Here is a 72089-nt window from a genome sequence, read left to right as displayed (position 1 = left end):
AGACGGTGGAGGGGTGAAAGCACAAGTGCTCCCTGGGTGTTTTTGGTAATAAATGTCAACATATCTCTTGTTGGACTAACACTTTTACCTAGTATGTTTCAGATAAGTTCAACAATGGAGTGGCATGGACTAGAGGATGTGGAACCCCTTCAAGATGCTAAGGACAAAGGATTGGCTCAAGCTTCAAGATCAAGACTCTACATTTTCTATTTTAGTGATCCAAGATCACATTGAGTCTATAGGAAAAGCCAATACTATCAAGAGGGGATGAGGTGTTGCTTAATGGCTTGCTTGCTCAAAGTGCTTAGTGATATGCTCCAAAACCCTCAACTACCTTCCCACATCCACATATGACCTAAACCAAAAGTCAAACTCGGCCCCACCGATTCTTTCTATTCGGAGCCACCAAGTTCAGTTAACATAGCCACTACCAGAAACCCTAATCAGTTCGGTCTCACCGATGGGATCTCGGTCTCACTGAGATGGGCTTGCAAACTCTCTGTTACCTGTTGCAATATTTTTGGTCCCACCGAGATATGCAATCGGCCCCACCGAGTTTGCTTGGCCAACTCTCTGTTTCGCTTATTACCCAAATCGGTCCCATCGAGTTTGAGTAATCGGTCAAACCGAGTTTTGGTTTTACCCTAACCCTAGCACATCGGTTCCACCGAGTTGAACTAGTCGGTCCCACCAAAAACCCTAACGGTCACTAGGTTTACTAAATCGGTCCGACCGAGTTTTTCCCTTCGGTCTTACCGAGATTGGTAAATTGAGTGTAACGGTTAGATTTTGTGTGGAGGCTATATATACCCCTCCACCCACTCTTCATTCGTGGAGAGAGCCATCAGAACATACCTACACTTCCAATACACATTTTCTGAGAGAGAACCACCTACACCTGTGAGAGAGAGAGAGAGAGTTGAGTGTTGGGGAGACTATCATTTGAAGCACAAGAGCAAGGAGTTCATCATCAACACACCATTTGTTACCTCTTGGAGAGTGGTGTCTCCTAGATTGGCTAGGTGTCACTTGGGAGCCTCCAACAAGATTGTGGAGTTGAACCAAGGAGTCTTTAAGGGCAAGGAGATCGCCTACTTCGTGAAGATCTACCGCTAGTGAGGCAAGTCCTTCGTGGGCGACGACCATGATGGAATAGACAAGGTTGCTTCTTCGTGGACCCTTCGTGGGTGGAGCCCTCCGTGGACACGCACAACCATTACCCTCCATGGGTTGAAGTCTCCATCAACGTGGATGTACGATAGCACCACCTATCGGAACCACGACAAAAACATCCGTGTCTCCAATTGCGTTTGAATACTCCAAACCCTTCTCCTTACATTCTTGCAAGTTGCATGCTTTACTTTCCGCTGCTCATATACTCATTGCATGCTTGCTTGATATGTATTGTGTTTGTTAAACTTGTTCTTAAACTCCACTTAAACTTAAGAATATTAAAAACTACAACTTTTGGCACTTAGTGTCTAATCACCCCCCTCTAGACACCTCTTCTCGATCCTTTCAATTGGTATCAGAGCTTTGGTCTCCATTGCCTTGGTTTAAACACCGTTGGAGGAAGATGGATGTGTCTACTTTGGGGAGTCTTAGACATAGAGTGCCCATTCTTGATGGAGAGTATTTTCATGAGTGGAAAAATGAAATGCTTGAGATTTTCAATGAATATCATTTGAACAAGTACATACTAGCCCTTGTGCACCTCATGTTGATCCTTTGCATCCTACCCTTGATGAGTCAATTGACATGATTCACAATCTTAGAACTGTTAATCTTATCACTAGAGGCTTGCCTAGAAACTTGATTGGATGTCTGCGTACTCTTAAGTGTGCCTACACCATATGTAAATTTCTTGAGGAACTCTTTCCAAATTATTCCTTGAAAGATCTAGATGAAATCCTCCATAAGTCTATTGCCTTGATTAAGATGAGTTCCAATGATCCCAAATTTGGTGACTGCTTATTTGAGCTTACTAATCTTACGAGTGCCAAAGGAGATGTTGGAATCATTAGCAATATCATTTCCAGAGCTATTAGAATTCATAAAGATAACTATAGAAATGGTCATTTATCTAATGAATTGCCCTCTCTAGGAATTGATCAATCACAAGATGATGTTGAACATGAATACTCGGATGAGGATGATGATGGTGATAATGATAGTGACTATGATCTCGATGATGCGATGAGACACTTTGGTCTTATGGCAAATCTTCGCGGCTACATGGCTGGAGGAAAGGAATGGGTCCTTGATAGTGGATGTACTGATCATATGACCGGAGATAAAGACATGTTCCGTGAGCTTGCTGAAAATAACGGCCCTCGAAAGTATGTCACTTTTGGTGATAATTCAAAGGGTAAGGTGGTTGGCCTTGGTAAGGTGGCCATCTCACATGATAGCTCCATACAAAATGTCATGCTTGTTGAATCTCTTGGCTACAACTTACTTTCAATATCTAGACTTGCTGATTTCGGTTTCAATGTCCTATTTACTGAAGTAGACTGCCAAGTGTTTCGTAGAGATAATCATAAAATGGTCTTTACCGGTATACGTAGAGGAGATCTTTACATTGTTGATTTCACTAAAAAGGCTCAACCTAAAACTTGCTTAATTGCCAAATCTTCTAAAGGCTGGTTATGGCATAGAAGACTAGGTCATGTTGGTATGCGAAATCTTGATAAGCTTATTAAATGTGATCATATCCTTGGAATAAAAGATGTCATATTTGACAAGGATAGACTTTGTAGTGCTTGTCAAGCAGGGAAACAAGTTGGAGGAAGTCATCGCGCGAAGAACATCATGACCACAAGAAGACCACTCGAGCTACTTCACATGGATCTCTTTGGTCCAAATGCCTACAAGAGTCTCGGTGGTAACTCATTTGGTCTAGTCATAGTTGATGATTTTTCAAGATTTACGTGGGTGTTCTTTCTTGATGACAAATCGCAGGTCCAAAAGATCTTCAAAAACTTCGCTAGGAAGGCCCAAAATCAGTTTGACGTGAAGATCAAGAAGGTTCGGAGTGACAACGGAACGGAGTTCAAGAACGCAAATGTGGACACCTTTCTTGACGAAGAAGGGATTTCACACGAGTTCTCGGCTACGTACACACCTCAACAAAATGGAGTTGTTGAAAGGAAGAACCGGACTCTTATCGAGATGGCAAGAACGATGCTTGATGAGTACAAAACGCCAAAGCACTTTTGGGCGGAAGCGGTTGAGACAGCTTGTCATGCAACAAATTGCTTGTATCTTCACAAGCTACTCGGCAAGACGACATACGAGCTCCTCACCGGTAACAAACCCCAAGTTGGATACTTTCGAGTATTCGACTCAAAGTGCTACATTCTTGATAAGCATCGTCGTTCTAAATTTGCTCCTAAATCTCATGAAGGTTTCCTACTTGGTTATGGCTCAAACTCTCACACTTACCGTGTCTACAACAATTTCACCCGAAAGGTTGAAGAGACGGTAGATGTGAAGTTTGATGAATCTAACGGCTCGCAAGTAGAGAAATTTCCAATTGATGTAGGAGACAAAGACCCTTAGGAAGCAATTCAAGACTTGTCCATTGGCAAGATTCGTCCAACGGAAGTGAAGGAGAGTACCTCGTCCGTCCAAGTGGAAGCTTCTACCTCACGACAAGGTGAACCAAGAGTTTATACGGAAGCATCCACAAGTGGGACACGCCAAGATGAAGAAAACGAGGGAGCGCACCAAGATGAACATTAACAACCTCCTTCTCCACCACGACAAGAGAACGACAACGTCAAAAATGTAGAAGGCCAAGAAGAAGAACAAGATGAAGAGGATGTTCCACCCCGACCCAAGCAAAAGCTTTCACGAGTTCGAGCAAGAATTGCCAAAGATCATCCCGTCGAGCAAATCTACAATGATATCCAAACCGGGAGAATCACTCGCTCTAAAACTCGTTTAGCTAACTTTTGTGAACATTACTCATTCATCTCTAGCATTGAACCTATGAAGGTTGAGGAAGCATTGGAGGATTCGGATTGGATAAACGCTATGCATGAAGAGCTACACAACTTTGAGAGAAATCAAGTTTGGACTTTGGTCGAGAAGCCCGACAACAACCACAACATCATTGGTACCAAATGGGTGTTTCGCAACAAGCAAGATGAAGATGGACAAGTGGTTCGCAACAAAGCACATCTCGTTGCCCAAGGCTACACACAAGTTGAAGGTATGGACTATGATGAGACATATGCTACCGTTGCTAGACTTGAGTCCATTCGCATCTTACTTGCTTATGCTAATCACCATGATATCACCTTATACCAAATGGACATTAAAAGTGCTTTTCTAAATGGCAAAATCGAAGAGGAAGTTTATGTTAAGCAACCTCCCGGCTTCGTCAATCCTAAGAAACCTAATCATGTTTACAAACTTCACAAAGCCCTTTATGGTCTTAAACAAGCTCCTAGAGCATGGTATAAATGCTTGACCAAGTTCCTTATTGAAAAAGGCTTTGAAATTGGTAAAATTGATTCTACTCTTTTTACTAAAAGGGTTAATGGAGAAATATTTGTGTGCCAAATTTATGTTGATGATATCATATTTGGTTCAACTAACCCTCATTTTAGTGAGAAGTTTGGAAAGCTAATGTCGGAGAAGTTTGAGATGTCTATGATGAGTGAACTCAAATTCTTTCTTGGTTTGCAAATCAAGCAAACTAAGGAAGGTACCTTTGTCTCTCAAATTAAGTACACCAATGACTTATTCAAGAAGTTCAATATGCAAGAATGCAAAGGTATGACTACACCCATGCCTACTACTGGACATCTTGATTTGACCAAAGATGGTGAACCAGTTGATCAAAAGGTTTATCGCTCTATGATTGGTTCATTGTTATATCTATGTGCCTCTTGTTCCGATATTATGCTAAGTGTGTGCATGTGTGCACGATATCAAGCTGCTCCTAAAGAATGTCATCTTAAGGCTGTGAAAAGGATAGTGAGATACCTAATCCATACACCAAATTTTGGCATTTGGTATCCTAAGAGGTCCTCTTTTGATCTTGTTGGCTACTCCGATTCGGACTATGACGGAGACAAGGTTGATAGAAAATCCACTTCGGGTACTTGTCAATTCCTTGGTAGATCTCTTGTGTCTTGGTCTTCCAAGAAACAAAACTCGGTATCCTTATCCACCGCCGAAGCGGAATACATTGCCGCTGGTTCATGTTGCGCTCAATTACTTTGGATGACCCAAACTCTTAAAGATTATGGGATATATGTGAAACATGTTCCATTGCTATGTGACAATGAAAGTTCTATTAAGATTGCTCACAATCACTTGCAACATTCTCGAACTAAGCATATTGAAGTTTGTCATCATTTCATTCGAGATCATGTTGCAAAAGGGGACATTAACCTTAAGCATGTTCGCTCCGATAAGCAATTGGCGGATATATTCACTAAACCACTTGATGAGAAAGTGTGTTGCAGGTTGAGAGGTGAATTGAACATCATTGATGCTTCAAACTTGGAGTAGGAACTCCATTTGATACATGCGGGGCATGAGCCTATGACTAATCCTCGATATTTCTCTTATGATGCTATTCATATGTCTTGGATATATTTGTACTTTGCATGTTACCTAACTCGTGTAGGTACTTGGTTGAATCTAAATCTATGAGATTGCAACTCACTCACATCTTGAGCAATCTCTACATCACCAAGTCTCTACACAATGGTGGTTGAAGACAAGGAAGCACGAAACCATTCAAACATATCCTTTGGCAAATTCCATGATGAGTCTCATGATTGTCATTTTGGATACACAAGTGCTCTTCCTTGCAAAGCTAACCCATGTAGGTACATGAACTCAAACTCCAAGTGGTGCTCCCAACCCTTGATGAACTACATCAACCTTGAGCAACCCACACAAGTTCAACTACATGAACAAGATCAACACCACCAGCCAAGGTATGTTATTCCATCTTAGAGAAGCTTTATTCCAAGTCATGAGTCAAAGCAACTCGACAAGATGTGAATACATCAAAAGGCTTAAACGAAAAAAGGTAATCCCATTTTGAGCTTAAACGATGAGTATGACCTATGATCAAGTGCTCTCACTTGACTCCTATGTCAATATACTCTATCATAGGTGACTTTGTCACCGACCATTTCTAGATGAAGTTCTCTAGTGTTTCTCCGTGCTTTTGCATTTGCATGTTTGTTTCCCCTTTCAAAAAAATTCATCTAGAACTTTTAGTTTCTTTTCTTTCCTTTTTGTTCTGCATTTTCTGCATCCAATTCATTGCAAATCTTTCAGTTAATTCCTTGCATATCCTTGTGAGATCTTACTTGTCTAGTGAGCTGAGGTGACAAGTGGTTTCACTCTGATGAACTCGGTCACACCGGTTTGTTCTCTTCGGCCCAACCGAAATCTTTCGGTGCAACCGAAGCCCACAACTCGGAGTCACCGATTCCATCACAGGAAAACCAACTTGCCACTTATTCCTGATTTTTGTTTGCTCCAGCTCCACTCAATGATTCTTGTCCTCTACCAGCATCATATTAGACATGCTGCTTTGCTCTGTGACTCGAGGACCAACCCATTTGTATCACATGTCCAGAAGAGCCCTTCTTGGAAATTGATGCCAAAGGGGGAGAGAGGGATCACATCAAAGCTTAATCCTTCCTATAGGGGGAGAAAGAGAGAATACTCAGGGGGAGAGAGTTTCTCAACTAGGAGAAAGTAATATCATCAAAGACCCCAGATGCTTGGTGTTCAAGAGGAGAAATGTCACATGTCTTTAAGAGGGGAAATACATGTTTGGTTGCTTGCTTTAGCTCAAGCTCTATTGTTTCCTTTTTTTTGCTCTAATTTTCTGTTCCTTATCTTCTCCCAATATCCCATGCAGATTCAGGGGGAGAAAGACATCTAAGGGAAGGAAATTTCTGATTTTGTTGCATATCTTTACCTTTGGGGACATGTCTATATCCAATGTGGTACTTAGTACTCACTCTACATGTCATCCCAGTCTTGGTTCTCTTGTGGTTTCTCTTGTTTTGCTCTGGTCAGTAGGTGTATCTGTGTTATTTAACCTTGTTTGCGCAGGTTCATCCCATCCTAAGCCAACTCAAGACCACAAGGTAAGTATATGCATCTCAGTCATGTGAATGATAAATCCTTGATGATGTACATACTGTTTGCAAGAAGGTCTCATGAGCATGAAGGTACATTTCTCACATTCACATCATTTGCTCTGATGCATATAGCCAAGATACATGTAACACATTGCTTACTTTGTCATGTTTACGCATTCACATGCTCTTATATTCAATATTCACATGATTGCATACATGTAGGGGGAGCCTATGCATGTTACATGTCTTTCCAAAGCTTTACTTGCTATTCTCTATATCTTTATCTAAAGCTTTGATGTATGTTGTCATCAATTACCAAAAAGGGGGAGATTGAAAGCACAAGTGCTCCCTGGGTGGTTTTGGTAATTAATGTCAACATATCTCTTGTTGGACTAACACTTTTACCTAGTATGTTTCAGATAAGTTCAACAATGGAGCGGCATGGACTAGAGGATGTGGAACCCCTTCAAGATGCTAAGGACAAAGGATTGGCTCAAGCTTCAAGATCAAGACTCTACATTTTCTATTTTAGTGATCCAAGATCACATTGAGTCTATAGGAAAAGCCAATACTATCAAGAGGGGATGAGGTGTTGCTTAATGGCTTGCTTGCTCAAAGTGCTTAGTGATATGCTCCAAAACCCTCAACTACCTTCCCACATCCACATATGACCTAAACCAAAAGTCAAACTCGGCCCCACCGATTCTTTCTATCCGGAGCCACCGAGTTCAGTTAACATAGCCACTGCCAGAAACCCTAATCAGTTCGGTCTCACCGATGGGATCTCGGTCTCACCGAGATGGGCTTGCAAACTCTCTGTTACCTGTTGCAATATTTTTGGTCCCACCGAGATATGCAATCGGCCCCACCGAGTTTGCTTGGCCAACTCTCTGTTTCGCTTATTACCCAAATCGGTCCCATCGAGTTTGAGTAATCGGTCAAACCAAGTTTTGGTTTTACCCTAACCCTAGCACATCGGTTCCACCGAGTTGAACTAGTCGGTCCCACCGAAAACCCTAACGGTCACTAGGTTTACTAAATCGGTCCGACCGAGTTTTTCCCTTCGGTCTTACCGAGATTGGTAAATTGAGTGTAACGGTTAGATTTTGTGTGGAGGCTATATATACCCCTCCACCCACTCTTCATTCGTGGAGAGAGCCATCAGAACATACCTACACATCCAATACACATTTTCTGAGAGAGAACCACCTACACTTGTGTTGAGGTCAAGATATTCCATTCCAACCATATGAATTTTGATCTCTAGCCTTCCCCAAGTTGCTTTCCACTCAAATCTTCTTTCCACCAAATCCAAATCCTGTGAGAGAGAGTTGAGTGTTGGGGAGACTATCATTTGAAGCACAAGAGCAAGGAGTTCATCATCAACACACCATTTGTTACCTCTTGGAGAGTGGTGTCTCCTAGATTGGCTAGGTGTCACTTGGGAGCCTCCAACAAGATTGTGGAGTTGAACCAAGGAGTCTGTAAGGGCAAGGAGATCGCCTACTTCGTGAAGATCTACCGGTAGTGAGGCAAGTCCTTCGTGGGCGACGGCCATGATGGAATAGACAAGGTTGCTTCTTCGTGGACCCTTCGTGGGTGGAGCCCTCCATGGACCCACGCAACCGTTACCCTCCGTGGGTTGAAGTCTCCATCAACATGGATGTACGATAGCACCACCTATCGGAACCACGACAAAAACATCCGTGTCTCCAATTGCGTTTGAATACTCCAAACCCTTCTCCTTACATTCTTGCAAGTTGCATGCTTTACTTTCCGCTGCTCATATACTCATTGCATGCTTGCTTGATATGTATTGTGTTTGTTAAACTTGTTCTTAAACTCCACTTAAACTTAAGAATATTAAAAACTGCAACTTTTGGCACTTGGTGTCTAATCACCCCCCCTCTAGACACCTCTTCTCAATCCTTTCAAGGGGTGCCCGTGGAGGGGTGGTTGAACATGACCCCGTGGTGTGGAGGGCTGGATGAACAGTAGAAGGTGGAGGGGTTGTTGAACAGTAGCCGATGGAGTAGCGCGCGGTGGAGGCTGGATGAACAGGAGCCCGTGGATGAACAGTCGCAGGTGGAGGCTGGAGGAGGTCGACGGTGGATGAACAATAGCTCGTGGAGGCTGGAGGGGGTCGACGGTGGAGATGAACAGTATCCCGTGGAGTCCCGTTTTGTGGTACGCCACACCTCTCTCGATGAACAGGACCCCCGTTTCGACCGTAGCGCTCCAACACAAGTCCGTTTCGTCCATTTTGCGGTACGCCACACCCCTCCTGATCAACAGGACCCCCGTTTCGACCGTAGGAGGTCCGTTTCCTCCGTTTTGCGGTACGCCAGACCCCTCCCGATGAACAGGATCCCGTTTCGAACGTGGCCGGTCGAACACAAGGCTGTTTCCTCCGTTTTGCGGTACGCCAGGCCTCGTTTCCATCGCCTGTTCTATCCAAGCCCTCCCGATGAACACGACGCATTCCGTTGCCTCCCCATGAACACGACGCATTCTGTTGCCTCCCCATGAACACGATGCATTACATTGCCTCCCCATGAACACGACGACGACGCTGTTTCTCCGCTCCGACCCAGCCATGTACACGAGCCCTGGCCGTACGTATGCGCGAGTAGGCATTCGAGACCCCGCCCGTATGTACACATACGTGGCCGTATTTTCTTTCTTGCACCCTGGCAGCTGTACGTACGTGTAAATGCTACGTGCGCGCCTCTACTACGACACGTGCGCGCCTCTACTACGACATGTGCGCGCCTCTACATCGACCAACATGTACGTACACGTTCGCGACCAGAATGACAACGCTACGTACGCTTCGACCAGGTGGGTCCTGACTGTCAGGCACTTCCTTGCCTGCAAAGATGTAGCTGGTGGGTCCCAGCAGTCAGGGGGCGAATTGTTTTTTTTTGCCCGGACGCACTTCCTTGCGTGCGAAGATGTAGCTGGTGGGTACCAACAGTCAGGGGGAAATGTTTTTTTCGCGAAATACGGTGGCCCGTCCGGTGGGTCCCAGCTGTCAGCCTCTCCACGTACAGTCCACGTCCGATGGAAGCCGTTCCTTGACCATGTTGACCATGCCGCGCCGAGAGCACCAGGGCGGTGGACGACGACGAGGCCTAGGAAGGGGACGACGTGGAGCCGGGGAAGACGCGGCAGTGGATGCCCACGCGTAGAGGAGTACGAGGGTTCATTGGTTCGCTGCGGTGTGCGGCTGCCGTTGCTGCAGAATAACAGGGGGTGTGTGTGAGTAGAGGGATGGCCAGGCCAGCGGTGGGAGTAGTAGGGGGCGGTGAGGCCTCCGCCACATCGCAGCCGGCCACGGGAGGCAGGAGCACGAGGCACGACCGGCGCTGGTTTGGGCGGCTGGAGCAAGAAGACCAGAGATTGAAGAAGCACTACGGCCGTTGGATGGACACCGTACGGTCACTGGAGCTAGAATCATGCATATTGACTAAGTTGACAAAGCCCTCCGTCCCCGTCAACTTAGTAGGCCCACAAGTCAGCCTGCCACTATACTAGGTCCCAGCTAACAGGGGGAGTATTCATTTTTTTGTGCATAATAAGGAGGCACTTCCTTGCGTGCGAAGATATAGCTGGTGGGTCCGAGCTGTCAGCGGCGGTAATGTTTTTTTCGTGAAATACAAAGGCCCTTTCGGTGGGTCCCTGATGTCAGGTGGAGGAATCATTATTTTGCGCGTAATAAGGAGGCATTTCCTTGCGTGTGGCCGTGGACCCAGCTATCGGCCTCTCCATGTAAAGTCCACTTCAGATGCATGTCGGTCGTTGACCACGTTGACCAGGCCGCGCCGAGAGCACCAGGGCGGTGGACGACGGCGAGGCCTAGGAAGGGAACGACACAGAGGCAGGGAAGATTCGGCAGTTGTTTCCCACACGGAGGGGAGTACGACTGTACGAGGGTTTACTGGTCCGTCGCTAGAGAATAACAACAGGTGTGGGTGAGTAGAGGGATGGCCAGGCCAGCGATGGGAGTACGATGGGGCGGTGAGGCCTGCGCGGCAGCAGAGCCGACCGCGGGGAGGAGGGAGCAGGCAGTCCCGCCGGCGCCTGTTTGAGCGCCTGGAGCAGGAAGAGCAGAGATTGAAGAAGCACGACGGCCCTTGGATGGCCATCCAACAGTCACTGTTTGTGCGTCAACCTTTTTTTAGGAAAGCCTCAAATCTGTGGAAAACAGCATACAACCCATTTGCTAATTCTTAAGGTTTTTTTGGAGCCCATATTCTTTTTGTTAGCATTACAACCCATATTGTGGCCACGGTTAAAAAAATATACGAAATTTTGCATATTTCGGTGAGGTCCGAACTGTTTTTAATCCCAAAATTTCGACTCACATTCAAACTGATTTAAAAAATAAATGTATATCAATATAAAGCCGAACAAATTCTCCACGCATAAAAATTAATGTAATTTAAAATCTCGAAATGAAAAAAAAGATATTTGACACTAATTTCCGGTTTGATGTGTTTTAAAAATGTACAATCCATTTCTCATTACTGATGGGCCATTTTATCGGCCAGCCGAATGAAAGCTCTCCTCATCTTGAAAGATTTGCAGCCCAACAGGCCTGACAAAGCGACTTACTTGGCAAATCACAAAAAAACTAGGCTGTGCCCGTGGACCCAGCTGTCAGTCCATTTGTTTTTTAGTCCGTTTGGTGGGCTGGGTGAAACAATGATGTAGCATCTATGTAGCCCATTTAAATCCCATTTGCATTTTTCTCGAAAGCCGCGAACTTGCTGGGCTGGGTGAAAATATCATGTTGGGCTAGACGGAGAAATGTTATAAAAACATAAACACATGATTGCACGTCAGTAAAATCTTTGCAAGCTTATGTACGCAATACTAGGAGTTAACTTGCCAAGTTATATATAAACAATTATTATTATTATTTTGTAAGAACTTTCAACTTACAAAATAAAATATCATTTTAATTTGATGAGTTAATAGTACGTGGGGTATTATTATTTTTTAGGCTAGACGTGGGACAGTTGAGTTGGTTCTAGGGGAAAGTACTGGGAGAAAAGTCAGTTTACATCGAAAAAGAAAGTGGGAGAAAATTCAGAGACCTGCTGGGTCCACCTGAGGAGGGGAATATGTTGGGAGGAAGGAGATTCAAAGCACGGCAGCCGAGTGAACTAGTTTTTTTTACGGATAAGTGAACTAGTTTACATACATAAGCAAATTGCCACTAAAAAGGCAATCAGGTTAATGGGTTCTTAAAAGAAATATTTCAGACAAAACAGATAATTATGACACATACGCTAATGCATGAAACACTCACATGATAAAGGTGCTTATAAACAGATAAAGTACAACATCTAGACCTTCCTGGCACGCTTGATCATGACGCTGCGGATGTCCGTGTACTCGTCGGTTACGGGAAGCAAACACGCCCTCATGTCCAAGATCTGCATGTACATGTCGTAGCATGTGTATGCGCCCTTGGCCGCGTAGGTTATGTAGGCTAGATTCAGAGGTACCTCCCACGTGTTCAGGTCGTCTTCTTTCATGTTAGCGTATAAGGGGTCGATGATGGTCTCAGCGAGGTCAACCACGGAGTCCTTCTCCTGCCTGTTGCTGATGATCTTGTATTGCTTCTGGATGTCGACAAGCTTGTTGCACCAGATGGACGAATCATCGCATTCTTCCTTCTCTCCACCGTAGCGAAGGTGCAGTCGGTGCTGCCGATGAAATGGGCGAATGCTCCAGAACCTAGTGCAGCCATAGGACTGAGGCGAGGCAGAGCTTCACCGAGTCCGTATCATTGGTGCACATCACATTCAACTTGGTGCAGCCATAGGACTGAACGACAAACTCAAAGGGGAACTCCTTGCTAAAGTCCATATCCAGCAGGCTCACCCCTCGGATCGCCATTGGAGTCTCTTAGAGTGAACGAGTGTGTAGGCGGCGGCAGCAGTTCATTTTTCAGCTCTTGGGGAACTAGATTCAACAGTAAGCTGAGTGTGTACAGGCGACAACAGTTACTACCCCTCCCACGTCCACTGCACGCCCGACAGAAGATGCACCCTCGGCCACACGTCGGTTCACGAGCGGGTCTGTATTGGTACTGTAATAACAGGAGTTAGTGGTCACTTTACTTAAATTTAATTAGCTTTAATAGAAATTTGTACTTAAAACAAGCAATGCATTCGCTCGTTCTATTAGTGCCACAGGATCAACATGCACAACAATTAGAATTATTATTCTCAGGACGCACACGATCATCACATTTGTCGCACTTTCACAAAAGATAATACTACCGAGTTTGAACTGTTTGTTATGGTTGTTGTCCTCTGCATCATTATGGCGTGTTTCCCAGCTTGCAAGATTCAGAACCAACAAATAAGATCCAAATAATAAGTACAACAAAGATGCCTACACATCTCATTGATTCCCAGCTTACAAGATTCAGAACCAACAAATAAGATCCAAATAATAAGTACAACAAAGATGCCTACACATCTCACTGATTCCCAGCTTGCAAGATTCAGAACCAACCCATTAGAGCCTTTTGATAAAGTGAATATCGGGATTAAATCCATCTTGGCTAGCCATGTCATACAATCGAAGAACTTGGCGAATGCTCTTGACCGTCACAACATCTGTAGTTGAGTATTCATGTTTGCACATCATGTTTGCACAGCACAAACAAGGAGATAGGAGAGCATGATTTTGCTTTAATAGCGGCCTCCTTGAACTCAACCTCCAGCTCTACTTGGATGAGGTCTGCCTAGAGTTCCATGATTCAATTCATGCACCTTTTTCTGCAGTTCACCTGAAATGAAGCAAAGATTGCATCATTCAGCTAGCAAGAAGTACTTGCTCTTGTGAGCTGGCAGGTTCTTCTTTAGTAGTTGCACTAAAATTGAGGAACATTAAGGTTGGCTGTCTGGCTCATGTAAGGTGCAACTATAATTTTCTTATCCTTTTGTGCAGTTCCACTAAAATAAAGTGCCATTGTGGTGACAGTGATGGCTCCATCTTGCAAAGGCTAATAAAATGTTGCACGAGATTACCAGCAGAACTTGACGGAGATTTTGAAAACTCCAATCACCATTTTGTGCAGTTCCACCAAAATTGAGAGATGTTGCCCACGTGACATTTTAGTTGAACTGTACAAGATACTCATTCCAAAAAAGTGTTTTCTGCAGTTCACCAAAAGGTCACAATAGCAACAAGGTGAAATGGATATCCCTATCTGCACAAAAAGATAGAAAGTAAATAGTTGCTGGTCAATAAGAATATACGAAACATATACAAAATGAAAAGAAGCATCTTAATTATGTTCATGGCAATCACGCAAGGACAATAGAAATTTTAAAACGTCAGCGATGCTTCATGTTACCAGAAGCATTACGATCAACAATGAGATTCCTCAAATATGGGATTACTTTAATGGTGGCATTGCTTGTTTACCAGACACAGTAAATCAACAATAGCTAAAGAGTTGGTTTAAGGGCATGGGACCGTGGGGACACCAGGACACTCAGCAGCGTAAAGGAGCAACTTACTTATCATACTGGGGAAACAATAGGAGTGCCATTGTACTATGTGAGGGCAGCAAATCTAATCATGGAGACCTTTTACTATGTGAGGGCAGAAAATCTAATCCTGGAGACCTTTTACTATGTGAGGGTAGCAAATCTAATCCTGAGACCTTTTACTATGTGAGGGCAGCAAATCTAATCCTGGAGACCTTTTACTATGTGATGGCAGCAAATCTAATCCTGGACATACTCTGTTGACTTGTCCACCAGCCGCCACTTTCTATCCTTTTTTCAACCAATAATAGACCTGTTCCTTATCCAGTTTGTACTGAGTTTTCCCATTATTTCCCTTTTCAACCAAGAGACCGGTTGGGTATCTGGTCTCTACTACTTTCACCATATTATTTCCTCTTTGAATCAAGTCCTAGATTCATGCTACAACTTTCCCCCCTTTCTTCGTTGTTTGAACAAAGCCCTAGATTCGAATGCATGAAGTAGATTTACCTCTAATAATACTAAAAATTTAGGTGGCTTTGGAAGAGCTGACGGGAGTAGAAAAAGATGCACATGCAAACACGTGGGGAGCTGGGGCAGTAGAGCAAGGCCGCTTTCGAAGAACTTATACCTGAGGGTCGCCGGGATGTCGGCGGCGGCAGGTCGGATCTGCGGACAATATGGCAGGGAGGAAGAAGGGTAGGAGGACCTCCCGAGCCAGCCATGTGTCAGAGAGAACGACACGGGCAGAGGATCGGGCCCCTCCAGTAGTTGTGGGTTTCCTCCCTCGGCGACGATGATCGCGTGAACGATGCACCTTTTAGTCCTCTACACACACCGGCCGAAGGGATCCGACCGGATATGTGACCAGCGGTGAGCAGAGAGAAAATGTCGCTACCGCTGTCTTGTTTATATCTGGAGAGGATGAGAGAATGAAGAGAGCAACCCTAGTAAAGCAAGCACTCAGGCCCCTGCATCCATATACAGTGGAGTGATTATCTTTTTTCTCTCCACAACAAGCGTTTCAATTTGTGTACGTGGCATTAAAGAAAAGAAACTCTCTATTTAAGGTGACTATTGTACGACTCCTACTTACTACTAGTAGTACTACAGTATTGTTCACTTGTGCTCCCCGCCCTCCATTCATTGAACAACCCCACAGGTGAATAAACATACAGTAAGTACTGTATTTATATAGAATGAACAATCTCGAACTATTTTCGCGTAGTTAAAAGTTGAGGGCGGGGCTTTTCCCGGGCAGTACGCATGGCAGTTTTCGGGTAGGGCCAGAAGACTATTTTAATTTTTTTTAAAAAACTTCGAGACGTCAACATAGCATGGAGCCGACCCCAACGATTTTAAGATTACATGCACGGTACACGCTATCCTAGACTACTATACACATGAAACTGCCACACGAGCGTCCGGGTTGCGCTTGGCTCTTCGCCTCTTCGGGAAGTCGAACAATGATGGAATACTACTTCACTGGAGGAGTACTACAGTACGCTCCTGGCCATCTGACACCGATTGAACTGCTGCATGTCCACCACGTGCGGGAGGGAGAGCATGTAGCGAAAGCTTCTGCTAGTATTGCCAGCCACCACGCTCATGGGCGAGGGAGGGACGCTCCTGCCTTTGCGTGTATGACAGGTGGGCCCTACAGGTGTGTGGCCAACCTGTCATACAGCCAAAGGCATGTGCAGTTAAGTCCGCGAGGGAGAGGATAATCAAACTTCTCGTTGATGTGCGAGTTGACGTGACACATCAAAGCACTGCACTCGATATATTTCAATAATTTGCGTGTGTGACTCCCAGATGCAGAGGCCGGGGGTCATCATCCTCCTTTTCGAGAAAAAAATAGACGCGTGTGTGAGAGGACGAGTGCGTGCGTGCACCTCTTCTCGTCTTGTATAACGTACTACTAAACTCAGAGTACAAGTTTTTGTGGGTGGCACGATGGTGCGTGCGAGAAGTCCCGAGAGATAGGTTTAATGCATTAATTGCAATGCATGCATGCATAAAGTACATGCATTGGTCAATTTTCTCTTAATACTTGCATGCAATGATTTAATGCACCTTGGAATCTGAACATGTGTTGGGGACAACCAAATTGAGCCTTATAAAATGGAAAAACTAAAATTTTGAGATAAGCCCTATAAAATCGGAAAGGAGGGAGTAGAAAAAGAAGTACTCCATCCGGGAATAGTGCTGCACTTCGAAACTAGAACCGTCACTTCGAAACTAGAACCGTCAATAAATTTTGAGCTTGCGTCTCGTCACATTCCAAATTACTCCATGCTATATTGAATTGCAAACCTGTTCAGACCGATCACAACCTAAACGGTTTCCCACTTAGGAGCGTATTAGTACTCGGTTATAAATACTAGTATGCCAAGATGACTGCACATTCCTCCTCAACTCCTCATCCACAAAAACAAACAAGTCATTCAGCATCCTTCCCTTGCGTCTGCCATGGCCAGCGTGAGTTCTGGGTCGAGAGATTGCCACCAGGGAGAGGCGAGCATGGAAGCGGAAGCACGAGAGATGTCTCGCCTCGCTGCGAGAGCAGCCGACATGTCCCGCCGCACGGAAGTAGCAGCACAGAGGTCCCGTCGTGCCGCTGAATCAGCACGGAGGTCCTGCCACGCTGTCGATGCAGCAGACTGGTCCGGCCGCGTCGCGGAAGCAGCAAAGATGTCCCGCCGTGCCACGAATGCAGTAGAGATGTCCCGCCGCGCCGTGGCGGCCTGGGAAAATTTCTCGCGGGCATGCGACGACTGTTACAGGCGCATGCATGCGATCGTCCATAGCCAGACGGATCAGATCTCCCGCTCGGCGAGGTTGCAGGACGACATGATAGCCTCGTTTGAACAGGCTACCAGCGTCATCCGGCAACTAAGGGAGGGCAATGAGAGGCTCCGGGCCGAGCGCGACCTGCTGAGGGAGAAGATCATCCGAAGTGCAGACCTGCAGGAGGAGACTAGTGCCTTGTTGAAGAAACTTATGGACGAGAATGACATGCTCCGCAACGAGCGCCAAAGACCGAGTGACGCCCCAAGACCGGAGCTTCAGATGCCTTCCAGGGTTTGCGGGTTTCGTCGTGTGATTTGTTTGGTTCTTTGCATTCATCATTGCATCATGTGCATTGTATCATGTCATCATGCCATCATGTCATTTCTTTTCTTAACTCAACTAAATAAATGGCATGGATCTTTGATCCATTTAAATCGAGGGAGTTCACATGATGATTCTCTTTATAACATATCCTCCCGATATTAGGGAGCTATATTAAATATTCCATTTTCGGAATCACCCATGAACACACTTGCAAATAATCACATGCCTTTTCTCGCTTCAAGTTTGGTCCCAAACTTTGCTTTTATCTTTTCTCCATTTTTCGGAGCTCCACCAAAAATCCAAACATTTTTTGGACCTTCCTAACCCTTACTTCCTATTCGAACCATTTGATTTTAAATCAAATGAGTTTGAATTTAAACTTTGAAATATGCCCGCTCCATTTTTCTTGGATCGTACACATTTTTGCGAGTCCGGGAATATTATCCCCATGCGCAAAATCCTTCCCTAACCTTCTCTTTCTTTTCCTCTCTCTAATTTCTTTTCTGTTAAAGAAAATAAGTTAGTTAAGAGAAGAGGGATGGAGAAGGGAGCCCAGCCACCTGTGGCCACTTGGGCCTCCTAGCAGCGCCGGCCTCCCAGCCCAGTTGCATCCTGCCAGCTTTTCCCAGCACCCCACTCCCACCTCTTGGGCCCAAGGCCCATCCAGTGCCGGCCCACTCCCTGCCGAACCCTAGGTCTCGACCCTTTGTTTCGATCTCTCCCTCGACTCCACCTCGCGCCGCCAGGAGAGGATCGATCCCTCCTTTTCCTTCTTGCATCGCTCCAGAGAAACCTCTCCCTCTCGATCCCTCGCATTCTCCTAGCGTCGAAGCACGCAGAAGGACAGCGCCGCGCCCGAGACCTCTCTCTCCCTCGAGCCTGATCCCCTCGCTCGCCTTCCTCCTCCTCCCTCTCGCTCCTCTGCATGACCCTGTCCCCTGCTCTCTTCCACAATCGCCAGGAAGCTGCCGCATCGCCAGGAGGCCGCCGCATCGCCGGGGACGCCGAGCGCCACCTACCCCGCCGGTGACCAAAGCCACCGGAGTGCCGCACACCTCGCCCTCGCGTCTGTGACCTCCTCCTCGTCCTGCCATGGCGCCCACATCTCCCGACATGCTGCGCCAACGACGCCTCCGGTGACCCCTTCCTCTACCGGTCGTCGCCGACGACTAGCGCCAGCAGTTGGCAGCAGCGCCGCCCCGACGCACCTTGTTGCCAGAGAACCACCAACGACACCAATAGCGAGCCCATCTCCTCTATCCATCCCCGTTGCTTCTCCTCGTGCCTCGTTCTAACGTCGTCCGCGATGTCCGACCCCCTGCATCACCTCCTGGCCCATCTCGTTCATATCCACCATGGCCACTTTGGCCTTGCTGGCTGTTCTGCTCGGTCGCATCAGCCGCAGTCGCCTCCATGTTCTGTTCCTTGCGGGCGGAAGACCCAGGCCCTTTCGATCGCAACATGCCTTAGCTGGGTTGTCTCCGCAAGGCCCCTTTGCGAATCACTACCGAGGCCAAGACCATCTCCGGGCACGAAGCCTCAAGTCTGAGGACTATCGCATTCGTGGATCCCTTTCGTCATGTACCACGACCGGTGAAGACCAAGACAGAGACCTCCTCGAGCAGGAGCATTTTTGGGATCGTCAGGACCACCTCAAGTTCGACTACGTTTTACCACCCCGACCGAGACCGACAAGTACCACTACAACCATCCCTCGCCAAGACCAACCCCGAAAGGCTCGGATTCGTCACGTGTGCAACGGCCCATGTACAACTACGCGGACCTGCCAAGTAATACTTTTTGTCGACAAGTCCACATGGAGGCTCGAGCGAGTTCTGAACGAAACGCCAAGTACCACTACCGTCGTTGTAATTTTGACAAGAAATGTGTACCACTACCGTCGCCAGTACCTCTACCGTCGTCATGTACCACTACTTCCACTACCATCGCGAGAACAATTACTTCCTCTACGAACTCGAACCACTCTGAGAATGCTCCCTTGTAAGGTATAACCGCCGGAACGACGCCCGTGGACAAATGCTTGTGATGTGTTGTATGATATGCTCCTGTTTGGCCATGTTCGCACTGTGTCCGTTTTGTCACTTGTTTCCTTGCCACTGATACATGGGAAACCCGGTATCCGGGATCACTCCCCGTACCTCTTTCACATTCCGCACATCTCACATTTGTTTCTTGCACCGGCATCTCAACTAGTTGTCGGATCATCGGAACGTTGCCGTGGCACCGTTTCCGTTTTCGCCACCATGACACCCTTTTCTTTCCGTCGTGGCGACCAAGTGCCTTATATCAACATCATGTCAACTTTTTCATAAAATTGCATAAACTTGTTCATGTCATCCGCATCATGCTTACAACAATTAAAATGTTTAAATTGTTGTTGCAATAAATTACTAATGCATATGGGGAATTACCGGATTCGTTATTTGTTATATCCGGCCCCATTTAAATTGCTGAGATGGTGTAGTTTTGTTATGCTTCACCTTTTGCCATGTTAACCAACATTTAATATTGTTGAGTACCTAACCGAGAGTAAACTAAATAATTGATGTGGTGTTTCGTCAATATGCAACGGAGTTGCATATTGAGCTCCACTTAATTTGTAGGATTGCTTGTGCACTTTTGCCATGCCATGCTTCATTAAACTGGACATGCATCATATTTGGTTGTGCATCATGTCATGCTTATGTGGTGGTTGTTTACTATATTGTTTGTTTCTTTCCGGTGTTCTTCTTCGGGTTGGTTTCGATAACGTCGCATTTGTGAGGATCCATTCATCTACGTCCGTTTGTCTTCTTCATGGACTCGTTCTTCTTCCTTGCGGGATCTCAGGCAAGATGACGATACCCTCGAAATCACTTCTATCTTTGCTTGCTAGATGCTTGCTCTTTTGCTATGCCTATGCTGCGATACCTACCACTTGCTTATCATGCCTCCCATGGTGCCATGTAAAAACTCTTACCCACCTTGTCCTAGCAAACCGTTGTTTGGCTATGTTACCGCTTTGCTCAGCCCCTCTTATAGCGTTGTTAGTTGTAGGTGAAGATGGAGTTTGTTCCATGTTGTAACATGGATATTTGTTGGGATATCACAATATTTCTTATTTTAATTAATGCATCTATATACTTGGTAAAGGGTGGAGGGCTCGTCCTTATGCCTGGTGTTTTGTTCCACTCTTGCCACCATAGTTTCCGTCATATCGGTGTTATGTTCCCGGATTTTGCGTTCCTTACACGGTTGGGTTATAATGGGAACCCCTTGACAGTTCGCCATGAATAAAACTCCTCCAGCAAGGCCCAACATTGGTTTTACCATTTTCCACCTAGCCTTTTTCCCTTGGGTTCTGCAGGCTCAAGGGTCATTTTTATTTTAAACCCCCGGGCCAGTGCTCCTCTGAGTGTTGGTCCAACTTGTCAGCCGCCGGTGGCCACCAGGGGCAACTCGGGGCTGGCCTACCGGAAGTTTGGAAAATCCGGTGTACCCTGAGAACGAGATATGTGCAGCTCCTATCGGGATTTGTCAGTACATCCGGGTGGCTTTGCTGGTCTTGTTTTACCATTGTCGAAATGTCTTGTAACCGGGATTCCGAGCCTGGTCGGGTCTTCCTAGGAGAAGGAATATCCTTCGTTGACCGTGAGAGCTTGTGATGGGCTAAGTTGGGACACCCCTGCAGGGATTTGAACTTTCGCAAGCCGTGCCCGCAGTTATGGGCAGATGGGAATTTGTTAACGTCTGGTTGTAGAAAACCTGAAACTTAACTTAATTAAAATGCATCAACCGCGTGTGTAGCCAAGATGGTCTCTTCTCGGCGGGGTCCGGGAAGTGAACACGGTGTTGGAGTTATGCTTGAACGTAAGTAGTCTAGGATCACTTCTTGATCATAGATTCTCGAACGTGCTTTGCCTTCTCTTCTCGCTCTCATTTGCGTATGTTAGCCACCATATATGCTAGTGCTTGCTGCAGCTCCACCTCACATACCTTTTACCTACCCATAAACTTAAATAGTCTTGTTCGCGAGGGTGTGAGATTGCTGAGTCCCCGTGACTCACAGATACTTCCAAAACCAGTTTGCAGGTGCCGATGATATCGTGCAGGTGGCGCAACAGAGCTCAAGGAGGAGCTCGATGAAGATCTCATTCTTTGTGTTGTTTCGTTCCAGTTGATCAGTAGTGGAGCCTAGTTGGGACGATCGGGGACATTGTTGCAGGGGTTGTCTTTATTTTGGTTCCGTAGCCGGACCTTGATTGTATCTGGATGAATGTAATGATATTTATGCTATTGTGTGACGTGGCGAGTGTAAGCCAACTATGTACCTCTTTTCCTTATTCATTACACGGGTTGTGTGAAGATTACCCCGCTTGCGACATTTCTTACAATGAGGAGATGCCTCTAAGTCGTGCTTCGACACGTGGGAGATATAGCCGCATCATGGGTGTTACAGGCTGGTGGAGGAATCCGTGGATGTTCTCAAGCAGCGTCTTGAGGACACGAAAGAGCTCATTGCCACTCGCCGCGGAGACTAGTTTCCTGGTTTCTTTTGATGTAATAATTAGTTTAGGATGTGGATTGTGTCGTCGGTTGTGAAATGTTGGGTTCTAGCGCGGATGTTTGGCCTTTGTTGGCCTCTTGGGATGTTGCGATTTCAATCTAATACCTACCACTTGCTTATCATGCCTCCCATGTTGCCATGTCATAACTCTAACCCACCTTGTCATAGCAAACCGTTGTTTGGCTATGTTACCGCTTTGCTCAGCCCCTCTTATAGCGTTGTTAGTTGCAGGTGAAGATGGAGTTTGTTCCATGTTGGAACATGGATATTTGTTGGGATATCACAATATCTCTTATTTTAATTAACGCATCTATATACTTGGTAAAGGGTGGAAGGCTCGGCCTTATGCCTGGTGTTTTGTTCCACTCTTGCCGCCCTAGTTTCCGTCATATCGGTGTTATGTTCTCGGATTTTGCGTCCCTTACACGGTTGGTTTATAATGGGAACCCCTTGACAGTTCGCCTTGAATAAAACTCCTCCAGCAAGGCCCAACATTGGTTTTACCATTTGCCACCTAGCCTTTTTTCCCTTGGGTTCTGCAGGCTCAAGGGTCATCTTTATTTTAAACCCCCGGGCCAGTGCTCCTCTGAGTGTTGGTCCAACTTGTCAGCCGCCGGGTAACTCTGGGCTGGCCTACCGGAAGTTTGGACAATCCAGTGTGCCGTGAGAACGAGATATGTGCAGCTCCTATCGGGATTTGTCGGCACATCCGGGTGGCTTTGCTAGTCTTGTTTTACCATTGTCGAAATGTCTTGTAACCGGGATTCCGAGCCTGATCGGGTCTTCCTGAGAGAAGGGATATCCTTCGTTGACCGTGAGAGCTTGTGATGGGCTAAGTTGGGACACCCCTGCAGGGATTTGAACTTTCGAAAGCCGTGCCCGCGGTTATGGGAAGATGGGAATTTGTTAACGTCCGGTTGTAGAAAACTTGAAACTTAACTTAATTAAAATGCATCAACCGTGTGTGTAGCCGTGACGGTCTCTTCTCGGCGGGGTCCGGGAAGTGAACACAGTGTTGGAGTTATGCTTGAACGTAAGTAGTCTAGGATCACTTCTTGACCATAGATTCTCGAACGTGCTTTGCCTTCTCTTCTCGCTCTCATTTGCGTATGTTAGCCACCATATATGCTAGTGCTTGCTGCAGCTCCACCTCACATACCTTTTACCTACCCATAAACTTAAATAGTCTTGCTCGCGAGGGTGTGAGATTGCTGAGTCCCCGTGACTCATAGATACTTCCAAAACCAGTTTGTAGGTGCCGATGATATCGTGCAGGTGACGCAACAGAGCTCAAGGAGGAGCTCGATGAAGATCTCGTTCTTTGTGTTGTTTCGTTCCAGTTGATCAGTAGTGGAGCCTAGTTGGGGCAATCGGGGACATTGTTGCAGGGGTTGTCTTTATTTTGGTTCCGTAGCCGGACCTTGATTGTATCTGGATGAATGTAATGATATTTATGCTATTGTGTGACGTGGAAAGTGTAAGCCAACTATGTACCTCTTTTCCTTATTCATTACATGGGTTGTGTGAAGATTACCCTGCTTGCGACATTGCTTACAATGCGTTTATGCCTCTAAGTCGTGCTTTGACACGTGGGCGATATAGCCGCATTGTGGGTGTTACAAGTTGGTAATCAGAGCCTTCCCCGACCTTAGGAGCCCCCTGCTTGATTGAATCACTGGCATTGTTGAGTCTAGAATTTTTTTGAGTCATTTAGGTTTATATATATCGGAGAGTACGTTTCTTTTTACTCCTCAGTCCCTTCGTCGCTTTGGTGAGGCATCCTGACGTAGAGTTTTGACTCTTCTCTTCTCAAATTTCATGAATTTTTTTAGGATCACGCGGGTATCTTGGAATCGTTCTGATGGTTTTGTGACAAGAACATTGTTCTTGGTGCCTCCTGACATTTAGGGGTTGTGGCAGTGTCCCGGGGAGTTGAGCTCCAAGGTGTTGTCGTCACAATTTTATCGTTGAGATTCTGGAATACCTGAGTTTGCCGACATCGAAAATCTCTTTTATGCAGTTGTTGGTGAGATAACCTCGATGCCACCCAGTACTGGGCAGGAGTTCGGGAGTATTGCCATAACTCGTATAACGGATGCTTTTCGAAGGTTGAGGTAAACGATTTCCGAAGGTTTCTTGGTTATGTGTTGAAGGATGGATACAACTGGATGTAGGATTTGCTAGTTTTGGGTGAGATATTATGCTTCCCCTGTATCCCCAACACCTGATTGCATAACCAGAAAATTTCGGGAGTTTATAAGTGGGAATTCAAGTAGCTCTTAGGATATCTTTCCGACAGACGCATGATATGAGATTGGGGTTTAACGTCTAGTGGTCCGCCTATCCACGGTTGGTTTTTACAGTGGTCTCGTTGTGTCTTAAAGAGTCCTTGGCTAGGCTGACTCGGGGACACTTCGTATGTCATGTGCACTGCCTTGTACATGATGGTGTTGTACGATCGAGCCCGTGTGGGCCCCACCACGAAAACTTTGGATGAAATCTCTATCATATGTTTGTTCTGGCTTATTCTGCAAGCCAATCCTTGTTTTGTTTTGAGTTGTGGTATTCGAGTTGCTTCAATGTCAAGTGTTGGTTCCATACCTTTCCTAAACGGTGTTCTCATATTTCTATGTGAATACTAATCCTTCATGATAATCGAGATTGTCATGTCAATCCTTTTCAACCGGTGTGCTTCTCTTCAAGTGGATCCGATCATCTTTTCCCATCCGCAAGATCAACTCAAGTCTTCTCAACGTTGTTTGTTTCATCCGTCCCAAGCTGCCTTTGTTTTCCCGCCCTCCCACCCTTTTTCTTCAAGGACTCAGATTTCTTAATCAAGAATCCATTTTATTCATGTGAAGTCTCTTCATTCTTTTCTTTCAATGTTCTTATCCGGTGATTCTTAGGAAGATTCTAATGGAGCTTCAAGTTCATCATTCTTCGTTCTTTTCCTTCTCCGATGGATTAAATTCAAGCCTTCAGTGTTGTTCATATTCCTTTCCTTGTTTCAAATGACTTCTCATGCCGGTAAACCTCTTAATCATTCACTTCTCGCTATTCATTTATTCGGGAGTGCCGAAGATATCTCAGAAGGCTCGTCTTGTCATTCAAGATCCGTTCAACCTATTTTGAGGTTGTTATCTTATTCAAGCCATTTAATTCAACCGGTGCAATATCTCTTTTCAAGTAATCGTTCAACGGTGTTTCTTTTGAGTGGGCCCTAACCCACAGGTCTTTTCCAGGATCTTACCTGACTCTTCTTATTTTCCCGGAGTTATTCTCAATTCTTTTTCAAAGTTTGACATAAGAATGAATTATCATCAGTCAAATGCCTTTCTCCAAGATCTTTCAAATTCTTTTCATCGTTGTCTCAACCTTTCCATTCTTCATTCCGGAGTGCCTCAACAATTCATGGTGGTGTTTCTCATCGTCTTTTTCAACATTTGAAGACGAAAGAAGATTTTTCATCTAAATCTTGCTCCTTTCTCTTCAAGATTCATGGTTCTAGCTTATTGCCATTCTCTCATCATTGTATTCGATTGTGACAATTTTTTCATCCTTCCGGAGCAATTCAGGAGTCTTTGCAGTTTGTTTCTCCGGAGCCCATCATTCTCAGCTTTCAGCTATCATTCTCCAAATCTTGCCGGTGCATCATTCAAGTATTCTCTTATCAGCTCGTGATCTCTTCATTCTCATGTATCTAAATTCTCTCAAGCATCTTCATTTATTTACTAGTCCTTTCCGGTGTTTCTTCATCTTTTATTCGTTCATTTTCAATTCTTATGGTGGTTTGCTCAAGATTCTATTCCATGGTTATCATATTAATTCATTCATCGTTTCAATCCTACCGGTGGTTCGTTGAAGACCTTCTCAAGTTTAAGCTATACCTCTCTTTAATCTTTTCCACGAGAATAAGTAGTATGCCAAATACGTTGATTGTCATCAATTTAAATTGGTGAAGGATAAGCATAATGTAATTCTTATTCTTGTTTCATCCAAGCGATTAATTCCTTATTCCGGAGTGTCATCAAATTCTCAGTTTCTATTGTTTCATCTTTTCTTTTCCCGGAGTTCCGAGTTTTCTCGGTTATATCATCGTGAAAACCCATCTATTCATTACAAGTCTTCGCCGTGTGTTTTCAACTTCTCTTTCATTTCGATTGATCATTTTTTTGTTACCGGAGTTCTTCATGGAGGTTCTACACAATGGTTCATCAAAGATTTAATTCCTTTTCGAAGTGTTCATTGAGATTCTTTTCAGAGGAGCTCAAGCATTCTTCATCTTGCAATCCGGAGTGCAATTCTTTCTACCGTATCATTGGAGGTGGTATTATGTCATTCTTGATAATTTGAGTTCATGTTTCATGATTCACATGTTGTCAAGAATGAGATATTTTAAATCCATCAACCTCTTCGTTGGAGTTATCTTGGGTTATGTTTCACCTAAAGCTTTCCCTAAGGATTTTGCTATGGTGAGGCGTATAATTGACCCAAGTTCTTCATTTATCCTCCCGGCGAAATAAGTTTCTCGTCTTATTGTTCATTTCAATCCAATCGATTGTTTCCGTTAGTGGCAGAATTTCACCGCATAATTTTGAGATGTTTTCCATAAGCCCACTACAAGTTTATTCGTTACATTGCTGATTTTTTTCAAACAACTCCGTTATAACCTTCTTGGAAGGGTGCTCTCTAAGCTCTTTGATGGTAGAAGTTGTCATTTTCTTCTCCATCCTTTCATTCCAATGATCGATCCTTGATTCTTTCTCTCGGAGGCTTTGTGATGTTGCTCTCTTCGACCCATCATCTTGTTTTGTCAAGATCATGTTCAATTCCTTTCATTTACAGTCGGAGTGCTGTCCAACTTATATCATTTTTATTCCTTCTCTATCTTGTTTAACCGGAGTGTTGTCGTAATTGATCCTTATCGTTCCTTGTACATCTCGTTTCTACCGGAGTGCTTGCATGTACTTCTTGTCCATTGCAACCCTTTTCTTATCTCTTTCAACCTACAAGGTTCTAGTAATGTTCCTTGTTCCTCTTTCCTAACGGAGTGTTTTCAACTTCGCTCATCTTCGTTGTATTCTTTTCTCGAAATGGTTTGACCTTTCAAGGTTCTTTGGTTTCACTCGTTTGTCAAAGAAGCAACTTAGTTTTACCTCTTCTCTTTCTCTTCCGTTTTCCCTCCGGTGCCATCCTAGATCTCGTGACGAGATCCTCTCGTAGTGGTGGAGTGTTGTGACGCCCCAAGATCGGAGCTTCAGATGCCTTACAGGGTTTCCGGGTTTCGTCATGTGATTTGTTTGGTTCTTTGCATTCATCATTGCATCATGTGCATTGCATCATGTCATCATGCCATCATGTCATTTCTTTTCTTAACTCAACTAAATAAATGGCATGGATCTTTGATCCATTTAAATCGAGGGAGTTCACATGATGATTCTCTTTATAACATATCCTCCCGATATTAGGGAGCTATATTAAATATTCCATTTTTGGAATCACCCATGAACACACTTGCAAATAATCACATGCCTTTTCTCGCTTCAAGTTTGGTCCCCAAACTTTGCTTGTATCCCTTCTCCATTTTTGGAGCTCCACCAAAAATCCGAACATTTTTTGGACCTTCCTAACCCTTACTTCCTATTCGAACCATTTGATTTTAAATCAAATGAGTTTGAATTTAAACTTTGAAATATGCCCACTCAATTTTTCTTGGATCGTACACATTTTTGCGAGTCCGGGAATATTACCCCCATGCGCAAATTCCTTCCCTAACCTTCTCTTTCTTTTCCTCTCTCTAATTTCTTTTCTGTTAAAGAAAATAAGTTAGTTAAGAGAAGAGGGATGGAGAAGGGAGCCCAGCCGCCTCTGGCCACTTGGGCCTCCTAGCAGCGCCGGCCTCCCAGCCCAGTTGCATCCTGCCAGCTTTTCCCAGCGCCCCACTCCCACCTCTTGGGCCCAAGGCCCATCCAGCGCCGGCCCACTCCCTGCCGAACCCTAGGTCTCGACCCTTTCTTTCGATCTCTCCCTCGACTCCACCTCGCGCCGCCAGGAGAGGATCGATCCCTCTTTTTCCTTCTTGCATCGCTCCAGAGAAACCTCTCCCTCTCGATCCCTCGCGTTCTCCTAGCGTCGAAGCACGCAGAAGGACATCGCCGCGCTCGAGACCTCTCTCTCCCTCGAGCCTGATCCCCTCGCTCGCCTCCCTCCTCCTCCCTCTCGCTTCTCTACACGACCCCGTCCCCTGCTCTCTTCCACAATCGCCAGGAAGCTGTCGCATCGCCAGGAGGCCGCCGCATCATCGGGGACGCCGAGCGCCACCTACCCCACCGACGACCAAAGCCACCGGAGTGCCGCAGACCTCGCCCTCGCGTCTCCGACCTGCTCGTCGTCCTGCTGTGGTGCCCGCATCTCCCGCCGTGCTGCGCCAACGACGCCTCTGGTGACCCCTTCCTCTACTGGTGGCCGCCGCCGACTAGCACCAGCAGTTGGCAGCAGCACCGCCCCGGTGCACCTCGTTGCCGGAGAACCACCAACGACACCAACAGTGAGCCCATCTCCTCTGTCCATCCCCGTTGCTTCTCCTCGTGCCTCGTTCTAACATTGTCCGCGACGTCCGACCCCCTGCATCACCTCCTGGCCCATCTCGTTCTTATCCACCATGGCCACTTTGGCCTTGCTGGCTGTTCTGCTTGGTCACATCAGCCGCAGTCGCCTCCATGTTCTGTTCCCTGCGGGCGGAAGACCCATGCCCTTTCGATCGCATCATGCCTACGCTGGGTTGTCTCCGCAAGGCCCCTTTGCGAATCACTGCCAAGGCCAAGACCATCTCCGGGCACGAACCTCAAGTCCAAGGACTATCGCATTCGTGGATCCCTTTCGTCAAGTACCATGACCGGTGAAGACCAAGACAGAGACCTCCTCGAGCAGGAGCATTTTTGGGATCGTCAGGACCACCTCAAGTTCGACTACGTTTTGCCGCCCCGACCGAGACCGACAAGTACCACTACGACCATCCCTCGCCAAGACCGACCCCGAAAGGCTCGGATTCGTCACGTGTGCAACGGCCCATGTACAACTACCCGGACCTGCCAAGTATCACTTTTTGTCGACAAGTCCACACGGAGGCTCGAGCGAGTACTGAACGAAACTCCAAGTACCACTACCGCCGTTGTAATTTTGACAAGAAATGTGTACCACTACCGTCGCCAGTACCTCTACCGTCGTCATGTACCCCTACTTCCACTACCGTCGCGAGAACAACTACTTCCTCTACGAACTCGAACCGCTCTGAGAATGCTCCCTTGTAAGGTATAACCGCCGAAACGACGCCCGTGGACAAATGCTTGTGAGGTGTTGTATGATATGCTCCTATTTGGCCATGTTCGCACCATGTCCATTTTGTCACTCGTTTCCTTGCCACCGATACATGGGAAACCCGGTATCCGGGATCACTCCCCGTACCTCTTTCACATTCCGCACATCTCACATTTCTTTCTTGCACCGGCATCTCAACTAGTTGTCGGATCATCGGAACGTTGCCGTGGCACCGTTTCCGTTTTCGCCGCCATGACACCCTTTTCTTTCCGTCGTGGCGACCAAGTGCCTTATATCAACATCATGTCAACTTTTTCATAAAATTGCATAAACTTGTTCATGTCATCCGCATCATGCTTACAACAATTAAAATGTTTAAATTGTTGTTGCAATAAATTACTAATGCATATGGGGAATTACCGGATTCGTTATTTGTTATATCCGGCCCCATTTAAATTGCTGAGATGGTGTAGTTTTGTTATGCTTCACCTTTTGCCATGTTAACCAACATTTAATATTGCTGAGTACCTAACCGAGAGTAAACTAAATAACTGATGTGGTGTTCCATCAATATGCAACAGAGTTGCATATTGAGCTCCACTTAATTTGTAGGATTGCTTGTGCACTTTTGCCATGCCATGCTTCATTAAACCGGACATGCATCATATTTGGTTGTGCATCATGTCATGCTTATGTGGTGGTTGTTTACTATGTTGTTTGTTTCTTTCCGGTGTGCTTCTTCAGGTTGGTTTCGATAACGTCACATTTGTGAGGATCCGTTCGTCTACGTCCATTTGTCTTCTTCATGGACTCGTTCTTCTTCCTTGTAGGATCTCAGGCAAGATGACCATACCCTCGAAATCACTTCTATCTTTGCTTGCTAGATGCTCGCTCTTTTGCTATGACTATGCTGCGATACCTACCACTTGCTTATCATGCCTCCCATGGTGCCATGTAAAAACTCTTACCCACCTTGTCCTAGCAAACCGTTGTTTGGCTATGTTACCGCTTTGCTCAGCCCCTCTTATAGCGTTCTTAGTTTTAGGTGAAGATGGAGTTTGTTCCATGTTGTAACATGGATATTTGTTGGGATATCACAATATTTCTTATTTTAATTAATGCATCTATATACTTGGTAAAGGGTGGAGGGCTCGTCCTTATGCCTGGTGTTTTGTTCCACTCTTGCCACCATAGTTTCCGTCATATTGGTGTTATGTTCCCGGATTTTGCGTTCCTTACACGGTTGGGTTATAATGGGAACCCCTTGACAGTTCGCCATGAATAAAACTCCTCCAGCAAGGCCCAACATTGGTTTTACCATTTTCCACCTAGCCTTTTTCCCTTGGGTTCTGCAGGCTCAAGGGTCATCTTTATTTTAAACCCCTGGGCCAGTGCTCCTCTGAGTGTTGGTCCAACTTGTCAGCCGCCGGTGGCCACCAGGGGCAACTCTGGGCTGGCCTACCGGAAGTTTGGAAAATCCGGTGTGCCCTGAGAACGAGATATGTGCAGCTCCTATCGGGATTTGTCAGTACATCCGGATGGCTTTGCTGGTCTTGTTTTACCATTGTCGAAATGTCTTGTAACCGGGATTCCGAGCCTGATCGGGTCTTCCTGGGAGAAGGAATATCCTTCGTTGACCGTGAGAGCTTGTGATGGGCTAAGTTGGGACACCCCTGCAGGGATTTGAACTTTCGCAAGCCGTGCCCGCAGTTATGGGCAGATGGGAATTTGTTAACGTCCGGTTGTAGAAAACCTGAAACTTAACTTAATTAAAATGCATCAACCGCGTGTGTAGCCAAGATGGTCTCTTCTCGGCGGGGTCCGGGAAGTGAACATGGTGTTGGAGTTATGCTTGAACGTAAGTAGTCTAGGATCACTTCTTGATCATAGATTCTCGAACGTGCTTTGCCTTCTCTTATCGCTCTCATTTGCGTATGTTAGCCACCATATATGCTAGTGCTTGCTGCAGCTCCACCTCACATACCTTTTACCTACCCATAAACTTAAATAGTCTTGCTCGCGAGGGTGTGAGATTGCTGAGTCCCCGTGACTCACAGATACTTCCAAAACCAGTTTGCAGGTGCCGATGATATCGTGCAGGTGGCGCAACAGAGCTCAAGGAGGAGCTCGATGAAGATCTCATTCTTTGTGTTGTTTCGTTCCAGTTGATCAGTAGTGGAGCCTAGTTGGGACGATCGGGGACATTGTTGCAGGGGTTGTCTTTATTTTGGTTCCGTAGCCGGACCTTGATTGTATCTGGATGAATGTAATGATATTTATGCTATTGTGTGACGTGGCGAGTGTAAGCCAACTATGTACCTCTTTTCCTTATTCATTACATGGGTTGTGTGAAGATTATCCCGCTTGCGACATTTCTTACAATGAGGATATGCCTCTAAGTCGTGCTTCGACACGTGAGAGATATAGCCGCATCATGGGTGTTACAGGCTGGTGGAGGAATCCGTGGATGTTCTCAAGCAGCGTCTTGAGGACACGAAAGAGCTCATTGCCACTCGCCGCGGAGACTAGTTTCCTGGTTTCTTTTGATGTAATAATCGGTTTAGGATGTGGATTGTGTCGTCGGTTGTGAAATGTTGGGTTCTAGCGCGGATGTTTGGCCTTTGTTGGCCTCTTGGGATGTTGCGATTTCAATCTGGTAGCTTTTAGTCCTTCGTGTTAGGCTGGAGTTGTGCTGAACTTCTTGTGAATTGTGGTGGTTTTCAGTAATGAAAATCGGATGGGGCAAGCCCTTCTTTGATCAAAAAAAAAAATTTAATCATCCTTATATATTCATCAGTCTTGCTATAAGTCACAGTAGATGCTATATAGGTCCGTCGGATCTTACATCAAGATCCGTGCTTTTGTATTTACTTTTTTCTTTCTTAAATCTTAGTCGAGTGAGACATAGCCACGCCATTAAACAGAGGCTCGGGCGCCATTAATGGAGACCTTGGGAGAGAGGTGGACGGCAGATGGAGGTTAAAGGGCTCTCCTCCCGATAAGCATGCGTAGGGGTCTGATCGCACGCCTCTCATACTCAAATAGCTACCCTGCACGTCGCCTCCTAGCTAATAAAAAAGGAGACGCATGGCGGCACGTAAATGGTACTAGTAAGTAGAACGCCCATGGTTTCAATAATACTTGTGTTTCCGATTGTAATGTGACAGCACTTCTTCCAAAATGACTTTCTTGATTGTTAATGTGTGCGCCTTCGCAAATCGGACTGCAAATTTACCACAGCATGTTGGTGCCATGTCATGGCACCAAGCCAAGTTTCATTATTTTCATGCGTGTTTTGGATTTACAGGAATTAAAAAACTAAGTTTGTCAATGTTTCCAACCCAGCCACGACGCCCAGAATTTTGAATTTCATTCCCATTTCTTGCATGGAACCTAGAAATTTACCCGAGGACACACATGTGATTTTTCAACCAACTTTGATGCACTGGAACATGTGCTTGTATTTCAAATTTGAATTATGCACACAAAGGTGACACGTTCCCTCCCAGAACCACGAGCCTTCTTGAGAGAAGCTCCGATTTGCAAGAAGCTTATACCAAAATTTGTTCCTATTCAGCCATTTTTTTTACCACGACATGGTACTAACATTACATGACACCATGCCAAGTTTCATGATTTTAAAACCAAGTTTCTCAATGTTATCGACCGAGCCACGATGCCCAGATGTTTGAATTTTATTCTCATTTTTTGCATGGGACCTACTCCCTCCTTCCATCTATATAGGGCCTAATGGGTTTTTCAAGATAGCCTTTGACTATTGACAAGATTAATAGCACATGAGATGCATACTATGCAAATTATATTATTGGAAGCTCCTTTGACATACAAAATTGAAGGTATGCTTTGTGTAAGTTGCATGTCATATATTATTGCTCTAACGTTTGGTCAAAGTTAGCCTCGAAAAACGCATTAGGACCTATATGCATGAGAGGAGTCGACTTCGAGAGAACGTGTTTGTTCGAGAGACACCGAGGAAGACTACTATATATCGATGGTGCATGTAGGCGGGAATTAAACTAAGGGATGGTCTTATTGGTTTCAGGGATATAGGGGAAGAGTGAGAGGCGGGGGGGGGGGGGGGGTAGCTAGAAGGAGATTGTTAAGTGTGAGTGTGTGTTTTACCCATCCAGGCGGAAGTTATGTGCACAAAAGAGGAGAACGATTCAATGTGGCGTTAGGATTGAGGGTAATTAACTATGTATGGAGACATAGAGACCTTGAATGTGCATGTGTGAGAGGTATACATGTATACGTGGGATGTGTGTGTGTGCGCACGCGCATGATCGAGATAAAAGAAAGAAGACATAAGTCATAAGATCAACGACATGGGAGAGACGGATCGGTATGACAATATGCATGCATGTGAGAATGCATGGAAGAAGTCCCGACAATTGAGCATGTGTTTTTGTCTTTAAGAGATAGTGGCGTGGGCTGGAGCATGCATCTATGGTGAGCAGAGGGAGTGAGGCGCAATGATTGTGCAAAAGAGACCAACCTATAAATGCATTTGTATGGAGAGACATATATAGTGTGGTGATAGGAAGAAAGACTCCGTGCGAGAAAGAAATGTTGACGGAGAAACTACAGATAGATACAGAGATGGAGGTGCTAGCTAGAGGGACATCCGCTAGTTTGGGTGTTGGAGATGACCGTCGGGTGGTTCAAAGGGTGAAGTTATATATATGTGTGTGAGAGGGCACTTGACTGCATGTAGAGAGAAACATATGTAGTGTGCGTGATAGGAATCAAGAGTGAGGGCGAGAAAGAAGGTTGATGGAGAAATAGATAAATAGAAAGATAAATATGCTAGTTAGTGTGCGTTAGAGATAGGAGTCGAGTGGATCAGAAGGCTGGGTTATGTGTGCGGGTGTGAGAGAGATAGAGAGAGGGTGCATGTGAGTCACATACAAACAGATATCAGAGAGAAATGAGATCCACAAAGACGGAGTTTTGAGTCTGCGAGAGAGAAAGATATTTCACGAGAGTGATAGCTAGAGAGACATATGAGGGAACGCAAGATATCTCTAGGGAGAGAGGGTGTGTGTGAGCGACATACAAGAGAACAATGGAGAAATATGAGACCCTGGGAGACAGAGTTTGTGTTTGTGTGTGAGAAAGAGATATTGAAGAGGAAGAGTCGTAGGTTCTCATATCTAAGGAGCGAAAGACATCTCTGTATGAGGGGTGTGCGAGTGGCACACATGGGAATAGTAGAGAGAAATGAGACCCCGGGAGACAAAGTTTTGTGTTTGTGTGAGAGAAAGAGATTCCACATGGAGAATCATAGTTAGAGACACATAGCAGGGAGCGAGATATACTTAGAGAGAGATAGAGTGATGAAGGTTGAGGGAGAGAGTACCGTCAGCGTGTTACGGAGATAAAAGATCATTGTCGACATACAGGTAGCACGAGAGATACCTGAGAGACGATGAACGCGTATAGGTCCAGAGAGATAGTCCTATATAAGCATGAGTTATAGCTATATGAGACGAATATCTGAATTAAAGGGGATTCAAATATTTAAACTGGAGATCACGACATCGATAATATCATAACGCAAATTGGTGTATCAAACATGCATATTCATTTGAATTTGGGCACACGTGTAATGTTATATAGTTTATCAATATTGGTGATCCATAGATTCTTCAATTACAAACAATGCATGGTTTATATGCAATTAATGTCTAAACAGGATTACACTATATGTTGCGTGTGTGAAACACATTATACATGTTTGAGAAGTAAAAAAACCCGCATGAAACACACATTAATTGGAGACAGTTAGCGAGGAATGCATACATTGGATTTCAACATAAAGTGGTTTCAAATATTTGAAAATCCAAATTGATGGATACAACCTTATGAATCTGAGATCATGCCATTTGTAAACCATATTTATGTATAAATGGTGTTGTGCTTTTGAAAGTATATATAAAAAATGATGTATATATAATGTAATTCCAACTGAAAATGGATCCCGCCCAAAAAAATAATAGAATACAAACGGGATTCGAATTGAGTTGGCACGGTAAACGTGCACTCTGCAAAATTTGAACGAAGCGGGGAAAGTCGCAGTAACCGCCCGAAACCAAAATCTGCGAGATGGAAATCACTGCTGCCTATCCCTGCCATGCAAAGCCTATATGCTGGATTTCTATAAGTTTCGATAGGGGTTGGTTTGTAATTTCACCCAAACGTGACGTAACCGCCTCTCACCCGGATTCATACACGGTGGGCGCCAAAACACAGTGTGTCCTCGGCCGAAATTGACTCCCTCCCCGATTCATATTCATACACGGTGGGCACCAAAAACAAACTCTCATCGGCAAATATTCGGTGTATGCGAGATTACCGTCCTATCCCCAACCGACTAGTGTTGCTGTGATGTAGTAGAAATTTGAAAAGGGGGCTAAGTTTGTAAATTTCCTCGCATTTGAGACAAGCGCGCCCTGAATACATGGTTCCCCCTTCCTCTCTACCTCCCTTTTCCCCATTCGTACTCCGTGGGCGCCAAAACACCCTCTCCACCCCACCCTCCTCTGTTCGCCGCTGTCCGCCACCCCATCCACTGCCGTCCTCCTCCACCATGCCAGAGCTGATACCCCGACGCCGCCGTCCATTACAAGAGATCGAACTCTCTCATCCACGGCTTCGGACCGGGATCCTTGCATCCCGTCCTCTCGCTTCATCCCTGTCGTCGTCCACCTTGCCGACGCTGCTCCTACGACCGTCTCGTCCACCGCGCCCTGCAGCCACCGTCTACCCTCCTAGATCTGCTTCCACGCCGCCGACAGCCATCGCTACCACAGCATCGTCAAATTCTCAGTAGATGCGTACACGGCGCCGCACCAGAGGCGGTACTCTTTCGTATCTGCTCAACTTATTTATCACAGCAAGAAAATAGATCGCCACTGCTTTACTCTGATTTCTTGTCTTCGTTGCGAAGTTGCCTTTGTCCGGTTTGCACCTTCAGATCCACCATGGCATGCTCAACACCATACTCGCAATGCTTATGGTTTTCCCCTTTTATATTCCACACTAGTTAAATCACAGTAGACTAAATTTCAAAATTGGGTCAGTCGATTTTTCAGAGCTCGCCGGAGTTCGCCGGTGCGATCGAAGGGGCTCGGGTGGTTGTGGGGCCTCGCCGAACGAAGAAAACTCGACGCGGGTGGGGGTTGGGGTGGGGGTGGCGGAGGAACATAGGCGGTGGGGGCCGGTGGTCCGGCCGGCGGCCCGTGCGGTGTTCTGTATGGGAAGAAGCAGATACGAGGAAGAAGAAGGGTTAGGAGATGTAGGATCTTCATCCAACCGCCTGAAATGGTCGAGAGACAGCTAGGAGTTGCATTCTTAATGCACTCTGGTTCATCATGTGTGGGCACTGCGCAACCAACATTTTATTATCCAAAATCTGCTTGCTCTTCTTTACCATGTTCCTCTTTCGTTCTTCTTTAATATGTACTCTCTCCGTTCCTAAATACAAGTCTTTGTATAGATTCCACCATGGACTACATATGGAGCAAAATGAGTGAATCTACACTCTAAAATGTACCTGGATACATCTATATGTGATCCATAGTGGAAATCTCTACCAAGACTTATATTTTGGAACAGAGGGAGTATGATAGTAGTACAGTATGTTCCTTGTACTGAAGATGAGCAGGGACATTTGCAGTGTAGAGGTCTATACGGTCGGTTGTGATGGACACTTTGAGCCTCTTTGATTCGTAGGATCTTGTAAACATAGGAATAGGATTTGTAGTGGCCTACCCACTTGAATCCTATAAGAATAGCAAGGAAATGCGGGGAGCTGTGTCGCCTTTGAGAGTTACATTGATATTAACAGTATCGCACCTTCACTTGAAGAGATCTGGTATCCGAAGCCTTTCTAGCCGTACCGGCAATACTAGCACATATATTCCAGCAAGTTCCACTTTGCTGATTTTACTCTAATGCTTAAGGTTTTCCCGTTATATCTACACTATGATCTGTGTAGCTGCTTTGTGTCGCACTAGCAGCAGTCCACTCTTGAAGCTAAACACTGCAATGACTTACAAAATTGGCACCAAGGCATTGAGTGCCATTCTGGATGCAATGAAACTCATATGCTCCCCACCTATTGATTCTTGTTCAGAATATGATCCTAATGACTATTCTAACCTCGAGGAGTCAAAGACAGATGGCCTGTCCTGTTCACCCATCAAGGTGCCTATTCTAATTTGGCAATGTTTTATTGATTGCGGGTATCTTGCATATGTTGTCTTGCATTTCTTCTACTTTGTTGCACCGCCATCTGCTTAGTTTACTCATCATATATGTCGAGATGCCATGCCCATCCATTATCAATACATATTCCATCTGTCATCATACCATGTTTTCCCACTCAAATGATGTTCTTGTGCATCAGACATCAAAAAGGAAGAGGGTGATTGCCGAACCTGAAGGAGCACCAGCAAAGTCCTTGAAAAACGTGGTGGTGCCGGGGAAATCAGATAGCACCCCACTTATATTGGTTGTACAACCAGTGACACAAAACGTAGGACCGACTCCAGCAGACTGTACCCATACTTCACTGGCCACACCACTATCCCCACCACACATGACCTGCACTCCAGCAAAAGGTATACCGATTTCATTTGCCATAGCACTAGCTGTACCATAGAAAAATCCCACTCCAGCAAAAAGTACAACAAGTCCACTAGCCGAAGACCTATCCCAACTGCAGAGACGGCCAATTCCTGCAGATTGGAACCCCATTCCATTTATTCCCAGTTTAAAAGACAATGCTTTCAATGTTGTTAGGGACTACGTGCATATATTCTCATGATGGGAAGATTATTGTGAAGACAAACACCATTTTCACATCTTCCTGTCCAACTTACATGTAAGTGCTATTATTCATGGTTATTATTTTCCTGTTTTCTGCTGATTGAACACATGAATGATTTACATTACATTGTTGTAACTAGGCGAGGGTCAATCTGGATAGTCATGAAGAGCAAAGCTTGCTTGTGCTTTTCAAGGAAGCATTGCAGTAGTATCGGTGTTACCTGAGGAAATCACACTTTGATGGCAAGTCTATAAACGAATTTCCGGTGAAGTCTCCTGTGCTAAATTTAGAAGACATTGAATGGAAAAACCTTTTTATGCACTGGTCTCGTTCCCAGGATGAGGTACTGTCTATGAAATCACATGACAATTTGAACTTCTACTTTTCCGCATGTGCCTTACGGATCTTTTTTGCAGGAAATCTGCTCAAAGAAGAATTCCGGTTTGACAAGAACGACAGGATATCGCAAATATGCTGCCCGCTGCTTTGCTCTTGTTAGTACATGTCGTCCTGTATCACTGTACTTGCATACATACCTGGTTCATTATGTGACATCAGTATACATGATAGCTTCCTTATCAATTGTTCGCTCCAAATTATCTGATCTGTATGAATGGTTACATTAGTGTAGAATAAATCCAATGCCAATGTTTTTTTAGCTCTGCATTGTTCTTGTAAGTACATGCTGTCCTTTATCAGTGTACTTATAATGACAGGTAGTTGTTCATGTACCATCACTCCGCAGCTTATTTTCCTTTGCCCTCCATTTTCTACACATCAGATCTATATTTACTCTTACCATAAGTTGGTACTGAAGAAGTTTAGCTGTGCATTGCTCTTGGCTGTACCTTTTGCCTGTATCGCTCCACTTACATTTATAGCTACTTGGTTACGTAGCATCACCCTTCATCTTATCTTAAATATTCTCCATTTTTTCGTATATTATCACATCTATATTTACTCTTAACAAAATGTAGAATAAAGGCAATGCTTTTGAAGAAGATTCTGTGGTAAACTTCTTGAATTGCCCCCCCATCAGCATGGACAAGGCCTTTATAGAGCCTGTCTTCACCAATAGTGTAAGTTTGTCCATCTCAAGCCTTCAAACTTTGTTGTATATATTTGGTTAGGCATGACTGCAACAGCTGTTTATTTTTGGTGTTTGCATCAAATTGCTTGTTTAAAGTTTATAATGTAGTTCATAAACAAAAGTTTGTCCTTTCTCAATTTAAGTTTTCAGTTGTACAACCAACTTCCTTCTTCATACCATGTAAATTAAACTATACAGAGCAAGTGTTCTTCTTTTGCACTGCATGTATGCTTCTGTTCTTCATCCGTAATCCAGTGGTGTGGTGAACCTACCCACTACAGCACAATGTCATATTCTGCAATGTCTTAACTATGAACAATGTCATATCATTCTACTATTATTTAAACCGTCTCTTTATTTGCCAATCTGAAATGGTATAAATTGACAGCACACTAACCATTGATACTTATGAGTTCTTGATCTATAATCCAGTGGTGTCGTGAAGCTGCCAACTCCTTCACAATGTCATTTCCTGCCATGTCTTGACCTGAACAATACCATATTGTGTTAATGCAAATTTAAACTGTGTCACTTTATTCGTTAGTAAGAAATGTGATGAATTGTCAGCACTGATACTTTTATGTGCAAAACCTGTCATCTGTCTGCTTATTTATCTTTCAGAGTGAGGAAGATATAAGTGTTGAACAAGCGCAATCTCATCATCTTGCTCAGCTGCTTGCGCTGCAGCTCCCCAGCAGGGCTAACCTTTCTTGAACTCTATTGAAGTGCTGTCGGTTTTGTATATTATTTTGTCAGCGTGTTTATTTGCACTGGTGGCGATCTTTGATGCCCAGTGTATGTAATCTGCTGTCTGCTTGTGCTTTATTATCATATTGGCGAACTTTGATGCCCAGTGGATGTAATATGCCGTAATTTCTTTATTGTATAGTATAGGTTTTTTCTTATTCACGATGCTGCAGTTATTTTACTGTATATATATCCTGTCTTCGCAGTAAACCGGCCAAACCGTAAAATTACGGTACATAATCGGGCCGTCATGCAATCACGATGTAGGTTGGGCCTGAAACGTGTCGATCAGCTCACGGGCCGGCAGCAGCCCGAAATGAACCCTGGCCCATGATTGTGCGAAGCAAATCACAGGCTTTTAACAGGCCGAAAAATTGTCTCGGTCCTTGTTTGGCCCAATCAGATATCGGCTGCAAGCAGGCCAGATGCAAACTGGGCCATAGTTAGGCCCAACTATATGACGGACTTTTAACAGGCTGAAATTAATATAGGGCCGAAATGTTAAACGGGCCCTTAACAGGCCAAAACTAATATCAGGTTGAATTACTAAGTGGGCTTTTAGCAAGTGGGCCCAAAAGCATAGTGTCCAGTTGACGGGCCGAATCTGATATGGGCCATAATTAGGCCCAAAACCTCTTAAAGGGCCGAACCTCATCTGGGCCGTAATTTGGCCCAGAACGTGGTAGGCTTTTAACGGGTCGGATCTCATATGGGCCACTATTAGGCCCGGAGCATGGCAGGCCATTAATAGACCGGATCAAATATGGGTCGGCATTTGGCCCAAAACATGGCAGCCAGTTAACGGGCCGGCCTACTAGGGTCCTCAAAATCTTGTGGGCCTACAGCTGGGCCGACCCATTAATGTCAGCGAGATCTCATGGGCCTTTACCTGGGCCGGCCTATTATGGCACATGAAAATCTTGTGGGCCTTTACCTGGGCCGGCCCGTTATGGCCCGCAAAATCTTGTGGGCCTTTAGCTGGGCTAGCCCATTATGGTCCGCAAAATCTCGTGGGCCTTTAGCTAGGCCGGCCCATTATGGTCCGCAAAATCTTGTGGGCCTTTAGTTGGGCTGACCCATTTAAACTTATTGGGCCGTGCCACGTGTCGACGTATCATAGGCGCATTCTGTCCAGTGAGTGGATGACATCTGTCCTGACGATGAGCCGACACGTGTTTCCTCTAGCCAATGATGATTTTACACGTGGAAAATCCCCATTGGTCGGGGCTGTTAACGGGTTATCGCATCCAAAACCCGACCCGATAGCTTAACGGCGTTCCGTTACGGTGGATGCCACGTGTCGGTCACCCTTGACGAAAGCACTTCTGTGACGCGCGATTTATCGTCATGGAAGTGGACACTTCCGTGATGATAATTTTGGTAATGTCATGGAACACTTCTACGACAGCACATGTATGACTATCTTGATTCTGTCATTAATTTGTCATGGATGTACATGCATGACAAAAAAAGTGACCTACTGTGACAAACACGTATCATCACGGAAGTGTATTTTTTTGTAGTGCATGCCCCCCTGTTTTTCGGCACAACTTGGATGCCGAAAAATAATTTGCCCAGAGTTTGTTCTGAGGACGATGTCAACACTCCATCGTCCATTTATATGTCCTTAGGGCGATAATTATATATCGGCCATGATTTATGCTAAGGGCGATGGTCATATATCGGCCATGTCTTTGCTTAGGGCGATAGTTATATATCGACCGTTGCCTATCTAGGCTTCTTGCCACACACTTGGGTGATAATTCTTTAAATACTTGCCATTGAGAGCTCGAGGTAACAATGTGCCTTGTACGGATTCCATCAAATATGAGTTTCCAGGAACTACTCTTGTAATCTTAAAAGGACCTTCCCAACTAGGAGACCACTTCCCGAATTTTCTATCTTTTGAACCAATTGGTAGAATCACCTTCCACATGTGATCGCCAAATTGGAAATTCTTCAACTTGACCTTCTTATTGTAAGCTCTTGCCACCCTAAACTCATCTCTCTCTATGGCCTTCAAAGCAGCCAAACGTTTATCGGTGACTTCATCAATATTATCCATCATCAAGTTATAAAAGTCTACCGCCGATAAATCATTTTGTTTGGCTATTTTCAAAGCATTCAAATTCACTTCCACTGGTAAAACGGCCTCTTGACCATATACGAGCTCATATGGAGTTACCTTTGTAGCACCATGCCTTGAGATTCTGTGTGCCCACAAAGCTTCGGACAGTAGCTCATGCCATCTCCTTGGATTATCCTCAATCTTCTTCTTGATGAGATTGATTAATATTTTATTGCTAGACTCAGCTTGTCCATTGGCTTGGGCATAATATGGGGAGGAATTGAGCAACTTTATCTTATGTGATTCGGCAAATTCTCTAACTTGATGTGACATAAAGGATGAACCTTGGTCCGTAGTTAATGTTTGAGGAATGCCAAATCTATGAATAATGTGCTCAGTTATGAATTGAATTACCTCTGTATGCATCATATTTTTGAGCGGTATTACTTCAGACCATTTAGTAAAATAATCAGTTGCCACCAACACAAACTGATGCCCTTTTGAAGAAGAAGGATGAAGCTATCCAATAAAGTCTAATCCCCAACCTCTAAAAGGCCGCGGCTTGATAATATGATGTAACATAGCAGCGGGAGCCAACTGAATATCACCAAAGTTTTGACAAGCTTCACATCCTTTATAATACCTGAAGCAATCGTTAACCATTGTCGGCCAATAAAACCCAGCACGTCGTAATAACCATTTCATCTTGGGAGCCGACTGATGAGTGCCAGAAATACCTTCATGGGCCTCTCCCATAGCAACTCTTGCTTGGTCCTCGTCCAAGCACTTTAAAATAACATCATCAACCGTTCGACGATAGAGATCATCATCTCTCATTGTGTATTTGAAAGCCATATGCCGAACAGTCCTGTCCATCCTTTTACTAGGATCACACAAATAATCAATAATGGGTTTCCTCCAGTCTTGATTTTCTCCTTGTCTCGACGTCCAATAAGCGTCGGCCCAAATAAGTAATAGCATGCTCCTTTCCTTCGGTCTCTTGAGTCAAAATAGCGCCAATAACACCTTCCTCCACTGCAATGTAAAGTCTAAATGGCTCCCTGTGCCTGGGCGCTTTCATAACCGGAGGAGTGCACAAATATTTCTTAATCATATCAAATGCCTCTTACTGTTTTGCCCCCCAAGTAAAATCAACATCATTCTTTAACCGAAGGATATGAGTAAATGCATCAACCTTCCCTAATAGATTGGCTATGAACCTCCTCAAATAATTGACCTTGCCATGGAATTTTTGCACATCTCTCCTGCATGTTGGAGCCTCTACTTTCTGTATAGCTTCTATCTTTTTGGGATCAATTTCCACGCCATCTTCATGAATAATGAAACCCAGAAACTTCCCAGCCGATACACCAAAGGCACACTTCAAAGGATTCATTTTCAGCCCATATTTCTTCATTCTTTCAAAAGCCAAACACAAATCGGCTAAGTGAGATTCAAAAGCATCCGATTTGACAGCAATATCATCAATATAGACCTAAAGTATAATGATAACCCACAAGTATAGGGGATCGCAACAGTTTTCGAGGGTAGAGTATTCAACCCAAATTTATTGATTCGACACAAGGGGAGCCAAAGAATATTCTCAAGTATTAGCAGCTGAGTTGTTAATTCAACCACACCTGGAAACTTAATATCTGCAGTAAAGTATTTAGTAGCAAAGTAATATGATAGTAGTGGTAACAATAGCAAAAGTAATGTTTTTGGTATTTTGTAGTGATTGTAACAATAGCAACGGAAAAGTAAATAAGCGAAGAACAATATATGGAAAGGTTGTAGGCAATGGATCGGTGATAGAGAATTATGCCGGATGTGGTTCATCATGTAACAGTCATAACCTAGGGTGACACAGAACTAGCTCCAATTCATCAATGTAATGTAGGCATGTATTCCGAATATAGTCATATGTGCTTATGGAAAAGAACTTGCATGACATCTTTTGTCCTACCCTCCCGTGGCAGCAGGATCCTAGTGGAAACTAAGGGATATTAAGGCCTCCTTTTAATAGAGTACCGGACCAAAGCATTAACACATAGTGAATACATGAACTCCTCAAACTACAGTCATCACCAGAAGTGGTCCCGATTATTGTCACTTCGGGGTTGCCGGATCATAACACATAGTAGGTGACTATAGACTTGCAAGATAGGATCAAGAACTCACATATATTCATGAAAACATAATAGGTTCAGATCTGAAATCATGGCACTCAGGCCCTAGTGACAAGCATTAAGCATAGCAAAGTCATAGCAACATCAATCTCAGAACATAGTGGATACTAGGGATCAAACCCTAACAAAACTAACTCGATTACATGATAAATCTCATCCAACCCATCACCGTCCAGCAAGCCTACGATGGAATTACTCACGCATGGCGATGAGCATTATGAAATTGGTGATGGAGGGTGGTTGATGATGACGATGGCGACGGATTCCCCTCTCCGGAGCCCCGAACGGACTCCAGATCAGCCCTCCCAAGAGAGTTTAGGGCTTGGCGGCGGCTCTGTATCGTAAAACGCGATGAATCTTTCTCTATGATTTTTTCTCTCCGAACAAGAATATATATAGTTGGAGTTGAGGTCGGAGGAGCTCCAGGGGGCCCACGAGGTAGGAGGGCGCGCCCAGGGGGCAGGCGCGCCCCCACCCTCGTGGCTAGGGTGTGGGCCCCCTTGTCTTGATCTTTTGCCAATATTTTTTATTATTTCCAAAAATAATCTCCGTGAAGTTTCAGGTCATTCTGAGAACTTTTGTTTCTGCACATAAATAACACCATGGCAATTCTGCTGAAAACAACGTCTGTCCGGGTTAGTTCCATTCAAATCATGCAAGTTAGAGTCCAAAACAAGGGCAAAAGTGTTTGGAAAAGTAGATATGACGGAGACATATCATATAACACCAAGTAAATCATGAAAAGTTAAATTCATAGCCCTTTGATATGTGGCGCCGACATTCTTTAATCCAAAGGTCATCACCGTCCACTCAAATAAACCGGGGCAATTCAGTAATCACATTCTTTAATCCAAAGGTATCAACTCCCCCAAGCTTAAACCTTTGCTTGTCCTCAAGCAATTCAGTTGAAAAACTGAAAGTGATAAAGAAAAACTTTTACAAACTCTGTTTGCTGTTGTTGTTGTAAATATGTAAAGCCAACATTCAAGTTTTCAGCAAAGATTATAAACTAACCATATTCACAATAACGCTTAGGTCTCATGTTTAATCATATCAATGGCATAATCAACTAGCGAGCAATAATAATAAATCTCGGATGACAACACTTTCTCAAAACAATCATAATATGATATAACAAGATGGTATCTCGCTAGCCCTTTCTGAGACCGCAAAACATAAATGCAGAGCACCTTTAAAGATCAAGGACTGACTAGACATTGTAATTCATGGTAAAAGAGATCCTGTCAAGTCATACTCAATGTAAACTAACAGTAATGAATGCAAATGATAGAGGTGCTCTCCAGCGGGTGCTTTTTAATAAGAGGATGATGACTCAACATGAACGTAAATAGATAGGCCCTTCGCAGAGGGAAGCAAGGATTTGTAGAGGTGCCAGAGCTCAGTTTTAAAATAGAAATGAATAATATTTTGAGCGGTATACTTTCATTGTCAACATAACAAGCAAGAGATGGCGATATCTTCCATGCTACACACATTATAGGCGGTTTCCAAACAGAATGGTAAAGTTTATACCCCCCTCCACCAACAAGCATCAATCCATGGCTTGCTCGAAACAACGAGTGCCTCCAACTAACAACAGTCCCAGGGGGAGTTTTGTTTGCAATTATTTTGATTTGATTTGCATAAAGCATGGGACTGGGCATCCCGGTGACCAGCCATTTTCTCGTGAGTGAGGAGCGGAGTCCACTTCTCTGGAGAATAACCCGCCTAACATGGAAGATACGGACAACCCTAGTTGATACATGAGCTATTCGAGCATACAAAACAGAATCTTTATTTGAAGGTTTAGATTTTGGCACATACAAATTTACTTGGAATGATAGGTAGATACCGTATATAGGTAGGTATGGTGGACTCATATGGAATAACTTTGGGGTTTATGGGATTGGATGCACAAGCAGTATTCCCGCTTAGTACAGGTGAAGGCTAGAAAAAGACTGGGAAGCGACCAGCTAGAGAGCGACAATAGTCATGAACATGCATTAAAATTAATCAACACCGAATGCAAGCATGAGTAGGATATAATGCACCATGAACATAAATATGGTAGAGGCTATGTTGATTTTGTTTCAACTACATGCGTGAACATGCGCCAAGTCAAGTCACTCGAATCGTTCAAAAGAGGATACCACCCTATCATACCACATCACAACCATTTAAATAGCATGTTGGCACGCAAGGTAAACCATTATAAGCTCCTAGCTAATTAAGCATGGCATAAGCAATTATAATCTCTAATTGTCATTGCAAACATGTTTATTCATAATAGGCTGAATCAGGAACGATGAACTAATCATATTTACAAAAACAAGAGAGGTCGAGTTCATACCAGCTTTTCTCCCATCTCAATCAGTCCATCATATATCGTCATAATTGCCTTTCACTTGCATGACCGAATGATGTGAATAATAATAACAGTGCACGTGCATTGGACTAAGCTGGAATCTGCAAGCATTCAATAAACATGAGAAGACAAGGCAATATGGACTCTGGGTTAAATCAACAATAATGCATATAGGAGACACTTCAACAATTTAATTATGGTCTTCTCCTATCGACCCCCAAAGAAAAGAAATGAAATAAAACTATTTACACGGGAAACCTCCCAGCAAGCAAAAGAAGAACATGAATCTTTTTGGGTTTTCTTTTTAATTACTATTACAAGCATGGAAATTTAAACTAGCTAAAAGCTACAACTAATTTTTTTTTGTTTTTCTTAAGGTTTATTAAACACACAAGAAGAAAGCAATAAAAAGGAAATAAACTAGCATGGATAATACAGTGAAAAAGTATGAGCACCGACAACTAGCAATGAGTGTGTGAACATGAATGTAATGTCGGTGAGAAATACGTACTCCCCCAAGCTTAGGCTTTTGGCCTAAGTTGGTCTATGGCCACGGTTGGCCTGGCGGATATCCATAGTAATAGTTGGGGTTGTACTGAGAAGAAGAAGACTCTGATTGCCACTGGTTGGCAATCATCTCCGGATCCCACTGGTAATTAGACTGTCATGGAGGATCAACTTGTGGTTCCGACTCTGGCTCTGTGGATGATGTAGGGTTCCGGTGGGCGTGAATAGCCTTCAACGGAACAAGGTACTTGCATGCAGATAAATCAAACAAGGAAGGAGCAGGCAGGGTAATAGTCTCAGGATGATGTTTATCAAAGAACAATTTGTATTTGAGCTCATTTTCCCTATTCTTAACAATAAAAACGTGTTCTACCATACTCTTATAATTTAAATAAACAGGAGGCAGCAATTTTTCTTCCTTCTCATATTGTCTAATAGGTATGTTAAAATGTGCATCTAGGCGCGAGGCGAAGATGCCTCCAAAGACGGGGCCCTTAGTACGGTTAAGATTTAACCACTTTGCAATAATAGCACCCATGATGAATGTATCATCACGAAATAAGGCGTGGCACAAAATAACAATATCAGGGGCACTCAGATTTCCACAGTTTCCGCGCCTAATTAAGCATCTACTAGCAAATATAGCAAAGTAACGTAGAACAGGAAAGTGTATGCTAGTAGTTCGTGCATCAGAAACCTTCCTCGTTTCCCCTACAATGATGGTATCAATAAACCCATCCACATCGCCGTGATGTGGTTCCTCTATGATGCCCACGAAAGGGATCAAACAAACCCGACAAAAATCACGAAGTGACATCTCCTTATGCTCATCATATAAATAAAACTCCACCGTAGGTGGTGAGCTCCTAGCATGGAAATGAAAGTTTTGCACAAACATATTGGTGAGTAAGAGATACTGTTCGCGCTGGTCGTGGAGGAAGGCGGTGAGGCCTGCATTCTCAGACAATTCATAGAAATCATCATAAATCCCGGCTGGTCTCAAGAAATCATCACAAGGCCATTCACACGGCCGAGCCTCCGCGATGCGAGGCAGATTATATTTGGGCCTCTTTGCTTCTTCATTTTGCTTTTCCTTCGAGCTTCGGCTCGATGAGCCCCTCAAAACTCTCTTCATTATTTTCTGAAAAATTCTGGAATTTTTAGTAACTTCAAATAAAAGTGAACCAAACTCAACAAAATTGATAGCAACTACTCCTACAAGTGCCTAGAGCCTATATCCTGCATCAAAACTACTTGGAACCACATAAATTTGACATGCAAGCTCAAGGACAGGGTCACCTAAGTAGCAAAAATATGCAATGAATAAAGCACTAGAACAAAAACTAATTGGACCATTGGAGGAGTCACATACCAAGGAACAATCCCCCAAAAGCAGTTTTGTGAGAGGTGCTTTGAGCAAGGAGATTGAAAATCGCAGCAAAATGAGCTAGAACTCGTGCTTGAGTTGGATAATGGTGTTTGTGGGAGGAAGAAGGAGTGTGTGGGTGCAGGAATAAGTGGAGGAGGGCCACCATAGGCCCACGAGGCAGGGAGGCGCGCCCAGGGGGGTAGGGCGCGCCCTCCACCCTCGTGGCCATGTGGATGCCCCCCCTGCTGTGTTCTCAGTGCCAAATATTCTCAAATATTCCACAAAAAATCATATTTGAATTTCAGGGCATTTGGAGAACTTTTATTTTCGGGGTATTTTTATATTGCACGGATAATCAGAAAACAGACAGAAATTACTATTTTGCTTTATTTAATATAAATAATAGAAAGTAGAAAGAGGGTACAGAGAGTTGTGTTTTCTAAATTCATCCATCTCATGATCATCAAAAGGAATCCATTAACAAGGTTGATCAAGTCTTGTTAACAAATTCATTCCGAATAACATGGAACCAGAGAATTTTCGAATAACACTAGGTTACCTCAATGGGGATATGCACATCCCCAACAATAAGAATATCATATTTCTTCTTGACAGTAGGAAGAGGAAATTCAAAACCTCCAAAAATAATCGATGGAATTTTTCCAATAGAATTGATACTATGGACTTGAGGTTGTTTCCTCAGAAAGTGTACCGTATGCTCATTACCATTAACATGAAAAGTGAAATTGCCTTTGGTGCAATCAATAACAGCCCCTACAGTATTCAAAAAGGGTCTTCCAAGAATAATAGACATACTATCGTCCTTGGGAATATCAAGAATAACAAAGTCCGTTAAAATAGTAACGTTAGCAACCACAACAGGCACATCCTCACAAATACCGATAGGTGTAGCAGTTGATTTATCAGCCATTTGCAAAGATATTTCAGTAGGTGTCAACTTATTCAAATCAAGTCTACGATATAAAGAGAGAGGCATAACACTAACACCGGCTCCAAGATCACATAAAACAGTTTTAACATAGTTTCTTTTAATGGAGCATAATTAGTAACAATTTCAGCTTTCGGTATCTTTCTTTTATTAGTAACAATTTCTTTCATATACTTAGCATAAGGATTTATTTTGAGCATATCATTTAATCGCATACGCAAAAAAATAGGTCTAATCATTTCAGCAAAGCGCTCAAAATCCTCATCATCCTTTTTCTTGGATGGTTTGGGAGGAAAAGGCATGGGTTTTTGAACCCAAGGCTCTCTTTCCTTACCGTGTTTCCTAGCAACAAAGTCTTTCTTATCATAATGTTGATTCTTTGATTGTGGGTTATCAAGATCAACAACAGGTTCAATTTCTATATCATTATCATTACTAGGTTGAGCATCAACATGAACATTATCATTAACATTATCACTAGTTTCATGTTCATTTCCAGATTGTGTTTCAGCATCAGAAATAGAAATATCATTTGGATTCTCAGGTGTTTCAGCAATAGGTTCACTAGAAGCATGCAAAGTCCTATCATTTTGCTTTTTCTTCCTTTTAGAAGGACTAGGTGCATCTATATTATTTCTCTGAGAATCTTGCTCAATTCTCTTAGGGTGGCCTTCATGATACAAAGGTTCCTGAGTCATTTTACCAGTTCTAGTAGCCACTCTAACATCATAGTCCTTATTCTTACTATTCAATTCGTTGAGCAAATCATTTTGAGCTTTAAGTACTTGTTCTACTTGAGTGGTAACCATAGAAGCATGTTCACTAATAAGTTTAAGTTCACCTTTAACATTAGCCATATAATCACCCAAGTGTTCAAGCATATCAGCACTGCGTTTTAATTCTCTACCAAAATAAGCATTGAAGTCTTCTTGCTTAACCATAAATTTATCAAACTCATCTAAGCATGGGCTAGCAAACTTGGTGAATGGGATTTTAGCTTTATCATATCTATAGAGAGAATTTACCTTTACCACCTGTGTCGGGTTATCAAGACCATGTGTTTCTTTAATAGGTGATGGATTAAAACCATATATTTCTTCAACAGGCGGTAAATTAATACCATGTATTTCTTCAATAGGAGGTAAATTCTTAACATCTTCAGCTTTAATACCCTTTTCTTTCATAGATTTCTTTGCCTCTTGCATATCTTCAGGACTGAGAAATAGAACACCCCTTTTCTTCGGAGTTGGTTTAGGAATAGGCTCAGGAGTTGGCTCAAGAAGTGTCCAATTATTTTCATTTGTCAACATATTATTCAATAGAATTTCAGCTTCATCCGGTGTTCTTTCCCTGAAAACAGAACCAACACAACTATCCAGGTAATCTCTGGAAGCATCGGTTGGTCCATTATAAATGATATCAAGTATTTCATTTTTCTTAAGAGGGTGATCAGGCAAAGCATTAAGTAATTGGAGAAGCCTCCCACCAAGCTTGTGGGAGTCTCTCTTCTTCAATTTCACAAAATTATATATATCCCTTAAGGCAGCTTGTTTCTTATGAGCAGGGAAATATTTAGCAGAGAAGTAATAAATCATATCATGGGGACTACGCACACAACCAGGATCAAGAGAATTAAACCATATCTTAGCATCACCCTTTAATGAGAATGGGAATATTTTAAGGATATAAAAGTAGCGAGTTCTCTCATCATTAGTGAACAGGGTAGCTATATCATTTAATTTAGTAAGATGTGCCACAACAGTTTCAGATTCATAGCCATAAAAAGGACCAGATTCAACCAAAGTAATTATATCAGGATCGATAGAGAATTCATAATCCTTATTAGTAACAAAGATAGGTGAAGTAGCATAAGCAGGATCATATTTCATTCTAGCATTCAGAGTTTTTTGTTTAAGCTTAGCTAATAATTTCTTAAGATCACTTCTATCATTGCAAGCAAGAAAGTCTCTTTTAGTTTCTTCATCCATAACATAGCCCTCAGGCACAACAAGTAATTCATATTTATTAGGAGAGCCTTCATAATCACTTTCATCAGTATTATTAGTTTCAGTAATTTCATTCTCTCTAGCCCTAGCAAGTTGTTCATCAAGAAATTCACCAAGTGGCACAGTAGTATCAAGCATAGAAGTAGTTTCATCATAAGTATCATGCATAGCAGAAGTGGCATCATCAATAATATGCGACATATCAGAATCAATAGCAGAAGCGGGTTTAGGTGTCGCAAGCTTACTCAAAATAGAGGGTGAATCAAGTGCAGAGCTAGATGGCAGTTCCTTAACTCCCCTCATAGTTGAGGGATAAATCTTGGTTTTTGGATCTCTCAAGTTCTTCATAATGATAAGCAGGTATAAATCCCAAGTGACTCAAAGAATAGAGCTATGCTCCCCGGCAACAGCGCCAGAAAATAGTCTTGATAACCCACAAGTATAGGGGATCGCAACAGTTTTCGAGGGTAGAGTATTCAACCCAAATTTATTGATTCAACACAAGGGGAGCCAAAGAATATTCTCAAGTATTAGCAGCTGAGTTGTCAATTCAACCACACCTGGAAACTTAATATCTGCAGCAAAGTATTTAGTAGCAAAGTAATATGATAGTAGTGGTAATAATAGCAAAAGGTAATGATAGCAAAAGTAATGTTTTTGGTATTTTGTAGTGATTGTAACAATAGCAACGGAAAAGTAAATAAGCGAAGAACAATATATGGAAAGCTCGTAGGCAATGGATCGGTGATAGAGAATTATGCCGGATGTGGTTCATCATGTAACAGTCATAACCTAGGGTGACACAGAACTAGCTCCAATTCATCAATGTAATGTAGGCATGTATTCCGAATACAGTCATACGTGCTTATGGAAAAGAACTTGCATGACATCTTTTGTCCTACCCTCCCGTGGCAGCGGGATCCTAGTGGAAACTAAGGGATATTAAGGCCTCCTTTTAATAGAGTACCGGACCAAAGCATTAACACATAGTGAATACATGAACTCCTCAAACTACAGTCATCACCAGAAGTGGTCCCGATTATTGTCACTTCGGGGTTGCCGGATCATAACACATAGTAGGTGACTATAGACTTGCAAGATAGGATCAAGAACTCACATATATTCATGAAAACATAATAGGTTCAGATCTGAAATCATGGCACTCGGGCCCTAGTGACAAGCATTAAGCATAGCAAAGTCATAGCAACATCAATCTCAGAACATAGTGGATACTAGGGATCAAACCCTAACAAAACTAACTCGATTACATGATAAATCTCATCCAACCCATCACCGTCCAGCAAGCCTACGATGGAATTACTCACGCACGGCGATGAGCATTATGAAATTGGTGATGGAGGATGGTTGATGATGACGATGGCGACGGATTCCCCTCTCTGGAGCCCCGAACGGACTCCAGATCAGCCCTCCCGAGAGAGTTTAGGGCTTGGCGGCGGCTCTGTATCGTAAAACGCGATGAATATTTCTCTCTGATTTTTTCTCTCTCCGAACACGAATATATAGAGTTGGATTTGAGGTTGGAGGAGCTCCAGGGGGCCCACAAGGTAGGGGGGCGCGCCCAGGGGGCCAGGCACGCCCCCACCCTCGTGGCTAGGGTGTGGGCCCCCTGGTCTTGATCTTTTGCCAGTATTTTTTATTATTTACAAAAATAATCTCCGTGAAGTTTCAGGTCATTCCGAGAACTTTTGTTTCTGCACATAAATAACACCATGGCAATTCTGCTGAAAACAGTGCCAGTCCGAGTTAGTTCCATTCAAATCATGCAAGTTAGAGTCCAAAACAAGGGTAAAAGTGTTTGGAAAATTAGATACGACGAAGATGTATCATATAACACCAAGTAAATCATGAAAAATTAAATTCATAGCCCTTTGATACGTGGCGCCGACATTCTTTAATCCAAAGGTCATCACCGTCCACTCAAATAAACCGGGGCATCGAAAGCCGTTTTGGACATGTCCTCTTCGGCCATAAAAATCTGATTATACCCCGCATTACCATCAAGAAAGCTAATGACCTTATGTCCAGAAGCATCATTAATAAGCATATCGGCTATTGGCATGGGATACTCATCTTTAGGTGTAGCTCTATTCAAATCTCTGAAATCAATGTAGACCCTCAACTTGCCAGAGCCTTTCTTCTCTACTGGCACAATGTTAGAAATCTACTCGGCATACCTGCAAGGTCTAATAAAGTTAGCTTTAAGCAAACCATCGATCTCTTCCTTGATCCGGTCATACGTTTTTGGATTAAACTTTTTGTCCGATTGCTTGTATGGTCTAAAACTGGCCTTTATAGGTAACCGATGCTCCACTAGCTCTCGGCTTAAACCTGGCATCTCATGATATTCCCATGCAAAGCAACAAACATATTCTTTCAATAGCTCGATCAACTTAGCCTTATGATCGTCTCTTAAATTTTCGTTTACAAATGTCGGCCTAGGAATTGAACCATCTCCTATATCTATCTCTTCTAATGGATTGGCCGATGTAAAACATTGTCCTAATTTATCCAGATCATCTAACTCTTCTATGGGCTCATACATATCGTTCTCATTGGACCGATATTCTACAAGGTGCTTTTGTAACCACTCTGAGTTAGGATCTATTTAAATACATCATACCTTGGAGCCGATTATTGCCAACCGTCTTTAAAGAAATGGGAACGAAACCACTTTTGTGGCGCTAAGAAAATCATATTCTGATAAGTCGCGCCCCGTCAAGCAAGTAGCATTGGGATGTTGCCGATCCACCGATGCATCGGCCAAAGCAACACAAGCCAAATTATCCGCATGAATGACTTCTACTTCATCATCAACCCATTGAATTAAAAACTGGTGCATAGTCGATGGCACGCATTGGTTTGCATGAACCCAATCACGGCCTAATATCACACTGTAGTTACTTGCACCTCGGTGACAAAGAATGCGGTAGCCAAAGTTTTGCTTCCCACCATAAGCTCCACATACATTACACCTTTGGCTTCAGTTTTCTCTTTGCCTTCAAATCCATTAAGCACCATGTTGGTCTTTATTAACTCTTCATCACGCAGCCCCAATTTTTTGAAGACCGAATGTGGCATAAGATTCACCACAACACCACCATCGACAAGCATTCTAGCAACCGACGATCCATTAATATGACCTTTAAGGAACAATGGCTTCAAGTGCATCACTGGTTCTTTTGGCTTCTTGAATATAGCATTTTTAGGACCAAAGTGTAGCTGAGCTACTTCCCCTTCTTCATCTATAGCACGAAATTCAGCGGGTAAGTAATACACCATATTAATGTCCATACATTCATGAACTGGTGTAGACTCATAATCAAGCATTTCATCTCCTTCCGCAAGCATGTCCACTGACTCCGAAATATCTTCAAGGGAAGAGGAAGTACTAGGCAAAGTGGACAATGTAATAGTAGCCGCATCGTCCTCCGTTGGTGGTATAGGTGTTGCTATGATCAATGCAGAAGCTGCTATGTTTTCCTTTTGCTTTGGCCTCCACACTTGTTTTGGGGGTACCATGGGACGTCTTTCATTGAATAATTTATCCCTTAGCTTTTCTGCTTCTTGTTCCTCCTTCTCATGACTCCTCATGCGCTGCAATCTCCTTTTTTGCGCCTTGGTCAGGCCGGAAGGACACCACTTAGGCTGAGTATATTTTGGATCCCTCGACTTGGCCTTGCTTGTGCTAGCTTCATGATCATTAGCCATGGGGCCTTGCTGGACCGCAGCCACATCTTTATTAGAATCACCCGGATTATCAACAATAATCGGCTCTTTGATTATTAATTCTTTAGTGCCTATCATAATAGTTTCACCACTAGCATTCTTCTCCTTTTGCTTGCTAGGCTCTGGAATTTCAGCACTTGGTGATTTGGCACACCACACTTGCCTGCAGACCCTTTTTTGATTATCTTGCATTGGCTGATTGACACCATTGTTGAAACGGCCTCGTGTGGGATAAGAAAGCCTCTCAGGAACATACCTCCTTGGTTCTGCCCAACCGGGATGAAAAGCATAAGGGGCCATTGGGGGCTGCCCCCATCCTCCATTGAAGCCTCCCATGTAGTATGGCACATAGGGGGACGGCACCATCCATGGTCCTGGTGCCATGACCCATATGGACTCGCATGATGCTGAGATTCTTCCCTCATAGGTGATCTTGAGCGCTTCAAATTTGATGACCAGTTAGAGCTAGAACCGGCCGCTTGATTGGCATACTTGGACAACAGCATATCAAAAGTTGGCTTGATTCTCTTGCGCTGCACTTTAGCTTCATTCGTCTTCCACTTGCCACCCTATGGACTCTTGGGCTTAACAAATTTGACATGAGTGTTCTCCTGCACTTGTGGTTGCCCCCCCCCCCCCCGAGTGTAGGATTCTTGATGGTGATCTTGATTACCTCCTTGCCACCGGGTTGCTTGTCAAGCACAACTTGTCTCCCCAGGACCTTGTCGCTCTCCTTATTTTTCCTCGGCTCACCAATGACAATATTATTTTTATTAGCTGATTCAGCTATGTTGGGCCGAATTAACATCTTATTCCCCTCCAAATCCATGGTGTTCATTGGGAAATGTTGCTTATCAACTTGCATCTCAGAAAAATTCAATCGTCCGTCATTAATGGCCGATTGTATCCGTCGTCGAAAAACATTACAATCATTAGTAGCATGAGAAAAAGAATTATGATACTTGCAATAAGCACGCCGTTTCAGCTCTTCGAATGGCGGTAAAGTATGAGATATTATAATAATCTTGGCTTGCAACAAAGCATCAAATATTTTATCACACTTAGCAATGTTGAAAGTAAATTTCATCTCTTCATCATGATTCTTATCAATCGGCTTTAAATCATTGCAAGTAAACGGTTTGGCCTTAGATGGCCAAACAAATTCAGCAGCATAAATATCACCCGCATCGTTCGAGTGGTCACTATCATACTCAACCATATTCACCTTGGGATGATCAGTTTTATATCTATGCACCTTTTAAGATATTTGCTTCGGCTTTCTTGAGCCAAAGCCGTTTGCAAGACTTGGTTGATATTTAAAAACTCATATCCTTCTAGCCTTTCTCTAATGTGAGTTCTCAAACCACTAAGCACAAGATCAGCCAAATCTCTCTCGGTTATCACCAAACTATAACACCGGTTTTTTGTATCCTTAAATCTTTTGACATAATCGGAGACCGATTCATCATGCTTTTGCTTAATCGATGTAAGATGGGATAGTTTAAGCTCATTGTCACCACTGTAGAAGTGATCATGAAACTTTTGCTCTAACTGAAACCATGTAGTAATAGAATCGGGTGGTAATGCAGAAAACCACGAGAAAGCAGTACCAGTTAAAGATAAAGAAAAATAACGTACTTCCCACTCGTCTCGTGAACTTGCCTCACCTAATTGTGCCAAGTATTGACTAACATGCTCCCATATAGTCTTTGTTCCCTCTCCACTAAATTTAACAAAATCTAGAACTTTATATCCGGGAGGACATGGCACGGCATAAAAAATTTCTAGATATGGTTTCCTAGAAATTCGTGGTTTAGGTAGTTCAATCCCACAATGCTCTCGGAACACCCTGGACATTTCCTCTTTGACATTAGCCGAAATATCACTCGTATTGAGTGACGCTGCGTGTGGTTGTGGATCATGGTGAATATGATTTCTAATAGTTGGTACAGTGCTAGTCGAAAGAGATGGTGGTGTGTATGTTGTACCATAGTTCGGCAGCAATCCACTTGGACTTGCCGAACCATAACCTAGCAATGCAGTTGGATTCACTGAACTTGGTATGTTCATGGCAGGATTAAAGGGTGGAGCAACAAGTTGGTTTGTCTGTCTGGGATAAGAATTCAACGGCACGGGCGGCGCCGATGAAATAGGTAAAGTTGGACTAAAGTTTTCAACACTAGCAGACATACTACCACTACCATTATATGATTGAGGAGTATTATTTCGAGCAGTATTATTGTCCATGATAGCTTGGTAAATAAGATCATTATTCTGAGCAATAAGAGTAGTAATTTCAACCGACTTTCCAGGAGAGAATATTTTGCTTACAACCGGTTCTACTTGCTCATTGTGAGGAGGAGGAAACTTGATTTCTTTAATTGAAGTGATGTTGCCTTGGCGATCCTTTTTGAACTTAGCAAGGAACTCCTGCATATCCTTTTCTTCACGCGCCTTCTTGTACTCCTTAAAAGCTCAGCGATGCTCTGCCAATAATTCCTCAAAATTGGGCTTGATGATGATATCGGCATCCACTTCAAATGGCTTGGGAAGATCGACGATGATGGATGATGATGATTGCTCTTTGATCCCCAGCGGAGTCGCCAAAAACTGTGTTCGCACACGAACACATCACCATGTACCCTCCGCGTCGAGCGTGATACGCAGGACACGTCGCCGAAGGAGGCTCACCGGAAGCGCGATACGCAAGACAATCCTGCGAGCTCTTTTGAAGACCCGAAACCCCATGCGGCCGGGAGAGACCCCGTCTGGACGCACGGCGGTGATGGGCTGCCCTAGGTTGGTTCGCCCGCCCCTAGGGCTTCGTAGATCGAAGCTCTCCGAAGCAAAGAACATCGATGAACGAGAAACAGAAAACTAGGGTAGGAGATGAAAGTTTGTAGATGGGTTTTTGTGATTGTGTGTTGTTGTTCAATCGGCCGTCACCCCTTAGGTATATAAGAGGCGACTGGAATTCCCATGCAAGGAAAATGCTTGGATTCACGTCCAAAACCCTAGTCAAATTCGAATTAGTTTTGTCCGAACTTTCCAAAACTGTTCGGTTTAAACTGGCTGCACCTTGAGGTTTTTTTTGTGGTGGTAAACGACCTCGGATGAAAACGAGCCCAAAAGCAATCTTGACCATTTCGACGAGGCAAACAACTTTCATGTTGAACGTTTTTTTGATCAGAGGTCATTTTGAGAGTTAAACCGCTCGCGCAAAACAGGCTATTATTTGTGCTACCTCGCGCAAAACAAGCTATTATTCGCACTACCTATCAGACACGGTGTCTAGTGGGGCGCGCCACTTTCTGCCTCGTGACAAAGCTGCATTCCGATGGCTCTAACTTTTGCATACGAACTCGGACTGGAACGATTTTTATATCAAAATCGATCATTTCGACGAGACGAAGACAATCCATGTAGATCATTTTTCCATACGGGGCAGTCTTGGGGGCGTAATTAGCCGAATATTGTTCTGAATACAAAATCTCAGTATTTCAAACACAACTTTGGCCTTCGAGATGAGATCGGATGGCGATGGCGCGAACTTCAAAGATGTTCATATCGACAATACGGAACTTTTTTATGTAGATCACTTCTCCATTTGAGGCGATATTAATTAAGTTCTTGACCGTGCCAAAATCTGGTGTCAACACATTCTCCCTTTCTTCAACTTCATCTTCGGGCTGGACCAAGGAAACATCATGGACTGGCGTATGATCTGATCTGTAGTTGTAGTTATCTTCATCTTCATCTACAAGCAAAACTGGCACATCTTTAGTTTGAGCAGGAGGAGAAACATGGCCTTATGGCAGTTCATACTTGTTGCATTTGTTGTTGTCTTCAGGCACAACTTCAAGGTGTAGTGGAGATGGTGTTTCCAGGACTACATATGGCTTGACTTGCAAGGGAGTTGGGGTGGCCAGCACACCCTCAGGTGTGGCAGCAACATTCTTCTCACCAGGCACATAATTAAGCATGGCAGGGGCCTCCATCACCATGCCATGCCCCTCATCAAGTGTCAGGGAGGCTTGGATCTTGGTGATTATGCTTGTAGCACCGCAGAGCCAACCTAGACCACACCCTGAGGTGTTGATCTCAATGACATCGCTGGAGGTAGTCCGTGGGGAGGGCGGTAGTGAGTGTCCACAGCTCACTGACCTGCTCCCGTCAGCTGAGCCTTCCCAGGAAGAAGCAAACACCCGGCGCCGGCCATCATGGCCACGGTCGTCACACCCACGGTCAGCGCTGTGGTCATCACGACGCCCATCATCTCGGCGTTTAGGAGGCCGCGAACGACTGCGGAAGAGACCCCGCCAGGAGGAGGATCGCGGCCTGTCAATGTCATGCCCGCGCCTGTCATCTCACGATCATCATCCCGTCGACGTCGATCATCGTCATCGTGGCGTCTTGGTGGTGGTTCTTGGTGGTCCCTCGGTCTGGCCTCTCCATCCACCACACCATAGATCCAGGTGTAGGGGTCCGGGCGTGGGCGACGGGGGATGTTGCCAGCAGCGTCGGGAGTGTAGTTCTCCAGCAGGTCCAGATGCACTATGGCACGATGACAAATGCTAGAGTGCCCAATGGCCGAGGATGGAGCTTCGCCCACTTCGGTGGCCACCCGCAGAGGGATGGTCACGAGCTACACCTTGGGGATAGCCGATGGGTTCGCCGACCAAGCCTGCAGCTTGAGACAAGAGGCGTCCTCCTGCCGCAGCATAGCGATGTCGAAGTAGTGAAGGAAGGTATCCGGCCCAAGCACTTGAGCCGCCACTGCGTCAAACCATGCACTCAGGGGGATGCTCTCGATGTAGAGATGAACATGGTAGTTTGCTCGGACCACGTCGGCGTGAGCGTCAAGGCGCCAGTTGGTGGAGTGCAGGTCGAGGTTGTTGTGGCGGAAGCGCCTCTCTGCTATGACCTTGTCCCGTTGGTGTTGATAGTCGAACAAAGCGAAGAAATCTTCAGGATAGTGGGGGACAACCTTGACATCTCCGATCCCGAACTGCACGTCGATGGCTTCCTTGATCTCCGCAGCGCTCACCGCCGGTCTTGTTCCCCCGAGCCAGATAAGTGCACCCAGGGACGCCAAAGTCGCTGCATGGGAATCCATCTCCGGGGTGGAGACGATGGTCACGCGGCCCTCCTCAGGACGCAGCGATGGATCACCAACGCGAGGCTCCTGCCTAGCCATAACGCACGACGACGGCGTCGAAGCAGGCGATGCAGGGCGTGGTGAAGCCGTCGAAGACGAAGCAGAGCAAGGCGTCGACGCAGGGGACAGAGGGGAGGGTGACGGGTCATTGGTGCAGCCCATCTCCCTATGCCCAAATCTTCTACAACGACGGCAGGTGAGTGGGTTACGGCAGTCCACTTTGTAGTGGCCTTTGAGGAGGCAGCGATGGCACTCACGGTCCTGGAGCTTGACGAAATCCTTCGGCCGCTGGGGAGGGGAATAGGAGGATGCAGCTCTGCGAATTGAATTCCGGTTGTTGGAGCGGCCTTCACGCCACGAGTACGCCGGGCGCACCAAATGCCATTCAAGAGCAGAAGTGACCTGCCTTGAATTCTCCTCTGACGGCGCAGGGCTTGAGGGAGAGCACCAGCTTGCACGCCGAATGCCGGTCTTGAATGAAGCCGCTGGAACCGATTTAAGGCATGGCCTGTGTGCGCCATGAATTGGGGGAGGCGGCGTGTGTTCTAACACATCAGCATTAATGGCAAAGCTTACTCCACGGGGCAGCTCCGCAACCTCGGATGTGCCCCTGGCGACCGCAGGGATTGCAGGGGCTGCCCGGGACCGCAGATCTAGGCTGACCTCGACCAGCTGAGGAAAAATGGAAGCGACCAGATCCGGGCACTGAAACCGCGGGCACGGGAACCTCGGAGGGAACCGAGGGGAGGGCGAGGTTGAGGGGGCGTTCGGCGGGGAAGCAGGGGCGACAGAATCCGCGGTGGCAGCGGCGAGGGAGGCTGCGGGCGCCGGAGTAGCGTGTCGCAGGAGCGTGGGGGCTCATGGCTGCGGGTTTGTCGAACTCCTAGTTTCTTAGCTGCTCAAAGTTTTTAGGAAAGGCATCTGTCAGCTCTTAATTTTGAGCATTCGAAAGGAGTTGTTAGCAAAAGGTTCCCTCAAGATTCTCTAGTCGCACACTTACGCCGCGCACGGTGAATCTCTATCACATTACTTTTGCAGAGCATCTATCCTTGGACCTAACTATCTCATGGAAATCATCTAGTGACGGGAAGGCGTAGTTGGTCACCTCGAAGGAAGAAGAGGGAGAGAGACTTCCATGTGGGGTGTAGCTCGTTGTAGGAGTTAAGTTCGAGAGTTCGGTTAGGTTCATGTTTTCTTAACTACTCAAATTTGCGGAGTTAAGGTTTGCCGAGGTGTTTGAGGACTAAAAGTTTGAGGGTGCTCATGGACCTCATTGACATCTTGGAGCCTGACCATCTAGGAGCAGCCAGTTTGTCCTGAGAGTGATCTCTCTTGGGATGGTGCCCAGGTGCTCCCTAAAGGTATTGCGGATATGAAGAAGATCAAGGTGCTCCCTAGCGGAAGTGGGTTGGATCTGCGTCTTTATGGAAGTGGTCGACATTCGGCGACCTCCCCCGACGCCTCTTGGAGGCGTTGCCTTCCGCTACGTCCTCGCCCTTGGAGAAGCCGTGCTCGGTAGCATTATCGAGGACCAACTTGTCAGTAGAGCACTGCAATGAAGAACATATGCGTAAGCATATTACAAATGAATCAGAACTACAATGGTGATGGTCTTCACTGCACATTGTCATGCAGAAGGGGATGGCTAGTACAAGGATTAGAACTACAATGTGTAGAACCAACCATCATACCAATGATCACCCTGATACATGAGGTGCACAACAATGAAGATCACATTGACCTACCACCTAATCAATTGATCTACCCCCAAATTGAACTGTTCTAGTCCCCAAATCTAACCCAGACCAAAGCCCTATCAAACCCTAAATCAAAGCCTAAGTTCAGGCCTAGCAAAGCATACATTGGGCAGGGAAGGGCTTACTGCTGTTGACGAAGTGATGATGAAGCGCTTGCGGATAGTCGCTGTCTAGATCTTCCCACCGCCGATGGTTGCTGAGCTGTCGATGAGAGAAAGAGAGAGTGATAGTGTAGGTAGGGGAGAGCGAGCGGTGAGAGGATTTATAGCATGCCTCCGGGAAACAAATGCACAGTCTTTCACTCGTTTCTGCACATACAACCACGTGTCTTCTGCTTGAGTCTAGCCTGCTAAAGTCGGTCGATTCAGTCGTTTCTATAGAACCAGGCTCTGAGCTGCTTTGACAAGCGTGCCATGCAGGACCAGCCGATCATGCATGTATCCAAATGGACCAAATTCAGTCTAGCTACCTCCTGGGTGTTCTGCGAGCAACCAACCATGTCCTTGAGCTCTCTGTAGAGTTCTTCCTCGAATTCGAGGAAATTCCACCGGCCACATTCCGGATCTCTCCTCGGATGCCTTTGCCGCCAGACGCAGGCGCTGCGGCGTGCACCTGATTCATGTTTAATGACTGTTACTGCAGCCACGGCCGGCGCGTGCACTTGGATCTGAGGCCCGATCGTAGATCCATGATCCATGTTCAATGGCATGGCATGCGAGGTGCAGGCCTCGTCGTCGTACCATGTACGTGTTCGACTGTTTTGTGCCCAGAGACGTACCCCAGCCGTTAATTCTCTGGAGAATGGGTACATGCACGGGGAGAAGCTAAATAGGCTTTGACGTCATGGGCACGCATTCGACGTGTTACGTCCAGATCAAGGAAGAGTGTCGATCGAATCAGCTAGCACAACAGAGGCTAAGATTGAAAGTAGTATACGTGAATCTCAAGGTGAACACAACACAGTGATTACCAACCAGTTTAACTGTCGGACTCTCTGCCACTCTTCGATCCATATGCCTCGATAACTGAAGCCTACCATAGCAATGATACTATATACTAGCACTCAAACAAAAGAAAGGAAGCAATGATATAGCATACTCAAATCGGTCAAGCGTACGAGCACAGCATTTCCAGATGAACCGATCCAATGGATCCCAGAATTGGCACAAATTCAGGCGTGCTCCAAACCGGACACACGCACCGCAAGCACGCAGCAGGCAGGACAAACGCAGGAGCATTACGACCGAGGTTCCGATGAGTAGACGGCCGATTCTATTCCAAGAATCGAAAGCCCGAATTCTGAGCCTCGGATGCCACCCCGACACCGGGATGAGATGTTCTCTCTCGGATGCTCTGTTGCTCGCTCCTGCAGGCTGCAGCTCATGTTAATGACTGCCGCCTGCGTAAAGCCACGGTCGGCGCTCTGAATCGCGATCGCATCTTGTCATCGATTCCCATCTGGTCGCAGCAGCAGCAAGCGTATTACGTGAGCTTAACAATATCCCATCTTTAATTCTCTCGAGGTCAACACTGTGCTAGCTTAACTGTCAGCTTCCCACATGTAAAAATGGATTCAGGACGGCTTGCCTCGATAACTGAAGCCCACCACAGCGTATTCAAATCGGTGAAGCGTACACGCGCATCATTTAAGGATGAACAGATCCAATGGATTCCAGCAGATGGATCGGAATTGGCACAAATTCACGCGTCAAAACCAGATGCACGCACGCAAGCGCCGAGCAGGCATTGGCGAGACAAACGCAGAAGCATTCTGATCGAGTTCCCGACAACTTGCACTCAAAGGCCGGCTGTTCACTCATGAATCCATGAAGATAAGCTTAAGACCAATTTACGGGAATCACTGGGAGTGTTACATGTCACGTGTCTGGCCAAGATGCAATGCACACAGCGGCCAAAAACGGATGCACGCACGACGCGACCCTCTGGCCGCCCGCTTATAAAAGGAGCGCCTTGCGGTCTCGTTCCCGGCGAACAGCGACAGAGTGAGGCGCTCAGCAAATAGACTCCACACACGTAGATCGAGATGGTGCATAGGCTTACACACGACGAAGGTGACGAGGCTGCCGCCACCACGGAGGGGACCAAGAGGGAGACGGCGGCGACGAGGAGGAGGACAAGGAGGCAAGGTGGTGGAGACGCCATCGCGGCGATCAAGAGGAGGATGCTGCGGTGCAGCGAGGCCGGAGAACGGGGGAGATTCAAGCGGAGCTACTTGGCAGGCGCAGGCGGCGGCGAGCAGGGCGACGGCGCCTCCGCCGTCTTCTTCTACCTGGCCTGCATCGCCTGCGCCCCCGCTTAGTTCATCAGCTCCTCTTACCTATGTTGTATACACAGGTTGTAATCGCCTGACTGGAATCACACGTAGTCCGCGTCAGCTCACCCCTGCTTTGTCAGTGGTAGGCTCAGGAATCAAGATGCTGTTGTTGTAAATATTTCTAAGCTGAGTTTTCTCCCTCAATTTTGGACTCCTCCGTAGTAAAATTAGTAGAGCAAAGAAGGATTAAGCTTACATAGTAAGATTCAACAGGTAAACCGCACTACAACTCTGATGCCATAATATCAAGCCGTCTAGCAAAATTGTACAGAGCCAAGTGAGTTCAAAGCTCTGCTGTTATCACCTCCGACATCTTAAACCACCGCGAAAATCTGACCCTCTCTGGAATCTTGCAAATTGTCAGTTATAATTAAGGATCTGCAGCACTGATGCGACGCCTCTTTCGCCTCTCTCTCGAATCAACGCCCCTGTTATAACCTACTTTCTTCATAGCTCTGCCCTCCAGGCCAATATCCACTTTTGGAGGGTTCCTAAAGCAGAATGATGCAGCTACGTCCTGCCAAATTATAATGAACTGGACATTAGTCTTTTTCTTGTCTTTTTCTGTCAAGTCCCAAACTCCAACTTGGGGGTGATGAAAATAATATCAGCGAGTACTTCCGAGAGATGCTCACCAAAAAATAAGAAAAAGACAAGTGTGCTTCTACATGCTAGGTAGAACAATTGAAATTGTAAAACGGCCAAATGAAAAATATATAGATCCCGCAAAAGAGATCGACAAGCATTTTACCTTCAAACTGAGACCATGAACATTAAAGATGTCTTTCATGGTGTGTGAGTTGTATGCTAGAATGTAGGATCTGTAGGCTTGTTGAGCTGACTGATGCAGGAAGTAGTTCTCGCCAACGATTTTCTCCTGCTCAACAAATTGAGTTGTAAAAGATACACTCAAGTGTGGATTGGAACACTCAAGTGTGGTAAAAGATACACTTACAAAATGTGCTTGCAGATTTGGCACATTCTTGTTGTTAAACTGGTGTTCTGTGAGATAAATGTTGGCTGCCTGCAGGCACACTAAATATGTGATTTCGCTAACTTCAGAGGGGAAGAAATGCCATATTATCTCGGTGCAGAATTGATTACCCTCAGGGAGATAAGGAACTCTAATTCTTGGGGCAGTAAGAATAACAATACAGCTGCTTTTCCTTTATCACCAGGTGCAGTATGTCCAACATGATGAATGTAATCCTGAAAGTCAAATTCGAATAGCTTAGCACAATCCACAGGTCCAAATATGAGAGGAACTCCTGCAAGTCAAATTCAGATCATCAACGTACGTACCTCTGGTTCATCTGCCGGAGGATCGTATTGCACAATATAATCCTAAAACAAGGCCATATATCATCATTAGATCAGTACCCGGAAAAATATTTTGGTCGCACTCAATTAAAGATACACTGCCAGTCAAAACCTCACCACATCAGGAAGATCAAGTCCACGTGCTGCCACATTAGTGCATAACAAGACACCCTTCTCTGCCGTGCAGAAGGCGGAGAACGTTGCGGTTCGGTCGTGCTGCTCTTGTTTCTCGTGGATATCAGCACACTCTATCTGAAGAAAATTCAGAAGGTGCGCGTGGAACTTGACTGAACTGCGCGATGAGAACAGCACCATGACCTTCTTGCTAGACTGTTTCCTCTTCAGGAAAGCGTGTAGAACCATGAACCTCTTCTCGCTAGGAACCACACTGTATCCCAGCTGCAAGCCTTCAAGATTAGCCTGTCTCTGTCAAAGCATCGGTGTTATTTGCGCAAAGGTGTTTCCTAATTCTCAAAAAAAGAGTCGAACAGCTATATATGCGATGCGATACCCTGCAGGTCTCCTGCTCCGCCGGCTCCTGCATCTCCTGCCCGTTTTCCACGGTGACAGCGGTACCGTATACCGTTTGCTGCGACTCCGTCGATCGTTCTGCGGAGCCCATGGATGCGGCTGCGGGCGACATGTCGGAGTTCCGTTTTAGGGTTTCTGGTGTCGTGGGGTGGGGCTTCGCTGTTATGATAGTCTGACGACACGGGGAAATATTGCAAAAGAGTTCGTGCGTTGCAACGGGAGAAAAAACACAACACACGCTTTTAACCGAACAACTATCACTTAAGACCACAATAGGTCCGTCTCCTTTATTTTAGCGATGCATCATATTTGTGTTGCCGCTTATCCTTCTTCTCACCCTCGTCAGCGGTGGCCTTAGTGTTCACCCAAACCAAAACGTGTTAGAATATGGTTAATCCTAAGACGTCTCTCTCTCTCTCCCTTTCTCCTTTCTCTCCCCCTCTCTCGCTTTCTCTCACACTCACGATGAGAAATTTGTTATTTTCCCTACGACGTATTCAGAGGTATGATGTAGCGACCCGACCTCAAACGGCCAAGTCTCTGTGCTTCAGTGTCATCTCTGGCTCGGTAATACTGACACACACAGTACTCGAGGATTTATAACAGAGTAGCAATCACACACTTATTACATCGAATGTCTCAAAAGAGAACTTATTGCAGTAAATATGGCTTAATGCCATCTAATACGATAACAGCAGAAGGCTTGGAAGATAAAGTGAGTCCATCAACTCCAACGACATAGCTGAGCTGCACGGTAACGACCTAACGAACCTTACTCCTCGTCTGAAAAGTCTGCAACATAATACGTTGCAGCCCGAAAACAGGTCAGCACATGGAATATGCTGGCAAGATAACACAGTAGAGCAAGAATAGAATAATGCTATCACTACATGCATATTTGGCTGGTGGAAAGCTCTATGGTTATAGTTTTTGCGAAAAGCCAATTTTCCCCTACAACAAAGAAATATATTTTATTTAACTATCATGGTAGTTGAAACATCATTGAGAAGGTTCCTTCAACTCAATTCCAATTAAAGTAATTAACAACCCAACAATATTAATTTAGTGTGATGAGATACTTAGGATACTCCAAGTACTAGATACTCAAGATGTCCATAACTGGGGACACGGCTAACCATGATTAGTTTATACACTCTGCAAAGGTTTGCGCACTTTTCCCCACAAGACCCGATCTCCTTCGTTGGATTTCTCGCAGTACAGGGTGTTTGAGAAACGGATGACCGAGACACAGCCTTTCAGAAGCATTAAGTCCTAACTCCGAACAGACCGTACCAAACCTACATCCCACTACCTGCTGATCCACCTCTTCGGGAGCTTCACGCAACTTACTCAACTATACTAGAGCCCATAATAGCTTGTGGCTGCACACGGAAGTTTCTAGCATGAAAATATCTCAGTTCCCTTTGAGCCTGGGTGGCGGACCATAGGATTATCACACGTGTACTCCGGGATATCCTAGGACAACACTGGATTCCCCAGGCGCCCAACAAACAATCCACCCAGATGTGTATTCAAGTTGCCACCTTAAGTTAAACCATTAATTAACAATCTCACATCTGTCATGAATTTCACTCACCCAAACCACGTCTACGAGCATAGCATAGCAATATAAACAATACGTAGAAGTAACTCCCAAGGGTTTGAATATAACAGGGCAATAGGTTCTACCTCATCAACTACTTCCCAACCCACATATTAATCACATCCTAACCATGCAATGTTTGAGGATTGGAACTAATGCATAAAAACTGGATGATAGAGGGGTATGATCAAAGTGTTACTTGCCTTGCTGATGATCCGCAAAGCCTAGGGATTCGTAGTAGCACACTTCATACTCCGAGTGTTCTATCGCAAACAAACAAAAGCATACATAGCAATCAAGCAAAGAAACACGAGTAAATCTCAAATAAGAAAATCTAACCAGAAAGTTCAACTTAAGAACTCCGGTTTGCGAAAAGAATCAAATCAAACGGAGCAACGAAACTCAAACGGCGAAAGAAACAAGATCTGTTTACTAATCTGGACTAAGGTCAAATTTTACAGTAGCAAAAACTCGTTCAAGTTGGTTAAACGGAAAGAGGGTTTCGAGACGAAGATCTAGGCGCTTGAATCGCCTGATTCCGACAAACGAGCGAAAAGATAAACTAAAACGAAAATCGGATCAGAAATCGCGATTGAAAATAATCGCGGAAAATCCGAGAAAAAGAAAACTGACAAACAGGCTAACGAACGAGCGTTCGTTGTCTGTTACTAACGAGTAAACTCCGTTCGTTAAAACAAACATACGGACGAACGTCCGCAAAGTAACTAAACCGAGAAAAATCGGTGAACCGATCAAGAAAAACGAACTAGGGTTTCTAAAAAAACTGGATCGGTTTTAAAAAAAACCGGCGGCGGCAACGGCGCGTTACCTCCGGCGAGGCGGGGCTGCGGCGGCGGGGGGGGGGGGCTGCAGAGGCGGGGCGACGGCGGCGTGGCGCGGCGAGGGAGGCGGCGACGGCTGCGGTCGGGCGGCGGGGTTGGTGGTGGTGGCTGGGGGGGGGGGGTCCGGGGGTATTTAAAGAGGGGAGGGGGCGGCTTGGAGGAGGGGGCAAGGCGGCGGGGAGGAGGAGTCCGGCTCAGACTCCGTTCCGAGTCGGCGGCGGCGGCGCGCGGTCTCTAGGAGGGAGACGGCGGCGCGGGGAAGCGGCCGGCGGCTGGGCTTTGGCCCAGCTAGCCACTGCGCGTTTTTTTAAAAATAATTCCGCCGAAACTAAAAAAAAATTCTAGAAAATAAAATAAAATGCTAAAACAAATTTTCACCGTCTAAATAAAATATTTAGAACAAGGTGAACATTTTGTTAGCCCTAAAATGCAACTTTGAAAAACGTACAATTTTTCCAATTCAAATAAAATAGCAATAAACTCTGAATAAAAACAAATATTTGATTTTAATATTTTCTTTCAATATTTCATTTATTTTGGAGAAGTCATATTATCTCCTCTCATGTATTTTAATATGAAATATTTTCGAAGGGAAAAATAATTAAAACCAAAATCCTAGTTTCAATATTTGATAAAACTCAAATATGAAAACTGGGAAATCCCAACTCTCTCCGAGGGTCCTTGAGTTGCTTAGGATTTCGAGGATCGCAAAACGAAATGCAATAAAATATGATATGCATGAATGATCTATGTATAACATTCCAAATTGAAAATTTGGGATGTTACAAACCTACCCTCCTTAAGATGAATCTCGCCCTCGAGATTCGGGTTGGCTAGAGAATAGGTGTGGGTGGTCTTTGCGAAGATCATCCCCTCGTTCCCAGGTGGCTTCATCCTCGGTATGGTGGCTTCACTGAACTTTGCAAAACTTGATAACCTTGTTGCGGGTGACTCGGCTAGCAAATTCGAGAATCCTGACTAGCTTCTCCTCATAGGTCAAATCACCGTCCAACTGAATCGCATCCAAGGGTACTGTATCTCTTAACGGTATATCAGCCATCTCAGCATGACACTTCTTCAGCTGTGAAACATGAAATACATCATGAACTCCTGACAGTCCTTCAGGTAACTCCAACTTGTAGGCAACTTCTCCCATACGTTTCAAAATTCGATACGACCCTACAAATCTCGGTGCTAACTTTCCCTTAACTCCAAAACGTTTCACTCCTCGCAGGGGTGACACTCGCAGATATGCTCTATCTCCAATTTCATAGGTTATTTCCTTGCGTTTCGAATCTGCATAACTCTTCTGCCTGGACTGAGCTATCTTCAGTCTATCTCTGATCAACTTAACTTTCTCTTCAGACTCTTTGATCAGATCTGGTCCAAACAATTGTCGGTCTCCGACTTCATCCCACATCAACGGTGTTCTGCACCTTTATCCGTATAGGGCTTTGAACGGTGCCATCTTCAAACTGGCTTGGTAGCTGTTGTTGTATGAGAACTCCGCGTAGGGCAAATTGTCATCCCAACTAGATCCATAATATAGCGCACATGCTCTCAACATATCCTCCAGAATCTGGTTGACTCTCTCGGACTGTCCATCTCTCTACGGGTGGAATGATGTACTAAACTCCAACCCTGTCCCCAAAGTTTGGTGCAGCTGATGCCAAAACTTTGAAGTAAACTGTGTCCCTATATCTAATACGGTGGTCCTCGGAACTCCATGCAGACATACGATCCTGGTCATATATATCTTGGCCAACTTCACACTTGTATATATGGTTTTCACTAGGATAAAGTGAGCTACTTTGGTCAAGCGATCAACTACTACCCATATAGAATCGTATCCTGATTTGGTCCTGGGTAATCCGGTGATAAAATCCATGCCAAGTTTATCCCACTTCCATTCAGGTATCGGCATAGGCTGTAACAATCCTGCTGGCTTTTGATGCTCAGCCTTCACTCTCTGACATATATCACATACGGCTACATACTCGGCAATATCCTTCTTCATACCAGTCCACCAGAAACGTTCCTTCAAATGCAAATACATCTTGGTGTTTCCGGGGTGTATCGAGTATGGTGAGTCATGAGCCTCCAGAAGTATTAACTTCGTAATCTCTGCGTTAGTGGGCACATAAACACGGTCCTCAAACCATAAGGTGTCGTGCTCATCCTCACGAAAACCTTTGGCCTTTCTTTTGCCCATTCTCTCCTTTATCTCAGCAATCTCCTTGTCCTTCTTCCGAGCTTCTCGAATCTTTCCTAACAATGTCCACTGAACTTCCATTGTTGCAACAAAACCTCTAGGAACAATCTCCAATCGAAGTTCCCTCAGATCATCTGCTAACTCCTTTGGCAATCCCGTGCTCACTAGGGTATTAGCATAACTCTTCTGACTCAAAGCGTCGGCTACGACATTGGCCTTGCCTGGATGATAGTGAAGCTTCATGTCATAATCCTTTATAAGCTCCAACCATCTCCTCTGCCTAAGGTTCAGCTCCTTCTGTGTGAAAATGTACTTCAAACTCTTATGATCCATGTACACATCACAACGATTTCCAATAAGGTAATGCCTCCAGGTCTTCAACGCATGCACTACGGCAGCCAACTCCAAATCATGCGTGGCATAATTCAACTCGTGCGGTTTCAGTTGTCGTGAGGCATATGAAACAGCTCTTTCGTCCTGCATAAGCACACTTCCAAGTCCTAGGTGAGAGGCATCGCAATACACTTGGAACTCCTTACGTATATCCGGTAGAATCAGCACTGGGGCTGTAGTCAAAAGTTTCTTTAACTCTTGAAAACTTGCTTCACATTCTTCCATCCATTTAAATTTGGTATCCTTCTTCAATAACTCCGTCATTGGCTTCACAATCTTGGAAAAATTCTCAATGAATCTCCGATAGTATCCTGCGAGTCCAAGAAAACTACGAATCTCGCTAACTGAAGTGGGTGCCAACCATTCAGTGACTGACTGAACCTTGGTAGGATCTACTGCTAC

At 44.8% G+C, this 72089-nt stretch overlaps 1 protein-coding gene and 1 pseudogene across 1 annotated transcript; both read right to left on the bottom strand.

Moving 5' to 3' along the window:
* Positions 1 to 59692: 59692 nt before the first annotated feature.
* LOC147959939 (uncharacterized) lies at positions 59693 to 60733 on the bottom strand (annotated as a pseudogene).
* A 3998-nt stretch (positions 60734 to 64731) lies between these two features.
* On the bottom strand, positions 64732 to 66749 carry LOC125523349 (DEAD-box ATP-dependent RNA helicase 27-like). Its single transcript, XM_048688395.2, has 8 exons — positions 66618 to 66749; positions 66425 to 66532; positions 66224 to 66358; positions 66089 to 66130; positions 65891 to 65995; positions 65742 to 65810; positions 65538 to 65663; positions 64732 to 65303 (listed from the first exon to the last, which is right to left on the bottom strand). Exons 1-8 carry the CDS (start codon positions 66747 to 66749, stop codon positions 65157 to 65159), a joined length of 864 nt encoding a protein of 287 aa, XP_048544352.1. The 3' UTR covers positions 64732 to 65156.
* Positions 66750 to 72089: the final 5340 nt, after the last annotated feature.

This window comes from Triticum urartu, chromosome 7A (assembly GCF_056163025.1).
Source record: "Triticum urartu cultivar PI428250 chromosome 7A, HENAU_Tu73, whole genome shotgun sequence".
NCBI lineage: Eukaryota > Viridiplantae > Streptophyta > Magnoliopsida > Poales > Poaceae > Triticum > Triticum urartu.
Note: the sequence above shows the minus strand (reverse complement) of the source record. Positions and strands in the feature narration are given on the sequence as shown.

Bases quoted from the DNA above. Each gene is read 5' to 3' on its own strand.
- LOC125523349 (XM_048688395.2), bottom strand. From the start codon at position 66,749: ATGTCGCCCGCAGCCGCATCCATGGGCTCCGCAGAACGATCGACGGAG. The intron at 66,533-66,617 runs GTATCGCATCGC...ATGCTTTGACAG, and splicing joins CGGAGCAGGAGACCTGCAGG to AGACAGGCTAATCTTGAAGG. The intron at 65,664-65,741 runs GTAAGTGTATCT...TTTGTTGAGCAG, and splicing joins CAAATCTGCAAGCACATTTT to GAGAAAATCGTTGGCGAGAA.